The sequence below is a fragment of the Chenopodium quinoa genome, unplaced genomic scaffold (genome assembly GCF_001683475.1).
Source record: "Chenopodium quinoa cultivar QQ74 unplaced genomic scaffold, ASM168347v1, whole genome shotgun sequence".
NCBI lineage: Eukaryota > Viridiplantae > Streptophyta > Magnoliopsida > Caryophyllales > Amaranthaceae > Chenopodium > Chenopodium quinoa.
Genome location: NW_018742738.1, coordinates 9,041,656 through 9,113,744, shown reverse-complemented (window position 1 = coordinate 9,113,744; position 72,089 = coordinate 9,041,656). Strand labels below are relative to the sequence as shown.

Here is a 72,089-nt window from a genome sequence, read left to right as displayed (position 1 = left end):
CACTATTCAACGTTAACTTTGACTCGTTACGAGCAATATAATATCGAGAAAACTATACTACCGCTTCAAGGTTAATCGTTAAGTAGGTGATAAAAATATCTCTTTGACTAACAACGTTGTCTAACTTTTACTATGATCGTCTTTTTTTTTTTTTTTTTGAAAAATCCAAAAACAGGTTTTTTATCGTTCTTTTTGCGTTTTCAAAAATAAATCAAAAAATAAAAAAAAATATTTTTTATCGGTCTTTTTGCGTTTTCGTTTTTTTTTAAAAAAAAAAAAAAAAAAAAAAAAACGCATGTGGAAGATGCTACTCTTGAAGTTGCACTTTCCACCTTAGCGCAAGACGGAAAATTGCGCGATACTATTTTTTATTATGATGATTCGTTTACGTACTTGATAATCAAACTAATGACATTACTTCTTATGAGATTCGTCATTAGAAGTTCGCATCTCTCAATAAGACGTCATCAATATGTTTATTTTTAAACGTGCCTATTTTCGTGTTCATTATTTTATTAGTTGTAATTGGTCAACCTTGATTCAAGAGTATAATTTATTTACCTCTTCTATGGTTTAAAAAGAAAATCCGAGAACTTTACTTGGGATGATTGCCTCACACACAAAAAAAAGAGAAATAGAACGGAAAAAAAAAAAGAAATATCATTCTTAAAATAATAATAAATAAATAAATAAATAAATAAATAAATAAATAAAAGAGTTGATACAGAAAAAAAAGACAAAAAAAATATCATTCTCAAAAAAATAAATAAATAAATAAGGGAGAAAATAATGAATGATAAAACCGAGAAAATGATTTAATTATTTCTTGGATTTTCCATTCAGAGGTCAACATTCTTTTTAAACAAATAGTAATATATTATCCTGTAAAGATGAGCAATATGAGAATCATAATAAAAAGAAAACGGTATAGATCTCTATTGTAATCTAAGTGGTCAACAACTACTATAGTATATTGATCATTTTAAGGAGTATGTTTGGGTCGATTAATATTCCTAAAAATTTGATGCGCATTTTCAATCCAATTTTCTTCTCTTTCTCTTCTACCTTTTTCAAAAACAATTCATTTAAAGTAAAATCCATAGATGATTACCTTGTTGAATTCAACACAAATCATGACATTCCATTAATAATTGTTCGTGAATTTTTTGACATTCTTCATCAACAAACTTGCTTAAAGTGAATTCGTATTACAAGGATTAAAAAAAGAGAAGTAAAACAATCATTTTGACTTTGGTTCATTGTTTGAATGCTTGGCAGAAAAGGTTTAAGTGAACGCGCTCAATTTCTCGTGACACACATTACTAGGTCATATTCCACATTCGCATACTAGTCCAATCATGGGTGACAAAGCAGCATTGGAGAAACTTAGACAGGAACTCCAAAACCTAAAGGCCCTATGAGAAGAAGAAACCCAATTAAAGGCTCATAAAAAAGCTGAAAAGACTAAAATAAAAGCAGAGAAAGAAAAAGGAAACATTCTACAAGAAAAAACAAGAGCCGAAAAGCTAGAGGCCTTGGAGAAACTTGTCCTTCGAGCTAGCTCAGGGACTAAGTACTTCAATTATGAGCTTGCACCACAACCAAGTGGTAAGACTCTCCCAGAAAAGTTCTTGACTACAGATTAGCCAACCTTTAAGGCTACAGACAATCCTAGGACTCACTTAATGAGCTTTGTTGGAATTATGGCATTGAAAGGGGTTGAACAAAGCCTATATGCATGTAATTTTCCTCTTTCATTAGACCTAACTGCTAGATCATGGTTTTATAACCTCGATGCAAAAAAAACTTCCACTTGGAGTGACGTTGTAAAAGCGTTCTTAACCCAATATGGAGATAACATCGAGCTCACAACTACCTTGCGCAATCTTGAATTGCTTAAGCAAGGGGAAAAAGAAGGCTTCATTGACTTCTTTTCCAGGTGGCGATCAAAGGTTGCTCTACTTTCACAAAGACCTATGGATTATGAACTTGTCCCAAAGTTCATAGACAATATGTCTCCACCATATAAGTGTCATTTACAATACCTTGGTTTAGACACATTTCAAAAGGTCTATACTGTTGGAACAATAATTGAAAGGGACTTGATAAATGAAACCATTAATCATATAGATGGACTAGATTTTTAGAGAGGATTTCACCTACGTTGGAAACGGACAAAGCTCGAAGACGCGATCTCAATAAGTTGTCAACAATTCAAGATGTAGCACCCTAAGTCTTGTTTTGTTTCTTTCCTTTGTTTTTTATGATAGACTAAGAGATTCATGTTGTCGAATATACTTATTTTGTACTCTCATTAATTAATGAATAAAAAATAAATTTTCAAGTACGTCTATCTTGTTCTCTTTTCAATCTCTTTATTGTTATTGGCTCACATTAAATAAAACGTATACATACAAACGGGCAATATCAAAAGGTATACATACTCAACACTTTAAGAATATTGATGAGTTTTGGCTTACAAGATGTATTGAATGAAAAGAGGCCCATCTTAGGCCCACAAAGAAAGAATATGATGATTTCACCAACACAGGAGGCAACTTGAAACTCCACAAATATAATCCCATGTTCTTAACCTTAGAGACATCCATGTTTTTGGCCGCCCTTTTTAGCCTCGTCAATTGAGCCTTAGTTATTCAACCTACATTATTCCATACCTTGGGATGGGATTGGTGCAAAGATACAAATAGGAAATTGGGGGAACAAAGCATAAGAGGGGGACACAAAGTTAGTCTAAACCCAAAATAAAAGATCAAAATATCAATCCAAAACCAAAACAAAACTTGTCAAAAAAAAAAAAAAGATGACAAGGTAAAGGCACCTAATGTAGGAAGTTGCACACAAAGCAGAAAGGTTTAAATTTGAGAAGCACCAAAATTAAGGGATTTTGGGAGTATACTTGAGTCTGTCCATTGTTCATAACACCAACCCTAGCAACCTTGGAAAGGCCTTCCTTGAGGTAGACCATAACCATATACCAAAATCATCATTCCATGAAAATATGCCAATCTTAGGCCTTTGCACATATGGACCTACTATTGAGTAGCCATGCCCATTATAAAATTCATGAAGTGTTGAGTTATGATTTCAAGGTCACATAAAAAAAAATTCAAATGATTTGGATGATTTGATAGCCATTGGATTGATTACATCATGTTAGTAAAGCAATCGAATCAAACTAAATTCGATGTTTTCCATATCTTTTGCCAAAGAAAAATGTGAAGATTATGACTTTAAAAAAAACAAAACAATCAATAACCTTATTTTCTTTTAATAACAGGGCTATTTATTACCAAGGTAATTCAGGTTTTATATACACTGCCTAGAAAGAAAAAGAGTTAACACAATAAATTGATTTGATATATCGACAGCCTTGACGTCAACTTTAGATGTCTTTTACAACTCTTGAGCATTGGTCTTCTCACTTATCATGAGCAACTAATATGTCCGTCTGTGTGGGATATCTCCATCTTCTCTAAGCGAGGAACATTGATTGAACATGATTGCTACATGAAAAAATGATCGTTAACGCTATCACACGTATACCTCACTGCCAAGTCATCACGATGATTCAAATATTAAGTCAATAATCCTTGATTTTCGAAAACATGTCTAGTTTTCTTTCTTTATTTTTCTATGGGAAAGTTGGATTCCCCTTCCTTTTTATACAAATCCTTCTTTTTTGTTCATTTCTTTTTTAGGGGGTAAGTCGGGATGATCCCTCCCATTTGGAAACTAAAATACTCGAAAATAGTATAATTTTCCGCTCTTTGCCTCAAATTGGGGGCTTAAAAAAGCCAAGATATCCCCACTTCTCTTTATTTAAAGATTTGAACACGTTATTTATGCTGCGAAATCAATGTCATGCAAAGCTTATTACGAACCATCTTAATAACTTTAAATGACAAAGGGAAGAATCTCACTTCTTATTATTTGACCAAGATAATTAATTATGTTACTTGATCAAACAATTTATGATAAACATATGCAATATTCCACAAATTGAAAATACAAATCTTGGGGCCTTAAATAAACATGAGAAACATCCCCTAGCATATGTATACATGAATTCCAAAAGCCACCTAAGTCTACACTTGGGGGCTTCAAATTAAAAATATAAGTCTCACCTTAACTTTCATTTTAAAATGAGACCATATTTTGGAAAGTGATTCGAATGATTTTATAAATTATTCTAACACTTCACGAAACCTAGGTTTGATAAACATTCGTTTTCAAACTACGGTGCTTATTTAATTGAAAGAAATTAACTTTCAATTAGCAAAATATGACAATGATGACAAAAAGTAAAACTTAAACAAAATCAGATCTACGAAAGTTTGCTCACATTCTCATATCTTTGTTGAAATAAGTTTCAAATTACAACTTACCTTCATCAATCTTGGACAAAAAAAGTCACACTCAATTACGAGCTAGACTTTTCTTTCCATTTTGGGTTCAATTTTGAAAATAATATTATGTATTTTTCCAACTATAAAAAGTTGCTTTTCAAAACAAACTTTTACTTAAATTATTGGACCCTTTCCAAATTTTGAATTCTAGTTCGAAATAACCTGTCTCTAATAAAAAATAGTATTCAAAATTTCCTTCTGAATTTTTGTTTCATTTCCTCAAATAAATAAATTCTCAGATTCTCAATAATCGTTTGTGTTTTGGGTGTTTTTGTCCCTCGGGAGAGTTACAACACGAAGACTGATCCGGTGCAGGATGTACCTACAAAACAAACGGAGACATCGGTTGGGTGGTGCTCCGCCTCTGACGGACAAGTTAGTAACTTGAAGGGAGAGAAAAAGGTGCGGAAATTTAGGTGGGTATCTACTCGGATTCCAAGCTCAGATGTCTCTATCACAGGGACAGTTTGTAATAAATGGTAAAACGTGCCCTCCAAAAGAGGGGAATCTCCCTATTTAGGGTCCTCGGGATTTGTGCCCCTGATTAGGTCACTGAACCCTAATCATTGGTGGGCTACGCCGCATTGCGGCTTTCTCGGGATTTGGGCCTAAAGGCCGCCATTCCTCCCAGGTTTCTAGAGTGACACGTGTCAAGCAGGGATAGGTCCACCTTGGGCCACCCTGGTAGGGGTGAAAGTAATTCGGATTAAAACCGAACCAAACCGAAAACCAAACCGAATTAGTAATTCGGTTTGGATTTTTTTTTACTTCGGATTGGATCGGATTGGAAAAATTAAAAAATATGGATTACGGATTGGATTCGGTTTGGGGTTTAAAAAAACCGAAAACATAATTACAAACTGAATTTTGACCCAATACTTTAAGCCCATTTTCTTTTTCAAAGTATCCAACCACTTTCCCCTTTCATATATAAATTTTAAAAAAGAACCTAATTCTCAATTCTTCTTTCTCAATATCTTACTCTCTCACAAAGAATGTAGTTTGAGTTTTGGATTTGAATGTTGCAAAAGAAAGGAACAAATTTCAGTTTGGATTGGATTCTAATTTGAAAAACCGAATTAATTCGGTTTGGATTGGATTGGATTGAATCTTAATTCGATTTAGATTCGGATTGAGATTTCCGAAACCGAATTAATTTGGATTGGATTCGGTTTTGACTATAATCCAAACCGCAAACCGAACTTTCACCTCTACACCTTGGGGCTGACACGTGTCATCCTCTGATTGCGCCATGTGGCGGGGTAAAGTTACCCTAAACATTTTCCCCTCACAGATGTGACGTGGCACGCCACGTGGCAGATGTGACGTGGCACGCCACGTGGCATCTGTGACACGCGTCACGCTCCGGTTGGTGGTAATTTTACCACCAAAGAGTAACTGTTCGCCTTCCGAGTAAATTACGGGAATGCCCCCGCATTTACCCTCTATATATAGCCGTTTACCCTCATAATTTTGTACGTTTACAAAAATTTTCAAGAGAGACAAGTTTGAGAGAGTAGAAGTCATCCGTTTGAGTCAAGCGCAAGCAAGAAAACTCGTTCTTCGTCAACCCAGCCGGACCCGTCTATCTTCAAATATCAAATCTAAAGGTACCGTCTCTGCCTCTCTTAGCTCTTTTTCTTGTTTCACCGCTTGTACATATTTCTTGCAATAAATGGATACATCACCAACACACACGGCACAACCTAGGTTAGAGTCCAGCCGGTCACCAGGGACGGTTGAGTCTAGGACTGGGAGTGTCGTCTCGGGGTGTTGGGACCACCCTTTTGCTTAGATTCCAAGCATTTATGTGTCTGTGCAGGACACAATGGCTCGGACTATGCAGACGGCCCTCGATCCGGACTACGAAAACGAGGGCTTAGGCGGCCAAACGCCTGAGGGAGAAACGTCTGGTCAGAGAAACCATACGGCTCTGGAGAGATCCCCTCCGCGTGGCCCTTCAACTCCCGCATATTCCTTTTTGGAAGAGTGCGACCAAGGCGGCGATGAAGCCGTCTCATCTTCTTTGCCACAAAATGAGGAGGAGACGGAGAGCGACAGCTCCGCCTCCACTTCTGAGAGCAGTGACAACTTGCCACCGCTTGAGGATAGTGAGAAGGAGGAGAGGAAGAAGTGGAGTGAGAAGGACGACCCCTCCAAAATTCACGTCTCAGCCAAGGACAGGGTTCAAATGGAGGAGAATTTGAAGAGGTTTGAATAAATGCACCCGTTAGGAGACGGGTACAAAATCCGAGTGCCGCCTGAGGACGGCACCATCGCCTGGGAAGACGATCAGCAGAACGCCAACAGCTACTTCGGCTGTTATGAGGCGGCGTTCAAGGTCGGTCTTCGCTTTCCCCTTCACCAGGCGGTGAAGGCAATCTTGAGAGGCTACGGTCTCGGAGTCTGGCAACTTAACCCCAATTCTTGGGCAAACATCTTGGGGTATGTTGCCGTCTGCAAACTCCAGGGGCTCCATCCCGGCTGGGAAGCTTTTGCTAAGATGCATTATCTTAGCCAAAGCCCAGGCGGTTGGAGGGCGTGGTACACTTTAACCACGTATCCCCAATACATGATGACCTTGGACAAGGTCTCTAAGTTCGACGGCTGGAAGCACAGGTTCTACCAGTTGTCAGCTCCCAGCAGGCGGGAGAACTATGAGTTCCACTAGTACAATAAGAAGCCCGACTTGATAGGCCGGAAGTGCGCTCTTCCCCGGATCCCGGATGAGGACTTTGACAAAATAATTGAGGCAAACTTTTTCGGCCTCACAGACGCGACCTTGTCAACCGGGGAAACAATAAAAGTCCCCAAGAACTAGATCCCTAAGAGCGCCTGGTTTAGGGACGAGTGGTTCTTAGCCGCCTGCGGGCTAGGAAACATGTTTACCAAACATATGCGCCCGAGTTTACATCCGCCTGTAGTACTTTTGTATCAAAATTGATTGATGATATATTGACCAATTTTTTTCTTTTTTGCAGAAGAAGCTCTAAACATGTTGCAGACGGAGAAGACACCCAAACGGTCCTCTGCAACCATCCGCAAGGAGCTTGCGGAAAAACATGCGGCCGCAGTCAAGGCCAAGGTAAAAAACGCTTGACCCTTTCTTAGATTGGCCTCAAAGTTTACTTTCTCCGGATGCTAACTTTAACTTGGTTATTTTCACAGGGGGGAGATGTAGGAAAGACGTTTGAGAAATACCTCAAACGGGCTAGGGAGGAATCCACCTCCACCCCTAACAAGACCAAAAAATCCGCCTCCGCCTTAACTCCTAGCGCCTCAGCCGAGAACCAACAGATGCAGATAGGGGGGCGAAACGAGAGGATAGGCGTCAGTGTGTGCCTCGACCTCGTCAACCCCTTATCAGCAACCGGGGGGTTCACCACGCTTGCAAGCGGCTCCTGCTTGGCCGGCTCTGAAGGTAAGAACCCATTTGAATCCCCGCCCGATCTGGGGTGGCCTGTGCGAGTGAAATCCCACTCCCAACAGACTTCATCCTCAGACGGTCGGCAACAGATAGGTGCTGCCTTAATTTTGCACTCATCACTTATTGATTATGGTGCAGATTAATCTCCCCGCTGGCCAGACGTCCAGAAGCATGCTAAAGCCATGCTGGAGGCGGTGAGCAGGAAAGACAAGAACGCTATCCCTGGGATAGAAATGTTCAACCTGGAACGAATCTTGTCCCTACTGGCTGAGGTAAGATACTTCACAACTTTTTCCAAGTGCTTTACTCCGCCTGCAATACTAACTTGATTTGTTTTTGTAGGCTATGCTGCGGGTAGATGGGCTCAAGCGTCCTTATTCCCACAAACGGGAAGAGATAAAAAGGGCCAAGAAGTCCGCCATAGACGCTGATATTGTTGCTTTATACTCCACTATCGTAAATGAACTTGAAACTAAAGCAATCATAATGACACAGGCATCGAGAATTCAGCAGCTGGAGGCAGATCTGAAGACGGCCAACCAGTGGGTGAGCGACGCTGAGACGGCTCAAAAGAAGGCGGAGGAGGCCTAGAAAAAGGTAGATGAGGGCCTCAAGAAGGCTGACGAGGCGCTCAAGAAGGCCCAGGCGGACCTTGGCACACTCCAAAATGTTTTTGAAGAGAACACCAACTTAAAAGCCAAGGTTGAGAAGCTGGAGCAGGAGGCGGCCTAAGCTCAGATAAACTTTGCAGCAACCCTAGAGGCAGAGCAAAACCGCCTGGTTGCTTAAAGCGATGTTGACAATGATGCCAGAATGAAGATCGCCTTGGCTGCCTTATACCCAGACAAGGATTATGGCATCTGGGCACTGGCTCACAGGTATGCCGAGGACGTGGTGTACTTGAGAGAGAAAGGTGAGCCAGAGCCCTCCAACACTGAGCTTCCTGCGCCTAAGCTTCCTGGTCCTGGTGAAGTGCATGAGATTCCCTCAGATGATGAGGACCAGGAAGAGCCGCATGCGAGCTAGAAGTGATTTTTCAGCGGCAGTATGCCAACTCTTTTTTTTTTTTTTTTTGTTTTTTCTTTATTCTGTGGCAGTATGCCAAAACTTGCTTTTCTGGACTGCGTGCTGATATACGTGTTTTATACAATGGTTTTCCCCGGTTTTACTTAGTAATTTTATATGGTTTTGAGCTCTACGGAGCCATTTCTTGCTAACAATCTCTTCTTTAGTGTATTCGATTGTTTTAGTAAGCTTTTCAGGAATATGAAGCGTTTCTAGGCAATTGGACGTGTTTTTAGTAGATTCGGAAGAGTTGATAGCCAAGAACTGCAATTTATGTGGAGTGCCCGACCGGGCATGGCTTGCCCGGGCAGACCGGGCAATGAAGAGTTCACAGGAAGAAGCCCAATTCTGAACGGTGCAACGCGCGCCCGATCGGGCAGGCTTCGCCCGGTCAGACCGGGCGATGAAGAAGTCAAGTTATGAAGATGCAATTCTGGAAACGTGTTACGCGCGCCCGACCGGGCGAGGCTCGCCCGGTCTGACCGGGCAAAGAAGGAAAACTGTCGTATTTTACGCAGCTTTCCTCCGCCCGATCGGGCGAGGTTTGCCCGGTCTGACCGGGCGATGTTCAAGATTGCGCGATTTCAGCTATTTCCGAATTTCTATCTTTTGAGGGTATAAATACCCTTTTGTAATTAACTTTTAAAGAGAGTTTTTCATTAGTTTTTCTCCTTAAGCCCTAGAAAACTCTCAAGAACCCTAGTTTTATTTCCTTTAAGCAATTTCAATCTTTTAATCCCAGATTAATCAATTGTTCATCAACAATTTGAGTTCTTTCAATTGGAGTAATTGGTATTTATCTTACTTCACTCTTTTCTGATATTCGCTGTTCTCTAAATATGTTTTCTTTACTGTTTCTTGTTTTTGAACTTGATTTTGATTTTATTATGATGTGTGAGTAGTTTCCTTAATCCGGGATCTTGCTAAGCCCGATTATGATTGATGTATAAAGTAGATCTTTAAATTCCCCAATAATAATCCCAATTGACATGCTTAATTGATTGTGTTTATGCCAATACTAGATTAGGAATAATTAGTATTGTTATCATCCCTTTGTTCTTATTGCAACGGAAGTTGGGTATTAACGGGATTAGGTTATTCCAATTAAGGGTTTGAAGATCATCACGGAAGTAGATGATTGAATAATTAGGAATCTAGGCATGGTGTTTAATGTCCCTTATTCGCTTGATTCCACGGAAGTAGGCTTGATAGTTAATTTGGGAAGCCATTGATAACTTGGAAGAGACCTTTGGTATTATTATTAGGGATTGCTTTTCTTCTTGTCAATTGATTTATATATTGGGGGTAGATTTATTAGTTTATCAATCATAATCGTGGTAATGCTTGATCTTGGATGCTTTAGTTTATTGATTAATATTTCCTCTAGTTAATTGTGTTATTTAATATATTAGTTGATTATTATCATCCATTATTGATTGGTGACGTGCTTAGTGATTAATTGAGTCTGATTAATTGAATGAACCATAGTCTCTTGGGATTCGATCCTTACTTGCCCTACTACACAGTTAGAAGGAATAGTTAGGTTATTTTTGTTAGGTACGCGATAAGCCTATCAAATTTTGGCGCCGTTGCCGGGGACTAACGGTTTCATATTGATTTTCCGTGATTCGTTTTTACTAAGCGTTGTTTGTTGCTTCGGCTATTGCCTCCTGTGTTTTTGATGTTCTTTGCCTAGTTCTTTGTTGTATGCAAACACGTCGCTCAGGGTCAGACGACTTAGTGCCTCTCGATTCAGAAATTGAAGCGACTGCAAGAAGACGAAGAAGTAGAAGAAGAGCAGGTAACAGAAATATGGAAGACCAAGCAACAAAGTCTCTTTTGGAGTACGGTATCCCTGACACAACAACCGGACTCCTTTCTAGCATTGTTAGACCACCTATCACCGCTCAGAATTTTGAATTGAAACCGCAGTTTATTCAATTCATATCCAATGATTCATTTGCTGGCACACCTCTTGATTGCCCAGTGAATCATATAGATGGTTTCTTGGAAAAGTGTGACACTATGAAGCTGAATGGTGTTACAGATGATGCTCTTAGACTTCGCCTTTTTCCATTCTCATTACGGGATAGGGCGAAGGAATGGTTAAGAGATGAGGGTTCTGGTTCCTTTGATACATGGGATAAACTAGTAAAAGCTTTTCTGGTCAAGTTCTTGGGACAAGAAAAGACTGCAAGATTAAGGAACGAGCTATCCACTTTCAGGCAATCAGATGAAGAATCCTTATATGACGCATGGAGGAGATTCAAGAGATTACAGAGACAGTGCCCTCATCATGGCATACCTGAATGGATGTTAATCCAAACCTTTTATAACGGTCTAACCCATGAATTCCGGATCTATATCGACGCCGCATCTGGAGGCTCCCTTTTAACTAAAAATCCAACCGAAGCAAAGGAGCTGGTTGAGAAGATGTCAGCCAATGACAACTATCACCCAGGCGGCCGAAATAGTGTCAAGAAAGGAGGTAAATTAGATGTTGATGCTCTAACTCTTTTAACTAGTTCTGTGCAGGCACTTTCAAGCAAGTTCGATAGATTACAAACTGGATCTTCTAATAATGTGCTAGAAACTTGTCAAATGTGTAATACTCAAGGTCACATCGCACCTAATTGCCCACGAAATTCGAATGAGGTATCAATTGAGGAAGCCAATGCCTTCTACAATTCCAACCCTAAAAGACCATACGATCCCCATTCTAATACTTATAATGAAGGTTGGAAGAATCACCCAAATTTCTCATACAAAAACACCCAGGCTCAGCAAAATCCACCTCCGCCCCCACCTCGAAACAACAATTATAATCCACCTGGTTTTCAACCAAGACCACCCCTAGTACAACAACCCATGCAACCTATGCAACCACTCCCTCAAAAATCCAATCTCGAACTAATGATGGAGAACTTCATCAACACCACAAATAATTCCATCCAACAGTTACAAGCCCAGAATAAGCTCATGGAAAATCAAATAAGCCAACTTGCTCATCAAGTCGGCCAATCTTCAAAAACACCAGGTACGTTTCCTGGCCAAACAGAGCAACCACAAAAGGGGCACATGAATGCTGTAATTTTAAGGAGTGGAAAACAGTTGGAAGACCTTCCCGTAAGGGAACCATCAACGATAGATATTGAGGGAATGAGTGAAAAACAGGGGATTTTGCAAAATTCTTCTTCGCCCGGTCAGACCGGGCAATGTCCGCCCGATCGGGCGCGAGAAGCAGTCGACGAAAAACAGGGGACTGTGCGAATTTCTTCTTCGCCCGGTCAGACCGGGCAAGGTCCGCCCGATCGGGCGCAAGAAGAAATTCCAGACAAACAGAAGAACATAAGCAGCTCTTCTTCGCCCGGTCAGACCGGGCAATCACTGCCCGACCGGGCGGGAGATCCAGACAGCCTAATTCCAAGGAATGATGTTCAAGAAAAGCCACGGGAACCGATCCCACCTCTCGCCCCATACATGCCAAGAGTCCCTTTCCCACAGAGGTTAGCCCAGGCTAAGTTAGAGAAAAAGTACGGTAAATTTCTAGACATCCTTAAGAAACTTCACATTAATATACCGTTCTTGGATGCAATTTCTGAAATGCCTTCTTATGCAAAGTTTTTGAAAGACATGCTATCTAACAAGAAGAAGCTTGCAGAGAATGCTACTGTTTCTCTAACTGCAGAATGTAGTGCCATTCTGCAAAACACTCTTCCTAAGAAACTAGGTGATCCAGGCAGCTATTCAATCCCAGTGAAGCTCGGAGATATAGAGATCAATAGAGCGCTATGCGATCTTGGTGCAAGTGTAAGCCTTATGCCGCTCTCCATCTGCGAAAAGCTTCAAATGGGTGAGCTAAAGCCTACAAGGATATCTCTGCAACTTGCAGACAGGTCAGTTAAATTTCCCCTCGGTATACTTGAAGATGTTCCATTGCGAGTTGGTAAATTCTTTATTCCATGTGATTTTGTTGTTATGGAAATGGAAGAAGATGCCCATGTCCCTATTATTCTTGGTAGACCATTCTTAGCTACTGCAGGTGCAATTATTGACATGAAGAATGGGAAAATAACATTTGAAGTAGGGGATGAGAAAATGGAGTATTCATTACTGAATGCTATGGGAAATCCGTCTATGGGTGAGACTATTTGTCAAGTGGATGTCCTCGATGATCTACAACAAGAACAACTTCCCCTGATCAAAAAGGAAGATGCTCTTGAAACGGTGTTGATAGGGAGTATCCATGATGAAGATTGGGAAGTAAGGGAGTACACGAGGCTACTAGAAGACGCAAAAGCTAATCCAATCATCGCTCCAGTCAAGGAAGTCCTTAGTACATCGAGTGTTGGGGAGAGTTCGACGCCTCCCGAGGTAGAGTTGAAACCCCTTCCATCTAATCTTAAATATGCATATCTTGGTCCTAAAAATACATACCCTGTTATTGTTAATGCTGAGCTTAATAACATTGAATTAGAGAAACTTCTCGCTGTTTTAAGAAAATATAGAAATGTTATTGGGTATACCATTGATGATATCAAGGGTATTAATCCCTCTTTTTGTATGCATAAGATCATTCTTGAGGACGACCATGCCTCCTCTAGAGAACCTCAAAGAAGGCTAAATCCAACTATGATGGAGGTAGTCAAGAAAGAGGTTCTCAAATTGCTTGCTGCAGGAATAATCTACCCTATCTCAGATAGTAAGTGGGTTAGTCCTGTACAAGTAGTACCAAAGAAAGGAGGTATGACAGTTGTCAAGAATGACAAAGGCGAGCCTGTTGCCACAAGAACTGTTACAGGGTGGCGGATGTGCATTGATTACAGAAAATTAAATAAAGCCACCCGTAAAGATCATTTCCCCTTGCCTTTCATTGATCAAATGCTCGAACGATTGGCTAACCATTCCTTTTTCTGTTACTTGGATGGATATTCCGGTTTTTTTCAAATCCCCATCCGCCCTTGTGATCAGGAAAAGACTACATTCACATGTCCATATGGCACCTTCGCATATCGCAGAATGCCATTCGGACTGTGTAATGCCCCAGCCACGTTCCAACGGTGTATGATGGCTATTTTCTCAGGTCTCATAGAAAATTCTATGGAAGTTTTTATGGATGATTTTTCTGTTTATGGTTCATCTTTCGATATTTGCCTTGATAATCTAACAAAGGTGCTCCATAGATGCCAGGATGTCAATCTGATATTGAACTGGGAGAAGTGCCATTTTATGGTACAACAGGGAATCGTTTTAGGCCATGTAGTTTCAAACAAAGGGATTGAGGTGGACAAAGCCAAAGTAGAGGTAATAGAGAAACTTCCCCCTCCAAATTCTGTGAAAGAAGGAGAGCAAGTCCTTCTATTCAATTCAAGGTTGAAACTATTTCCAGGGAAACTCAGGTCAAGATGGTCGGGCCCTTTCACGGTCTACAAAGCATATCCTTATGGCACCATTGAATTATGGAACAACACCGGGGGCACCTTCAAAGTCAATGGACAAAGGGTGAAGCACTATCGAGCGGGAGATCCTATTGAAGAAAAGTCAGATATCACATTCTCTTCCTCACCACAAACTCAATGAGGATGAATACGGTCAAGCTAATGACCTTCTAAACAAGCGCTTGCGGGAGGCAACCCGATTCTTTTTGAGGAGCCGTCGAGATTCCTATGCTCTCCTTACGCTGCAATGAGGCCATTGCCGCATTTAGCTTGGGGGAGTTGCTTCGTACATGTGGTACTCTCTCTCTCCTTATCTCTCTTATCTTTCTTGTTTTATTTTAGTGTAGTTATTTTAGTTGTTTTTTTTAAAAAAAAAAAAAAAAAAAAAAAAACATACAAAAAATACGATCCAATGAATAATAAATCATGCTTCCCTGTGCCCCATTCATGAAAATTGTTTTAATTCTTGGTATATGATGACGAGTATTGTGGATAGGTTAGCCATGATTTGATGTTTGATTACTTGGATGTCTTAACATGAGTCAATTTTGCCCAACTACTTGTGAATATAGTGCTTGACTAGTTGATTTGGTTAGGAATGTGTGTTAGTTCCTGGTATGTCAATGAAGTTGAGTATTGGTTTATAACTTTGAGTAATGTTTGCATGACTCATTAATATGCACATTGAGGAGGACGAAGGCATTTGTTCCTCTAGGTGGCTTTCAGACGATATTAGATACATTTGTTCCCTTCTTGCTACCCATGTTGTTGCTTGTGCCCTTTTATTGTTTATTTTGCCACATTACAAGCCTATTTAAGCCCCATTGGTTACTAGTCCCAAGCTTGGCTTGGGGGAGCTAATAGTGAGTGAGGTGAGGGAGTTGTAGTGTGCATGTAATCTGCACAATTTTGGGTGGATTTGAGAAGTTTTTATTTGTTCTTATTGTTGTGGATTGAAAAAATTGAAAATTTATTGTGCAAAGAAAAAATTCCAATGTGAGATGAAAAAAAGGGAAAAGAAAGAGCAAAAGAAAAAAATTGTTTCAATGTTCAAGTGTTCTAATTGAAGGCTGCTCAAGAAAAAAAAGGAGAGTTCAAAGTTTGTTTGTTCACTCAAGTTCTATAATTTTATATTTTGTATATATGAGTGAAATTTTAAGTGTTGGAAATTTTTAATATAATTGGATGTTTGGTGAATTTTTGGTAGAGTTGAGTTGTGTTGGAGATGATTTGGTCATTAATTCATTTTGACCTTGGTTTTATTTATTAGGATTTTGGCTCCCTTAAGCATAGCTTTACTCTTACATTTTCCCAAATATTTCCTACCTTTTATCCTAGCCTTACATTACAAGCTTTGAAGACCTTCTGACCTTTGTGCATAGAGTTGTGTGAATGTGAAATTAGTTGTTTTCCAATGCAAAGAATGATTTGATATATTTCGAGTCGACTGCTAGGTTGAGTGCTTGTTTTCTTTAAACACACGAGTGCGTGAGTTTGGGAGGGCATTGTTCACATTTAAAGGAGTTGGATGGAGAGCGATCGAGTATATCTTTTACTCGCCACATAAATGAGAGTTGAGTGTGTGAACACTAGTCTTGAATTCTATATGCTCTTGTGGTTTGCTCTATTTGACTATTGTCAGACAGGATGAGTAGTCAGATGGATTTGATTGGTTGACTTTGATGCATAACTGTCGAGTTTACCTTTAATCGTATTTATTGATTTGAATTGCTTTTGGGGTGAAGTATTGATTTATTTATTCATTGCTTTGCTTAGGGACAAGCAAAGGTTTAGCTTGGGGGAATTTGATATACGTGTTTTATACAATGGTTTTCCCCGGTTTTACTTAGTAATTTTATATGGTTTTGAGCTCTACGGAGCCATTTCTTGCTAACAATCTCTTCTTTAGTGTATTCGATTGTTTTAGTAAGCTTTTCAGGAATATGAAGCGTTTCTAGGCAATTGGACGTGTTTTTAGTAGATTCGGAAGAGTTGATAGCCAAGAACTGCAATTTATGTGGAGTGCCCGACCGGGCATGGCTTGCCCGGGCAGACCGGGCAATGAAGAGTTCACAGGAAGAAGCCCAATTCTGAACGGTGCAACGCGCGCCCGATCGGGCAGGCTTCGCCCGGTCAGACCGGGCGATGAAGAAGTCAAGTTATGAAGATGCAATTCTGGAAACGTGTTACGCGCGCCCGACCGGGCGAGGCTCGCCCGGTCTGACCGGGCAAAGAAGGAAAACTGTCGTATTTTACGCAGCTTTCCTCCGCCCGATCGGGCGAGGTTTGCCCGGTCTGACCGGGCGATGTTCAAGATTGCGCGATTTCAGCTATTTCCGAATTTCTATCTTTTGAGGGTATAAATACCCTTTTGTAATTAACTTTTAAAGAGAGTTTTTCATTAGTTTTTCTCCTTAAGCCCTAGAAAACTCTCAAGAACCCTAGTTTTATTTCCTTTAAGCAATTTCAATCTTTTAATCCCAGATTAATCAATTGTTCATCAACAATTTGAGTTCTTTCAATTGGAGTAATTGGTATTTATCTTACTTCACTCTTTTCTGATATTCGCTGTTCTCTAAATATGTTTTCTTTACTGTTTCTTGTTTTTGAACTTGATTTTGATTTTATTATGATGTGTGAGTAGTTTCCTTAATCCGGGATCTTGCTAAGCCCGATTATGATTGATGTATAAAGTAGATCTTTAAATTCCCCAATAATAATCCCAATTGACATGCTTAATTGATTGTGTTTATGCCAATACTAGATTAGGAATAATTAGTATTGTTATCATCCCTTTGTTCTTATTGCAACGGAAGTTGGGTATTAACGGGATTAGGTTATTCCAATTAAGGGTTTGAAGATCATCACGGAAGTAGATGATTGAATAATTAGGAATCTAGGCATGGTGTTTAATGTCCCTTATTCGCTTGATTCCACGGAAGTAGGCTTGATAGTTAATTTGGGAAGCCATTGATAACTTGGAAGAGACCTTTGGTATTATTATTAGGGATTGCTTTTCTTCTTGTCAATTGATTTATATATTGGGGGTAGATTTATTAGTTTATCAATCATAATCGTGGTAATGCTTGATCTTGGATGCTTTAGTTTATTGATTAATATTTCCTCTAGTTAATTGTGTTATTTAATATATTAGTTGATTATTATCATCCATTATTGATTGGTGACGTGCTTAGTGATTAATTGAGTCTGATTAATTGAATGAACCATAGTCTCTTGGGATTCGATCCTTACTTGCCCTACTACACAGTTAGAAGGAATAGTTAGGTTATTTTTGTTAGGTACGCGATAAGCCTATCACGTGCCGAGTATTCTTGTATTTACCGGCTGAGGAGCCGGGTTAATCAACAATTTTTCTTTTCTCCCGGACGATGTCCGGTTAACATTTGATCCACTACAACCGTTTGATTGGGTGGACTTTTAATGAATGCACCGACTGAGTCGGTTTTGATTATTTTTGGATTTCAATTTTTGCATTTTTGCGTATATGCCTGATTTTTGCCTAACTTATCAAAAGCATGCGGCGATTTTTTGCCTAACTTATCAAAAGCCGGCTGTCCTTGCCCCTGGACGGCTGTGTGGTTGGTTTCAAATGGAGTTGGTTGATTGACTTGGGAACGTCTGATGCTGCAAAGAGCAGGATACGTTTGTAAGTCAATCAATCACAGTAGTGATTGCCCCAAACCAAGTGCACAGCCGTACACCAACAGGCGTTCCAGTCATTACCCAAACGGTTTTTCCCGTCTTGTAGAGATTGCATAGCCATTGCACAACTCTTTTGCCCCAATTGGGATAGAAAGTGCAACTTTGGAATAAATAACCTAAGTGAGAACTTTAGCCGGTTTTCGACTGATGCCTAGGGGCATCCGGTATTCGGTAACTTGATCGTTCTTCACAGATCATTCTGGTCAGACGGCTATGAGTTGACCAATTCAGTCATTCAATTTTTGCCATCTGCATAGGTACGTAGAACCGACGAATAGTATGTTCTCTGCGACGATTGCACCCGAAAGGGTGTCGCTGGACGCCGTTGTCCAGACTGGGGCAGGCTGGTTGCTTATTTTATAAAACCGCCTTTGGTCTTGTTTGAGACCGGTTGTATAGCCACTAAGCGTTTTTGTGCTTAGTTTTTAATCGGAGCATTGGTCGAGCGTTATTACAACATTAAATTTACACTAAGTGTTGAACTTAGTTGGTTTAAACAAATAAGCTTGTCTAGGTATTACCCAAACGGACAGGCAATTATTAAATCATACCAAGTATCAAACTTAGTTAAATAAACAAGGGATCCACCTGAGTATTACCCAGGCGGTCAAACAAATGTAACCTTTACTAAATATCAAACTTAATTAGGTAAATGAAGAATCCGTCTAAGTATTACCCAGGCGGATAATCAAAAAAATTTTGCAAACAAAGTCTGAATTCTCATTAATTGACTCACTGTTTACAAAAAATTTACCTTCTCAGAAGTAGTACTTTTTCAAATTGTCTACATTCCAAGTTCTAGGCAGGCGCCTGCTGTCTGGAGTTTCCAGGCGGTAGGTGTCGTCTCTTACTTCTTCATAGATTTGGTAGGGGCTTTCCCAATTTGGAGTTAGCTTTCCCAACTCATTGGCCCTACCGGTTGCCTCCATTTTTTGTAACACTAAGTCGTCAACTTTCGAGGGACGCTTGTGTACTTTCTTGTTGTAGGCTCTGGTCATTCTCAGACGGTAAATCTCATGACACAAGGTGGCATTTCCCCTGCGTTCTGGGAGTGAATCTAATGCCAAGCGCATTGCTTCCCAGTTTGCCTCTTCATCATATAGCATGACTCTGAGAGTCGGCTCGTAATGTCCAATGGGCAAGACGGCTTCAGCACCGTAAACCATGAGAAATGGGGTTTCACCGGTTGCCCCCTTTGCTGTTGTCCGGATGGCCCATAGGACATGGATTAACTCTTCTGCCCACAAGCCACCGGCTCTTTCAATTTTCTTTTTAATGCCGTCTGAGATTAGTTTGTTGAAGGCTTCAACTTGGCCGTTTTCTTGGGGTCGGTCGACTGATGCAAAATATCTTGGGATCCCTTGATCTCCCAACCAAGTTTTGAGCTGAGGCGTCTCAAACTGAGGACCATTATCGAACACCATAGACATAGGTACCCCATACCGGGTGATAATGTTCTTCCAGATGAAGGAAATTACGTCTGAGGTCTTGATGTTCTTAACCGCCTCAGCCTTCACCCACTTGGTGAAATAATCCACAGCCACCAAGATGTAGCGCTTTCCGCCTGGAGCAGGTGTGTAAGGACCTAAAATTTCCATGCCCCATTTTGCAAATGGGACTGGGCTGTGGATGGCCGTCAGATCAGTAGCCGGACGGTGAATAAGTTTGCCAAATTTTTGGCACTTGTCACATTTCTTCACCAACTCCTTGGCGTCTACCTCAAGAGTGGGCCAAAAATAATGTCGTCTGGCTCTTACGGCTAGGGACCTGCCGCCTACGTGGGAGGCGCAGAATCCCGAGTGTAAGTCTTTGAGAACTTCCTTCCCCTTTTCTGGGGTGACACACTTCAACAGAGGCTTCAGAAACCCCTCCTTGAAGAGTTCTCCGTTTCTCAACTCGAAGCTTGCAGCTCGCTTCTTCAGGACGGCTGCCTCCTGCGGCGAATCAGGAAGTGTACCGTCTGAAAGATAGGCCCGGATGCTATCCATCCAGGTAGAGCTTCGGTCCAGAATTCCAATGGGATCTTCATAGATGCTTCTTTTTTCAAGAACTTCCCAGAAGACTGACTGAGGCGTATCATGGCAGGCGGAAGATGCCAGTTTTGACAATGCATCCGCCTGGTTGTTTTCCGACCTAGGCACTTGATTCAGACAGAATTCCTCAAGTGCCTCAGCCTCTTCTTTGACTACCTGAAGATATTTGATCATAGCCGGATGAGTTGCCTCATATTTTCCCTCATACTGGCTAACGACCAATTGTGAATCAGAGTAGACGTCAATTTTCATGGCCCCTGCCGCCTTACACGTACGGATACCGACTAGCAGGGCTTCATATTCCGCCTCATTATTAGAGGCTTGAAACTTGAAGCGTAGTGCATACTCAAATCTTTCCCCTTCAGGAGACTTGTAGATTACACCTGCACCACAGCCGTTCTTTGTAGAGCTCCCGTCTACATACATTTTCCAAACCTGATCAAGATTATCCGGAGCCACCGGACGAGTCATTTCAACAATGAAATCAGCAAACGCCTGACCTTTCACTACCTTTCTTGGTTCGTAAGTGATTTCAAGGCTTTGCATTTCAATAGCCCATTTTAACATTCTCCCGGATGACTCCAAGGTGGACATTGGCTGCTTAAGTGGCTGGTCGGTATAAATCACCACCGGATGTGCCAGAAAGTAAGGCTTCAGCTTTTTGAATGCCATATACAAAGCAAGGCCAAATTTTTCAACCATAGGGTACCGGAGTTCAGCATGTTTGAGAATATGGATAATGAAGTAAACCGGGAGCTGAACGTCGTCTCGCTCAGCAAGGAGAACGGCACTGAGAGCATGATCTGAAACGGCTAAATACATGTACAACGTCTCCCTAGGAAAGGGACTGACCAGCCTAGGTAGAGAATGCAAATGTTCTTTTAACTTCTGGAATGTCGTCTCAGCATTGTCCCCCCATTCAAACCTGGTCTTCTTCCTGATTGCTTGGAAGAAGTAAAGGCATTTGTCGCCTGACCGGCTGAGGAACCTCCCCAAGGCGGCCAGACAACCGGTGAGTCTCTGAACTTCCTTGACATAACAGGGTGACTTCATGTCAATCACCGCCTGTATCTTTTTGGGGTTAGCCTCTATCCCCCTTTGATCAATCAGGAATCCGAGAAACTTCCCAGACTCAACACCAAAGACGCATTTCTTGGGGTTTAACATGACCTTATGCCGCCTGAGGGTGGTGATGTTTCTCGGAGATCAGCAAGGTGATCCGCCTGTTGCTTGGATTTGACTATCATGTCATCAATATACGCCTCCACATTTCTCCCAATTTGATTAATGAAGACCGTATTAATCATCCGTTGGAAAGTGGCAGGCGCATTTTTCAAGGTCGTCTTCTCTTGATCTTTCTTCTAGAGGGGTATCTGATGGAAGCCGGAGTAGGAATCCATAAAGCTCATCAAGGGGTAACCGGCTGTAGAGTCGACCAGACTGTCGATCTTTGGAAGCGGGTAACTGTCCTTTGGACACGCCTTGTTAAGGTCAGTGTAATCAACACACATGCGCCAGGTCCCATTCGGTTTCTTAACAAGGACCACATTGGCCACCCAGTCGGGAAAATTACAAGGCCGAATGAACATGGCGTCTAGCAGATTTTTGAATTCGGCAGCTGCCGCCTGACTTCTTTCCTCGTCGTGGTTTCTTTTCTTTTGCCGGATGGGCTTCTTTCTGGGGTCCACGGCGAGTTTGTGGACAGCGAGATCCGGGCTGACGCCTGGCATCTCTTCCACTTCAAAGGCAAAAATGTCTTTGAATTCTTTCAGCAGAAGGTGCAAGCTTGCACCCAAAGTAGCATGACCAACCGTCCCAATCTTTACAGTACGTTCCGGACGGCTGTCATCCAGAACGAGATCAATGTTTTCACCAGCCGGTTGGGGACAGAGCTCGTCTGACCGTTCACCGGTCAGTAATTGCTATTTTTTCTCTTTCTTCACCTCCACCAGCAGAGTTGCCTTTCTTTTCTTCCCGACTGCTGGTGGGGCAGGTACTGGCTCGGGATCCTTGACATTGTCAAGGTCTATTGGTTCCTGGCCGCCTACAGCCACAGTATCTTTGACGGCTAAGAGGTAGCACTCCCGGGCCATCTTCTGATCCCCATTCAAGGAACCAACATAACCGTCATCCCTCTCATACTTGATGAGCATGAGAGACGGGATGATTACCGCCTTGGATTCGTTGAGAGTTGGGCGGCCAAGGATAATGTTGTAGGCGGTCAACTCCTCAACGACCAAGAATCTGACAACAATATGTCGCCCCTGGCCTTTCTCCCCCAGCCGGATGGGTAAGTCAATTCTTCCAGGTGGGTAGACCATCCCACCCCCAAAACCAACCAAGGGGTGCGTGATTGGATGCATTCTGCTAACATTGTATTTCAGCTTTTGCAGGCACCAGAGGTTGATGATGTCTGATGAGCTGGCGGTGTCAATAAGGATCCGTCCAACCAACTGGTTGGCAACCTTAAATTCAATGACGACCGGGTCATCATGCGGACGGCGGACGCTACCCCTGTCCTTCTCAGTGATCAAGACGTATGGGAAGGAGGAGCTCGCAGACGCCTGCTCATCATCATCTTTATCCATCTTTCGAAGATGGCTCTTGGTGCCCCAGATGGTAGGGCCACCACATGAGAACCCGCGTGCTATTGTGTAGACCGGCTCCTTGTCGGTATCCGAGCTACTAGCAGGCTGGGGGGTAGTCTTGGAGGACTGACCCTTACTCTTCTTTTTTGCCCAGACTGGGGACTTAGAATTGTAGGACTTTAACATCCCCTTGTCAGCCAGACGGTCCAACGCCCAATGAAGGCTGAAGCAGTCGTTGGTGTCATGGCCAACTTCCTCATGGTATTGGCAGAATTTGTTCTTGTTCCTTGATTGAATGGAACTTTACATTGGATTCGGCTTCTCTAGGGACAGTCGGTCCTTAATTTCCATGAGGATGGAGTTGCAGTCCTTGTTAAACTCGTACTTAGGGACGTGCAGTTTAAACTCTTTCTTTTTCTTCTAGGACGGCTGGTCAGGGTCACTTACCGCCCAAATTTCTTTTCTTTTCTTGCTCTCTTCTTTATTTTTGGCCGGCTGAGCAGGCCGGCTGTCTTTCTGCTTGTCGGACTTTTTGGAGTCCGACTAGTTACCAGGCGAACAGAGGTCGGTTGCTTGAATGTAGCTTTCCGCCTCCCTCAGGGCCGCCTGTAAAGTGAAAGCCCCTTTTCTGACTAGTTCGAACTTAAAGGTCGACCCGTCTCTCAGACCCTTAAAAAAGTCTGTAAAAGCTACCTCATCAGACAGTCCTTGAATCTGAATTCTGATCAGATTGAACCGCCTGACATAGGAGCGCAACCCTTCTCTCTCTCCTTGATTAACGGTGCTCAAGTCAAGACTTGTTTTCTTAGCAAGGATGTTCATTGAGAAGTTGGAAGCAAACAGGAAGGCGAGCTTCCTGAAACTGTCAATGGACCCAGCTGGCAAGTTGCCAAACCATTGTTGGGCAATGCCCTTCAATGTAGCCGGGAAGCATCGACACCAAGTGGCATCATCCAACCCCTGTAAGTACATGAGGTTGGTGTAAGCCATGAGGTGATCTTCCGGGTTGGTGGTACCATCATAGGTACCGACCAATACATTCTTAACCTTGGCGGATGTGCCACCTCGGTTATCTCCTGGGTGAACGCAGAAGGTTGTCCACCCAGGCGAAGCAGACGGAGCTGCCAGTCCAGTGGCTGGACATTGTGATATGCCGCCTGACCTCCGAAGAGGGCCGGCTGCATGAAGTGAGGGGGATACTGACCTTAGACCTGAATAAGTACATACGGTACAGTTCCAATCATCTGAGGGCCAGAATTGACGGTATTGCCGCCTGTCTGGCTCTTGTGCAGGGAAAGTTCATTCCCTGTAGAGGTGTTGTTGAAGTTGTCAGGAAAGTTCGACGTGGAAGCTGACTCAGACAACTGTTGATTTCTCTTCCGGTTGATGATTTCCCGGGCATCAAGAGTTGATTTTTTACTTCCCACCGGCTGTTGAGTCCGGCGGGTATTGTTGGCATTCCTCTTAGGAAGAAGAATTTTGGACCAGTCAATGGTCCCGGCTGCCTTCTCCTTTGGATGAGGAGTGGGCTGCCAATCTCTGACTGACTTCCCCAGGAGAGTCTTCTTGGTCGTCTGACCCCTACTTGGGCCAGCCCGGCTCTTAGTGATCAGCTCTTTAATTTCACCCTTGAAACTTGTCATGAGTCTCATGAGTTCGTCTCGGGTGACAGGTGCTGATCCAGATGCCGTATGGGTTTCCCCTTTCGGCTGCCCAAGGGGTCGATTTGCACCCGCCTGGGAGGCACCCCGCTCCAGAGTCTCTCTGGGCCGGATGCGCTTGGTTATCAGAGAGCCATCATCGGCTGTATAGGTCTCGACCTGAGGATCTTCATCCTCCTGGTCTGTAAAAACTTCTGGGTCATCGCCCAGACGATTAGGAGGTGGTACAGACTCTTGAACCATCTTCGAGGTACTCTCCCCACAGACGGCGCCAAATGTTTTGGGTGTTTTTGTCCCTTGGGAGAGTTACAACACGAAGACTGATCCGGTGCGGCTTGTACCTGCAAAACAAACGGAGACACCGGTTGGGTGGTGCTCCGCCTCCGACGGACAAATTAGTAACTTGAAGGGAGAGAAAAAGGTGCGGAAATTTAGGTGGGTATCTGCTCGGATTCCAAGCTCAGATGTCTCTATCACAGGGACAGTTTGTAATAAATGGTAAAACGTGCCCTCCAAAAGAGGGGAATCTCTCTATTTATAGGGTCCTCGAGATTTGTGCCCCTAATTAGGTCACTAAACCCTAATCATTGGTGGGTTGCGCCGCATTGCGGCTTTCTCGGGATTTGGGCCTGAAGGCCGCCATTCCTCCCAGGTTTCTGGAGTGACACGTGTCAAGCAAGGATAGGTGCACCTTGGGCCACCCTAGGGCTGACACGTGTCATCATCTTATTGCACCACGTGGCGGGGTAAAATTACCCTAAACTGTTTGGATAATACGTGTATGTACATTTATAATTTCAAAAGGAATGAACTAAGATCCGACTTCTTGGCTCGAACTTGTTCTCATTGGCTTAGGGATGGTAAACAAACCACCTGCAAGACCAAAATCAATGATTGATAAGAACAAAGAAAATATTTGATGTTCTAAATCAACTTTGAAAATAAAATCACCACAACAACCTTTACAAACGTTTAGACATTAGGTATGATATAATAAACCTTAAACACAATTGTTTTGGTTTATAAACAAGCAAAGAACTAACTTGATTTCTCGAACATGACTTTAACTAAAATATGAAAGCCATGTCATGGTCCTAAATATATCAAAACAAAAATAGGACATATACATAGGTCCATCTCAATATCATGATTATATGAATGGCCTAACAATCGCAACTCATTAAAACTACCCCAAATTGGGGCTCCAAGACTTGAGAAATAGCAAGAATGCGCATAACCCGACACATGGGGGCACCAATATCCACAAAGAAACAAAATGAGATATTCATGCCATTCGAGCTACTTTCGAGAATCGCCTAAATAGTTGTAGATCTCGAGCCTTATAATTTTCAAATGCATCACAATGATTTAATAATCATTTTGTTCCTTTGAAAACTAAGTTTGCAAGTGAACTTGGCCATGAAACAAGTTACATATTCGAGCCAATTTCAAGTTCAACTTCAAGAACTAATCTTAGTGCATAATTGTTGTTTCAATACTTCAATTTACACTAGAGATTAGAGAATATGACTAGTATAGAGAAACAAAATCATGATACTAGCTCATACAAAAGTTTAATACTCAATCATTCATCATGAAAATTGTATCAAGACACATTATTAACATAAGACAAACAATTTCATGAGTTAGAATGTAGACAAAAGACTCCTAAATTCGAAATTAAGGAGTCTTCATTCTAAATTATTATCCATTGTTGCACACATTGGAATTTCACAAGGAGGATAACATCTACTTTCTCGAGCTTCAAAATAGTGACAAAATTTGAACTCAAAAAGAAAAGAATTCAAAAGTAGCAAGAATAGACAAAAAATTTGAACAACATTTCATTTTTCCCCTTACTTGTTTTAATGAATGACCAATATTACTAGACATAGAAAATTTCTTTGTTAAAACTATGAATGGTCAAAAAACGGTTTAAACACACTAGTTTAATCGTTTCCAGGATCCTGGTTGTTATGATAATAAGACGAAACACGGGATTTATAGACCCATTTTAAGCAACATGAAAGGGTCTAATTATTGACAACAAGCAAATCATCAAAGTAATCCAACACTGGGGGCTACAACATTCGAAAAATGTAAAATGGGGGCTTACAAACCCGAAATATAACCAAGCTACACCAGTTCGATGATCTCTTCAAGAATTTCCTAAACTAACTAGTTTTGTGCAAATCTTCAAATCACAGTTTTATAAGTGAATAATAATAAAACCATCGGTTATTTTTATCATTGATAAAGCCAATTTTGCAACTTACGCATGAAAAAAAATGAGTCGCAAGAATAAATTCATGCTATTATAAAAGTTCAAAATTCCATTTATATTTTTAATGCATAATTGTTGTTCTAAACACTTCAATTTACATTAAAATTAACAAGTATATTCTATGTGAGCAAAAAAAAGAGAGAAATAAAGTTTAAGCACAAAGTCAAAAGTAGAATAAAAAATAAAAATAAAAATAAAAACATATATGCTCGACATGCTCATACATGATCATACATGATCAATACTTTATCACTTTACATGAAATTTGTTGCAATATATTGCTTAAACATGTCACAACAACAAACAAACAAATTCATGACAACAAATTGAATCGAAAACCTCAAATTTTATTAGGATTCTTCATTTGATTTCTCCATTTTATTGACCAAGATCAAAGTCTGGTAGAATAAAAGGAGAAAGATTTACTTTCCTTAGCTTCAAACGACAACCAAAAATGGAAAGAGATCAAGATTGGAGAAAGATGATGAGAAGAAAGTGAGATACAGATCGTGTTTCTCCAAATCTTTTACTAATTCAAATGTTGCGCGCATCTCATTAAGGTGCGCGTGGCAACCCAGCGCAACCCAGTTGGTTGCGCGCGCTTGGCCAGCGCGACCTACTGAGTTGCGCGCGGACACTGGTCCCTGAAAAGAATAGTACTCAGATTTCGATCCGTTTTGAATTTTTCTCAACGGTTTTGTACGTTGTTAGACGTAATAATGCACGAATTATCGAAATCTTTTAAAATTGCTTTGCATTTTGTAGGTTGCTTTCTTCTTTGTTAGTTTTTTGCATCATCTTGTATGCACACCGTGCTTTGTGCCTTCCCTAAGCATACGTTTTGAACGTTTTTTGTAAGAGTGTCTTCAGTCATTCTGTGGTGGTGCTTTACGTTAAAGTTCCCATAGACAGGTTTGTCATTTTACTGTACTTATGTTATAAATGTCCAGCTTTTCTTCTTTTTTTACGTCCAAATCAAAAAGGAAGGCGTTGTCATGCAACGTAAAAATGCAAAAGGCGTAAAGTACAGCGCAAAATTGAACGTCCTAGGTATTGCGTAAAATTTCACTTTAGCCCAAGCTTTGCGAGATCTACCTCTCATAACTAAAAGGAAGAGGATTACTTTAGGCGTTAGCTCACGAGTCGACAGGCGCGCCGAACCATCAGGAACAGACACTTCTTGATTGGAAGCAAATACGGTAGTTAGTTAGCTTACTAGCTTACTAGACAGTTAGGGTGTCCGTCCACCCCCTATATAAAGAAGAGACAAGACGATGTCGCGCCTATGTATTCACGTGCCCCCAGTCTTGAGACACGTGTACTCATCTTGTGGACAAAACTGCTGAGAGAGTTGTTGACTTTCTTCCCTCTCACTGGATTTGGATATGTGCCTCTAGTCCTATGGCATGTATTTCTATCTTGTGGACATCCGGATCGAATGCCGGATCGTTTAGGCTCAAATGCCAAAAACACATTTTTCATCTTTTTACTTTGTTAAAGTCAAGCTAAAGTTTCAATGACATACCGAGGGACTTTAGACAAACGATGACACGATTGAGAGGAAATCATCCCCTTTTATTATTTTTTTTAAAACCGATCTCTTCTCATGACTTGACATCACCCAGAACACCTTTACATGTAAAAGTGTTCTACAAATGCAAAGGATCAATTTAGATTCTTTAGCGCATTGAGACTAGAGATAACTTTTTCTAGCCTTAATAGCTACTTGTTTCAAACACTTAGCGAATCAAGGATCGTTTTGACATCCTTAACATTTATGAAAGATTCTCTATTCTTTGAGAACTTCGCAGAATGAGTCTCAGATTTATTTCCTTGACTACTTTGATCATCATCTATTCTAGACTTGATCAAAGTGGGGGACTAACTGTAGACACCTACTTTTGGCCTCTTGTCCCGAAAGGAAGTGCGATGATGTTAAGAAAATTCGTTCTTCATGTTAGATCAAAGTTGAAATGTTTATGGACTATTAAAAGAATTATGAAGTAATTTAAAACCCATATTTGAGATCAATTTATCTTAGAGCATTTTCCGATTACTAATTAGGCCTAAAACATGTTCATACATGTTTAAACTTGCTTAATAACGGACCCAAATGCGTCAAATGCAATGATTGGATCCAATGGAAACTACATTATTGAAAAACCGAGCAAAACAGATGAATCAAATATAAAATTATTATTCAAGGCCTATACAGATGGATATCCCTTTCAAATATATTTCTAACGGTATATTATAAGCCCAATTCCAAGCCAAAACGAAGAAGTTATGATCAAAACACTAAACCAGGTCGTAAAACTGACACCCTTGCACTCTAACGGCCATAACTTTTGATCCATAACATATTTTAACCTAATTTCAAAGGCATTAGAAAGTAGACATTCAGAAATTTCCAATGATACCTTACACGTCTTAATCTAACTCCTTAATAAAAAGTTATGGAAGTTTTTAAAACGTTTTTCATATAAGGCAAACCACAAACCAGCGCAACTCAATTAGTTGCGCTCGCAACTCATTGAGATGCGCGTGGCACCCAGCGCGATTCAGAGAGTTGCGAGCGCCACCTGATGGCGCGGCTCTAAAACCCTAAACCTAGATCCCTTCGCCTATAAATAGGGGTCTTCGTTCAGCATTACGGGGACCGAAAATTCGGAATTAAAACCATTAAAACCCTAGTATTCTCAAAACCTTAATCTCTCAACTTCTCTTACTATCATACTACTTTTTCTTCTCTCTTCCCAAATACTTTCCAACCCTAATTGAATCCATTGAATTCCTAGGAGGTACGAAGAAGAAATAAATTCCACAAACACAATAAATGGAGATTTAACATAAAAGAAGAACGGTTAGTTTCCTTAGCACTTAGATAAATCACTTCTTTTCCTTTATTGTTTAAATAACTTTAATTTAATTAATAAATAGTGTTGTTTGATCACTTTAAACAAACTTTTAATTAATTAATTCACATAGTACTCTTTCATTAATCAAGACTAGAATTTTAATAATTAATTGTTGTTTTATCACTTAAGACAAGGCGAATATTGTGTATTTATTGTTCTTTCACGAATATTGATTAAATAAGAATAACGACTTTTGCAATGTAATTCCTACATGATTAATGCGTGTAAATAAAATCACCTAACTTAGTTTTAGGTATCGCGTTGCATATATTTTTTGGTGATGAAATTGTGAAAAACGAAGAGCTAGTAGAGGCCGCACTAGGGCTAGAATAGCGATTCCTCCCTAAAAGGAACGTTTTTAGTATCCTCGCTCCCGAACTCATTTCTGGTTTATGTAGACAAATTTAGGCATGGGTAAACTTACGATTCATGATAATTATCCCTTGAACTCCACATGGGAGAAAGACATGAACGAGGTTTATGAGTTTTCCTAAAACTCATTGGCGACTCCCTACTTGTTTCTTATAAAAAAGCGTGATGGCAAGATCAGTTCTAATTCAAGGTCCCCCTAACAGTTAGGAATTCAAATCCTACTACACCTTAACAAGTGTAAAGTCCTAGGCTTTTAAAGGGTCAATGGGAATCTAAGGAAGGATCCCCTTACGATGGGAACACCCTCCTTACAGATGCCTAAAAAGATAAAACCCTAAAATTGGTAGCCACAACACGTCAGCAGATTGTCGCGATACGGCAAAATCTAGTGTTACACGGGATAATGTAGCGTGACGCGAGAAAGCAGCAGCCCAAAAATGATAAAATGCGCTCAATTATTACGCGGAGAAAACACGGGAAATTCCCGTGTCGCGGCATGTGTACCGTGACATGGCAAACTATGCCGCGACGCTGTCCACTGTGGCGCGGCACATGATGCCGTGACACAGTGGAAATTTTTCCATTTTTATGTCCAGATTCATTTTAACTCTAACTCTAACGATTAGGGACAAGGAAAGTAAGGAGCCGCTAACAAGTTTTTAAGGAACTTGTAAACCTGACAAAGGAATAAACACGTCGTCAAATGCCTATCGCTAAATCAAAAACAATTTATAAAACCTAAACAAACTTAATACAAGTATAAGGTAAGCAAAGGGTCGAACCGCAGGAAGAAGTTAAACACCGTAATTAATCAATTAAGCTATCTCGGAACAAAGAGTGAGTGGAATTATTTAATAGATTAAACTAAGAGAAAATTGAATTAAAGACAATATAAAGAAAGAACCAAGGGGAATGGGTAGATGTAGGCTTCCCTTGAACACGCAATAGCATAGAAACAAATTGATAATGAACTAAGCATGCATGAATATCGATATAAAAAGTCCAATCTAGCCACCTTCCGGAGTTAATTGGCTTCTCCTAACATAGCCTCTATGATTCCACATTAGAACCATATATTGGGAGGTAAAATCAAGTAACCATCGATAAAAATGAACTTAGCTAAATCAACTTCTGTTTCAAGTAGAAAAGATTCACCTTTAATCAACTAACAATGTGCACTTTGCAAGAAGATCAAAGAACAATCAAGCATGTAAATACTTTAATCACAATCAACTTGAATCCCAACACTATAAGCATGAACAAACTCCAACTTAGACCTGGCAATCCTGACCCAGACCCGATGACCCAACCCCAATGACCCAACCCATGACCCGAAATTGACCCGAAAATAATGACCTGAAATTGACCCGAAACCCGAATTGACCTGACCCGACCCATACCCAACCCGATGTGGAGTTGACCCGACCCTGACCCGAAACTTGAAGTTGACCCAACCCGATTATACCCGACCCAATATTGACCCGTTACCTAAAATGACCCGGCCCGAAATCGACCCGTTACCCGAAATGACCCGACCCAAAATTGACCCGTTTCCCGAAATGACCTGACCCAAAGTGACCCGACCCGAAGTTGACCCGATACTCGAAATGACCCGACCCAAAGTGACCGGACCCGAATTTGACCCGATACCCGAAATGACCCGACCATAATCGACCTGATAACCGAATCAACTTGCTTGGATATAACCCAAATTAGCATAGGACAACCGACAACCTATGAAGTAACCTTGTAATCTCCCGTATTTTTAAATATGTTATAAATGAAATTTAATTTTATTTATAATATTTATTTTTATTTTTCCGTAATTTAATTTCAAAATATTCAAATTATTAGTTTGGGTCAAAAATTATTTTAGTACAAATCATTTTATGAACCTTCATTCATAATTTATTTCAATACAACTAAAGCTTAGTCCATTTCAATCATTTGGCCCATTAATTTTATGAGGTCCAATCTTTCTATTTAACCTACAACGTTCTCTCCTATAAATACCCCATTAATCCCCAAAAATTTCCCACACAAAAAAGGTTAGTCTTATTTTCTTTCTTCTTTGTTTTATTAATTTGTGTAATTATAATTATTGATTTATGGGTTTTGATTGTTTGAAATTAATTTAATTTGTATCAAATTGTATTTTGATGATTAAACTTCATAATTTCAGATTTTATAAATGTCATAATTTTCGGATTTTGCAAATTTTATAACCTAGGATTTTTAATTATTGAAAATCATGATTTTAGGGTTTTTATGAACAATTGATTTAGCGCTTTTATAGTAATGATGTTTTGAAATTTTGGTGATTATAACCACTGATTATTTTAAATTAATTCCAGATTATTTTAAACACGTAAGTTCGTGTTTTAATTTTTAGATTTCCGTTCGTTAATATTAATCCCGTTTTAATCCCGATCAGGTTTTGAACTCATCCTATTTTGATAAAAAAAAAAAAAAGTAGTGTTTTCCATGTGGAAACAACGTTTTAAGAAATACTCACTACCTTTTGTAGTGAGCACCACCCTATCGTGGCCAAATTCAGCATTTAAATATGATTTTCGGGCAGTTTTTGATTTTTAACGAATTTTTTTATGCTTAAAATTTTATCCTTGAGTTTGATTAATAAAATTAATTATGTTTAAAGTTAATTAAGCATAAATATATGTTTTTATTGAATTTTTAAGTGTTGGAAATAGTTTCTAAGTACTATTTTTGATGTTTTGTAAAGACAGTTTAGTCACCCATTAAAAAGGGAGATTATTAAAGGTTTTTAAATAATTTTCAGATTTTTATTAAACTTTAAACTTGCTGTAATTTCACGTATTATAGTGTATTTTAAGGTTTTTATGGAGAAAATTTAAAGAACTATATATAAGCCTTTAATTTTAACTAAAGGAAAGGTTTTAAAGTGTTGTTTGATTTGGATTTTGAAGGTTTTAAAGTAAGTTAGTATTGCTGTAAATTTGGTTGATTGGGCATTGATTGAGATGTTATTGTTTGGTTTAGGAGAGGAGTTTATTGAAGGTGATTTCTAGATAGTAAAGTGGCATACCAATTCGTTTACTCAAAGGTACGTACAAGTTACGAAACCTTGCGTTTAGGTGCATGTTTAAGGATGGATCGAAAACTTAGTATCATGTATAAGGATGACAAGGTTAAATTGTTTGGTTATACATTGTGAATTTCATATGATGTGCACTATTTTATGTTGCAAGTATTATTTGTGCTCTAATTATGCAAGGTGCACTTAGAGGCAAAGGTATGTGATTGGTGTAAAGATTAATTTATTACTCATTCATGATTATGCAAGCAGGATGAGTAAAGGAAGAATTCAAGTCTTATAAGACGAGGTTAAGGTTTTGGGGTGCCTTATGCACTCAAGGTGTTTATACACCGAGGTAGTTAAAGGAATAAATAATAAATGTTTCTTGTCACTAATAAATCAAGAATTGAAATTGGAAAGTTATTTTACTTGATTGAATTGATATTGGATTGATTGTATTGTTTGCATATGAGTCATCACCAAGTCTAAACCTGTAAATCACGTAAAGTACAAGATGGATGAGCAATAAAACTCTGGATTGATGCACATCTGGAGTAATGACAATCAGGGGTTGGGGTACACGAGGTATTAGCCGTGCACTTTTCTCGAGGCCGTCTGATCTACGAGTCTCCTATTTCAATTTTTTTTTAAAACTAGGAGTTAGGTGAGATCTCATACTAACTACGGTCACAGAGTCGTGCCCGTGGTCGTTGGATGTTTATTGATGTTTCCGAAAGGAGACATGGGGTTTTTCTTTTATTGATGTTCCAAATGGAGCATGGGTTGGAAAACCTTGTCTATTGCATAATCCAATGAATAAAAATAATGATTTACCCATTAATTAATGGAGTCTTAGTAATATAAATAGTTGAGTCATGTGTCGAGTCTATAAACTAATGATGCGTAATGATTGATTATTAGTAGCATGTTAGGGATTTCTTTTATGTTTCGCAGCTTGTATGTACTCAGCTTTGCTGATTGCGTGCTTTGTGTGTCTTTCTCTGGTCATGGCCTTCGCCTTTCAATGACCCTGTTATGATCCAATCTTTACACTTGTAATATTGGGGAGCAGACTCGTCACAGGTGTTTACATAGTTTGGACTTGCATCAAGGTGGTGGGATTTTGAGTGGAGAGTTGGTTATTGTTCGCAGTTTATTTCTTTTCATAAGTTTGAATTTATTTAAACTCTGGTTTTATTTATTTACTACTTTTGTTGGGTTTTGAATAAGGGCCTTAATGGTTCCAGCTTGTATCATTTAATTTGGTTTTGGTTATTGGTTTTAAAACTTATTTATAACTGAGTTAGTTTTTCCGCCGCTATTTTCTGATAAAGTCTTAACGTTTGAACATGTGGCGGTAGCACGCCAGTAATTCTCTTGAATATTGTTTAGGGTCCTCACATATTTAAAGAGATAATTATTAGGGTGTTACAAACCTATACTGAAGACATGCCTTAAACTAAATTAAATAATCTTATTATGATTTTGACTCGTTATAAATAAACGGAATTAGATTGATTGAATAGGTTTTAACAATAAGCTAATAATACCTTAATGGTGTTAATTTGCTTTATTATTACTCAAATCATACAAAAACATCATATTACATAATAACATGTTTTATTTTTTAATTCATAAATAGTTCCACCTAATTAGAAACTGACGCTTATTGTTATTAGCTCGTCTTGTGTGTGGCTAGCCACACCGTGTGACCACTTACAAAAGAATAAAGTAACCCCTATAAAACTTGCCAAGTAACCCCTATACTACTGACGAGTAACCCCTATTACTAACACTAACTGAGTAACCCCATAATACTGACCAAGTAACCCCTTTACACTGACCAAGTAACCCCTATTACACTGACCAAGTAACCCTTGCCACACGGTGTGACCAACCACATATAAGACTTTGTGTATTGCTATTGTTACCCACTTTGCTTTTTTTTTTTGTGCTTAACTAGAACATTCTTTTTTCTTTTTACATCTAAATTGGGATTTCATACTATATTATAATTTGAGTTTATAATCAATGTTAGTGATTTACTCATAAGAAAAAATATAATCTACTAAACTCTACTTTGTAAATACTTATTGAGATTATGAGATTGTCACATTGAATAGTTTGTTAAGAATTCAACTATTTTATTTGTATACTTATTGATAATTACAAAATTTATGTAAAAGTTTTGCACTCATCTGCATTATTGCATAAATGTCCAATGAAAATGGAGTATATAAATAAAAAACAAAGGGAGTATTATAAATAAATAAATAAATAATAATTGAGTTTGATGTAGCTAGAGCCTAGAGAAGTAGGGGCCCAAGCATATTGTATCTTGGTTTCTCACTAATTGTATGTAGGTTGTATGATTTTTCTATTTTTGGTATATAATAAATTAATAATAATAATAATAATATTATTATTATGACAATAATAACAATGATATTAACACAAACAACTATATTTCCTGTAAAAAAAATAAATAAAAAAAATAAAAACTAATAATTAATCCGTATTGTAGACATCCAAATGTGTCTCCCCAAAACCAAAACCAGTGATGAATACCTTTCATGTCATTTGATTATCAAACAAAGCGAAAGTGAGAAAAGTCTAGTGATGAGGATGTTTTTATTAAAATATCTCTTCTTTTTGTTTTTGAAATATTTCTTTTCTTACCCTATTTTTGAAAAACGTGCATTCCAGTTTAGTTTGGTCCATGATATGGGTCCAGTAGCTGGATGGGGCTTGAAAGACCTTTTCAACGATATATTATAAGCCCAATTCCGATGAATAATGAGGAAGTTATGGCCGAAATACTAAACTGGACTCAAACCGGATTTTACCTACGACCCAATGATCATGTGGAGGGTCCAAAGGTTTAATCCTATTTCTAAACTAATTAGGATTAATTAGAAGCTTCTATAAATTTTTAAAAATCTTAATTATCCTTTTTGAAAAGATAAGAGTAAAGAATTTGAGTTAAATAAAAACGAGCTTGTCCCCGTTGATATCGGATATCAACATATCCATGTCAATATCATGGCACAATTGTAAATAGTTGGAACTTTTGCTGACATGTGTGTGAATTGTAGTGGAATGCTGACTGGACTCCGTTCCTTTAATTTTTTATTACAATATTGGATACCGTTCTAAAATAGACGGTAGTTTTGACGCCGTCTCCTCTTTTCATTTATTGGCTTTAAATAAGAATGCTGGAGAGAGAAAAACATTCAGGTGAGGAGAGAGAAAATGTACACGATGTCGTAGTTGGCCGGCGTTGAGTAATTCGACCGGAATACAATCTTCTAAACCACCATCCATTCAACTCATGCGACTTGATTTCTGAACTGGAACTCGGAGGAGAGAGAATTGCATACTTTTTGATTTCTAAGCCCTAACTCAGTTCTGTTATTCCCAAATTTCCAGGTATGGTATTGTTTAATAGTTTAATTTTGTTAATATTGTGTGGAATTGAGAAATGATAGTTGTTTAGTTTCCTGTTATCTGGTTATGTATTTGTTATTGGAAATTCTAGTTTGATGAAATTGATGTTTGCGAAATGATAGTTGGTTTGTTTTCTGTATTGGTTGTTAATTTTCATTGTTCGTTCTAGTGGGTTTTGATTATGGTCCAAATTGTATAGTTATTCGGTGTTGTGATGTTTAATTAGGAGTCAAAGTTGTGATATTTGATTAATGCTGGTCATGAAATGCCTATATTAGTAAATAATTTGCGATTTCTGTGAATTTGTTGTTTTGATTAATTAAGAAATTGGCTTTTTATATGGTTTTGTGAAGATGTGAGTTGTCGATCCTCAAAAGTTGTACCATGGAAGCTGAAATTGTTTGCCCTGAGTCTGGTATGGTAAATGAGGTCAATATGTTTGATCAGATTCTTGTACATGATAGTCATGCTGAAACTGAAGTCCCATCATCTTTGGATTGCTTAACACCTTATGTCCAGCTCACCCAATGTAGTCAGTATGGCCCGTCTTTAACATCTCCTGTGACAACCCTTGAGACTGTGGATACTATTGTGTCCACCAACAAGATTTGTGTCTACTCTACTGTTGAACCACCTAGAGTTGGGATGGTGTTTAAGTGGTGGGAGGATGTTGAAAGCTATTATAAAGAATATGCAGTGCAACATGGCTTTGGTGTAACTCGTCCATCAGGGTCCTACACCAAGGATAAGGACAGGAGGGTGATTAATTGGCGATGTGAGTGTTGGGGCCCCCCTGATATGAGGGCTAGGAGGGAATCCAAGAAGAGGGAGAAAGCTATGGAAGTGTGTGGTAAAGGAGCTGTAGCGAATGGGGAAATTGGAGAAAATGAACTAAATCGGGGGAATAGGACTTCTAAGAAATGTGGATGTGAGGCTAGAATATATGCAAGTGTGAATTCACAAGGCGAGTGGGTATTGAGGAATGTTGTTCAAGACCACAACCACGACTTATGTCCTACCAAGTCCAACTTAGTAAAAGAATACCGAATGAAGAATTATACATCAAAGGTGAAGAAGAAGCTAATGGACTATTATGAAGAAGGAGTTCTTGTAACACAAATCCATGGCTGTATAAGCACTGAGATGGATGATGTTGATAATTTTCCAACAGTTAAAGACCTTCAGCACGAGGTTTACAAGGAAAAGGAAAGACGTTTGAAAATGGAAGGTGGTGATGCTGCTGCCATGATGGCGTACTTTGATAGGATGCAAGCAGATAATCAAATTTTTTTTCATGCTCATCGATTAGATGGGGAAGGCCGGTTAAAGGATGTTCTTTGGGTTGATTCTAGGAGTCGGGCAGCTTACGAGGAGTTTGGGGATGTTGTATGCTTTGATGCAACATATCTTACAAATAAAAATGAGCTCCCCTTTGCCAATTTTGTGGGGGTCAATCATCACGGCCAATCCCTACTCTTGGGGTGTGCCTTAGTATCACATGAAAAATTTGACACATTCCTATGGATTTTTACACAGTGGTTAGCTTGTATGGGCAAACCCCCGGGTGCTATATTGACAGACCAAGCAGCCGCTATGAGGAAGCCTTGGCAGCTGTGATGCCCTCTTCTCGCCATCGGTGTTGTATTTAGCACATCATGAGGAAATTTCCGGAGAAGTTGGGCAAGTGTAAAGGGTAAGTGTTGTGATTTCATTTATGTCTGTAGTTTGTTGTTTGTCATTCTGATATACCTACTACTAACTTGGATTTGTTTATGTACTGGTGGTGCTAATACTTTATTGTTCATTGATTTAATGTTATTTTTACTCTCTATATGCTGGTTTTTGTGTTGAGTTGATTAAGATAGATTGAACATCAATCTTGTTTCTGATTCTGTTCTACCTAGCCTGATCTGTTTATGAATGTATGGTCCATAACTGATAATATGTAGTTGTTTAAGTTAAATATTGAAAACTCAGTATGGTGATCGATCAATCTTGTTTCTGATTCTGTTGTACCTTAGGAGTTCAGAGCCTTATCTATTATATAATTATGGTACTAAATTGACCTCTTTTATATGCTTTCATTTCATATTTGATTATTCATTGATTTTGGGTGTATATGCTTCTGTTGCTGAATTCATGTTCTGTTCCAGCTATGCTTATTTTAAGAGCCCGTTAAAGACTCTCATATATGAGAGCTTTACCTGTGAGGAATTCGAGGCCCGCTGGCATGCATTAATTGAGGAGTATAATCTACAAGATAATGACTGGTTGTGTGATCTGTTTGAGGAAAGGCATATGTGGATTCCGGCATTTATGAAGGAGCATTTTTGGGCTGGAATGAAGACAACGCAACGTGTGGAGAGCATAAATAGCTTTTTCGATGGCTTTGTTAACAGAACTACGCAACTACATGAATTTCCCGAGAAATATACTCGGGCGATGGGGAAGCGGGTAAAAGCGGAACTGGATGCCGATGCAAGATGTGGCAAATACCTTAGGAGGCTTGTTAGTGGTTTTAAAGTAGAGAAATTTTTCCAAGAAATATACACTGATGCTAAGTTTCAGGAAGTACAGAAGGAGTGTGCTAGGATGGGGTATTGTAACACCAATGAGAGGCGAGATATTGGGAACAATAAGACAGAGTATGAACTAGAGGACCGGGTTTGGATTATACCAGAAGGCAAGAGTGAGGATGTTATTACTGACAAGAAGCGTATAATCCGTGTGATAATGAGAGTAAGGAGGTCTCTTGTGAGTGCCGCAAATTCGAGACATTTGGTATATTGTGGAAGCATGTTATACGTGTTTTTGACTTGAATGGTGTTGTTGTTATTCCCAATAAATACGTGCTTGATAGGTGGAGGAAAGATATACCTTGGAAGCATACCCGGGTTAAAGTTGCCTACCATGATCCAGGTGACCAACCGCATGTGCAGCAGCACCGTAAACTGATGAGGGAGTTTGAAGGAATTTGTGACGAGGTTTGTGCAGTAGACGATGGTGACACTATTGAGATGGTCGTGGGAAGTCTAAACCAGCTGCGTTTGAATGTTAAAGAGAGTAGGAAAACCTTCCTTGTAAAGCAAGCAGCACTCCCATCCTTACCTCCCTCAGAAAAAGGATCAAACCAGGTGGGAACCCAAGCCCAGACACCATCATCTGGTGTACAAATCAAGGATCCTACCCCACGCAAGAAGCCTCGTGGCAGGCCTAAAGGGTCAAGGTACAAGAGTTCACAAGAGACCGGATACAAGAATAAGAAACAATCTGCCAATAACCAGAAAGCAAATCTGGTGGTAGAGGTCAGTGTTGATACATCTTTGTGTGGCTGTTAATCACATTTAACTTCAAGGAATTAATCCTTTTTCACTCTCTTTTGCAGGGTAAGAGAAAAAGATCAACACGTCAGCTTAGCAATGTGTATGAGGATTGCGTAGATCCTGACTGGATTGAAGAGCACAGTGAGTCAGACAACTCGTACGAGTTCTGAATGATGTAGGATTATGATCAGTAATTTCTTGGATACTGAAAGATGGATTATTTTGCTAGATTATGCCAATAACTTATGCTTATATTAAATGGGGTTATTAGGACCTCTACTTTTGTGTATAACTTACAATATGTTTTGGTCGTACTTCTATTAAACTTATGCTTATATTAAACTTATGCTATGACTGTATTGGCTGAAACTTATTCTTGATTTGGTCGTTCTTCCAATTTCATGAGATCTCCATTTATTTGACGAGGGAAATACATGCCTTGATCCTTGAAGAAATCCAGCTTTTCCTGTTATTCTCACTGCCATATTGACTGCTTGTGCATATGTAGACAAGGCTTGGAACATATTGACTGCTTATGCATGATATTTCTGGTATACAACCATTAGCAGAGCATTATGGTTGCATATTGCTATGGTTTTGATGCAAGTAATTTCATGAATTAAGCACTGGGAACGGTAATGGGAATGCCTCTAGTGAGTCCCCTAGTGAGTTCTTGCCCTATATTGGTTTTTATGGTACTATATATATATATATTGCTGTAATGAGACAAGTGATTAGATAATGAGAGACAAGTATTTAGCTCAACATTGCTAGAGGCCCTATATTATTATTTCTGTATCTGTAGAGATTTATAGAACAACATCTAATTTATTAGTTCAAGTCTTTGGGTCTTTTACCATTTATGGGCTCATTTCTGGGCTAAAAATGAGTTGGGCTATAAATTATACCTTTGACATATTGTACTTAAAATTAATTTGGCCTTTTCCTCATTCCGTGTGATTGGGTCCACACACATTATTATCTGGCCTATAAATGATTTTTGGGGCCACATATTTGTGGTCCAAGTTGTTTGGGTCAGGACCAAACACAATCCATCAAAATTAGAATTAGACACTAGTACATAAGTAACCTCAAGTAACACCCAAAAAGTGTTACATAAAGTGGTAAAAGTGTTATTATAGACAATAGGTAACACTTTATTGGGTGATACATCCGCCCATGTTACCTAAGATCTTATGTAACACTTTGGGTAACGTATGGTAACACTATTAAAAATGTTACTATAAACATTCTGATGTAACACTTTTTTATATTATTGGTATCATTTTTTAAGTGTTACTTTTTATTTTTTTATGTAACACTTATCTTTAGTGTCATTTTTCAATCTTAGGGTAACACTTTATCCGATATTGTGTATCACTCTTGCAAACACATGTAACACCTTTTTTATTATTAGGTGACATTTTTGAATCATCTTTTTACATGTAGTAACACTTTATTCAATCTTATGTATAATAATAATAATAATAATAATAATAATAATAATAATAATAATAATAATAATAATAATAAAAATAATAAAAATAATAATAATAATAATAATAATAATAATAATAATAATAATAATAATAATAATAATAATAATAAAAATAATAATAATAATAATAATAATAATAATAATAATAATAATAATAATAATAATAATAATAATAATAATAATAATAATAATAATAATAATAATAATAATAATAATAATAATAATAATAATAAAATGATTTAACATTGATTATAACTTATTATAATTACTATATTTACATTTGTATAAATACATCCAGGGGCATCGCCCCTCTCCTTCACCAAAAAAAAAAAAAAAATTAGTATATATACAAATACACAAGTATACTCTTTTTTTACAATAGTAAAACTAGTAATCTTAAAGACAAGGGGCTATTATACCCTGCCTTGTCGCAACTTGCACCCTTGCTCTATCGACTTTTATACATAGAGCAAAAGCCTAATTTATAGGCTTCATCTTTTATATCCTTGGCATTATTCGGATTTCACAGTAGTAGGAATGGCAAAAGCTATGCAAAATGCATTATTATTCCAGTAGTCCAAGCAAACCAAACCTGACATGTAATTACATAAGAAGGGATTAAAAATCAACACTATTCATGAAAAGCAAAATGTTATCACACTATTAAGAAGAATAAGAAGTAAAAAATGGGCAACACTAGTTCTAGCTTACTAAAGAAACAATAAAGAAAAATAAACATCAGAGTTGTTTTGCGAGGACTAAAAAATTATATCATCATCTATAAGAAAGCACCACCATGCTTATGCAATGTATACATCAATTAATCTACAAGCATACTTGCTAAAGTAAGGTCTGATAAATCATGCTTTCAGATAGCAAAAGAGAAATATGTTTAACTAATGGTAAGTTCAACTAATGGTGTTGAATTACTTTTTTCATAAACCTATGCCTTTTCAATTTAGCTTTTTCAATTTATAGAACTGTAATCCTCATATTTAGTAGTGACTAAGAAATTAGACTACTAAAAAACACTATGATGACTCCATGTAGTTTCTGATAGAAGTAATAAAATCCAATCATCCAACTGAAAATGTCTTAGTGTTACACTATTACCTATGACATTTGACCCGATTTTATAATAAAAGTATTCTAATACAAAGCAAATTATACTCATTATAGAAATCTATTCAACTAATAATGTGTTGTATTAAATTATTACTTGTGAAATTAAACCCTAGGCCATTACAAAACACACAAACATGATTGATGTTGTTGATTGTGAATGATACAGAGAAACTAATCACAATTATTTATCCAAGCTAATGCGTACAATGATTAGTTCAATATTGAACCCAATTCCCCCCTTTTTCCACAAGTTGAGAAATCAAAATATATACTCACAACCTATGTATATAAAATCATAAAAGAAAATCCCAAAATAAGCTATGCATAATTGAACTTTATCCTCTTTTCCCTGATAAAACCAAATAAAAAAAATATAGTTCCAAAAAAAATCACATAAATATGAAAATCAAATATATCAAAAGAAAAATCTAGATTTTTAATAAGAAACAAACCTTTATTGAATCGAAGGCCAGTGCAATTTGATCGAAGCTTATGATTAACATCTGTCGCCATTATCAAGAACTCACATGACTACAAGAGGAAATGAAGCAAAGTGAAAGTACAGTATTAGTCTGAAATTAGGCTGAAATTGATCATCAATAATTAACATCTATAGCTGAAATTTATCAGGACCATTGTATGTTTCACCTATCTGTATGTAAAAATTGAAACCTTATATCATGTACGTAAAATGTGTCAAAGTTTAATATCAAAAAACATTAATTATGCACAAATTGGAGTAGAGAGAAATTACCCCTAATTTCACAAAGGCAATGTCTTATCTGCAATTTCGAGTACAATAGGATTTATAGGATAAATATAACAAATTTTATAAAGAATATTAATTATACAAACTCAATTAATTAACCATAAACCAAGATTTTGGACTGGAAATTGGATGATATAAAAAAAGCATAGTACGATTACCTGCAAGTAAAATTGGGGGAAAAGAGGGCATCTTTGATTAATCTGCGGGAAAATATCTAGAAAATTGCGGCCATTGGAGGAAATTAAGATCGAGATGAAGAAGACAAAACTAGACTGCTAAAGGAGTGAAAAAAGGAAAAGGGAGAGAGAATTTGTGGTCAGCGGTGGTTATGGTTGTCGCTGCGGCTGCGGTAGGGCGTATGCAACTTCATCTTCGAGGAGAAGGAGAACAACTATTTGAGATCGAGAATAAGATGAGATATAATGGAAAAAAGAATAATAATTAAAAAGAACAAAAGAAAAAAAAGAAAGTAAAGGGTTAGAACTATTAAAAAAAAATAAAGGGTTAGAAGAATAAAAATAAAATAAATAAATAAATAAACCTGATAAGAAAAAAAGGATTGAGCATAAATAAATTCATAAGTGTTACAATCAAGTGATACCTAATATTCATGTGTTACAACAAAGTGTTACATTATATTAAAGTGTTACATTAAATGTTACTTAATACGATAATGTTACAAAAGTGTTACGTAAAAATTAAACAATCTTGAACTTTTTAAGGTGTTACCAATAGGTTTTACTTAAACCCAATTTTGTAGTAGTGAGACCAAACACAATCCATGGCCAATTGGGTAATTTCAATCTGTCGAATAGGACCGAACACAATCCATCAAAATTAGAAAAATTTGTAGATTAGGTGCAAACTTAACTTATCACAATAAAAGGTAGTTCATTTAAAATAATTAACATGCATGTGCTAGAATTAGTGGCAGCAACTACTCAACATATACTTACTAAACTACCTTCATGGTCTTTGGGCTTCCATGCTATTGACCCAATACATTACCTAATACCTACAGATACAAACCTAGACCCACAACATTACCTACATTCAACACCTCCACCGCAAAAGAAACAAGGTGGACTTTTGCAAAAGACACTAGTCTATGGCCAAGAAAAATAAAGAGTAAGCCATACTACATATTGTTTAACACAACAAAATAAATGTTTCCACCATATGAACAATCACATCACGACAAAATGATTAAACCCATTATCACGAGCGGTAGAGATTCAACAAAGCTTAGTACTTGAAGTCTGGAAGGGCAACAATCTTGTCACCATTCTGAATTCCAGCTCCACTAATAGTGTGCACGGTTGTTAGAACATTGTCCTCATGCATAAACAGCAAGTTGGTTGGATCCACCTTCACCTCCTTTGCCCAAATGTGAAACAACCTGCATAGTGGAGTGTCCAGCTTTCCTTGAACCTGCATCTTCTTCTTCTTTTGGTTTCCTGTGTTTTTGATGTAGAATCGCTTGATACGAGTGTTTGTTTTCACAACACCAGCATGCCAACCATAAAAACCTCCAAATTCATGTCAACTGCTAACAACAAACATAAACTTGGCCAAACAGACCCAAGGAAAGACATCAGGATTTCATCACATATTACCTTGTCATCTCCATAAACTATATTATTACACTTTAAGGAATAAAGTATTACATTATTAACCTACTTTCGAATTCGGCAAAGGGTAAACTGCAATTTTGTTGTTAATTACAATACATTAGTTCCTCTTATTTTGGTTAATATGATCACCAAATCCCATCTTTTTATTTCCTCGCAAAACATTACTTTGATGCAATTCAGTATCAATTTTATTATTTTCTAATGAAACAAAATTCTATACAATACTTTTATTTCAATTTCTTTCTCGAATACCAACATTAAATTTCTTTCTCTAATATACTACTTAATAGAATATCAACACTAAATCCCATCAATTAATACATTTTCAATAATCAATTTATACATCTTGCAATATGCGTGAACTTTTCAGCAAAAATCATAAAAGTGTATTTTCCTTATATCAACAGCAATAAAAAAAAAAAACATTATCTGACGCATATATTTAATAAGTTGCAAGATTAAAACATTAAAGTATCATATTAAGTTATTTCTAATTTAATTAAATTAAAAAGGAAATCCATATATTCACTAAATTACAAGATCAAAACATTAAAGTATCATATCAAGTTATACTATTTCTATTTTAATTTAACTACAAAGGAACCTAAATAATCCATATTTAAACTAAATTACAAGAACAAAACATTAAAGTACCATATCAAGTTATACTATTTCTAATTTCATTTTAAACTAAATTGCAAGCCCATTTCATTTCAAAACAAGATGACCAAATTAAATAAAAATATACGAAGAGAATTTAAGATGATTACCAGCCCAACGACGAACAACACATCACCAGTTTCGATGTCGTTTTCCCCAGCTACAGCCCATCTTGTGATGTATTCGTCTTTCTTGTACAGCCTTATCTTAGACGGATTCACGCCTAGTCTGGAAGCGTAGTCGTCATAGATATGTTCGAAGGTCTCGTCACTGCGAATGTCATACAACACCCCCACATCTCCTATGGTGTAGCTCCTCACAACCACGTTGAAAACCACAATATTTTCGTCGACAACAGGTGGTTCTGCTTGGTTCAAGTCAACGTCAGGCTCGGGTGCAAGTGCTTCCACCACTGTAGGAGCAGGGGCTACCAGTGGGTTTGGTACGTGGCTTGTGGCAGGTGAAGCTGGTACAAACGTTGTTGCAGACTGGTTGATGCTCGAGGAAGGCCCTGGTTTCATGACATCAGCTCGGCGAACCGCTGGTGGTGAGTATGGCTCACGTTTGGCATACGGGGAACCCTTGGAAATTCCTCCTGCTTCATTTTGTTCCTATAGGATGGAACTGCCAGCCTTCTTTTAGGGTATTTGAGTGTTTGAATAGCATTTTTTTTGAGGATTTTGTTCAACAACGCTCGTTGACAGTTCTTGAATTTCCGAGCAACCATCTTGGCTGAGTTTTTCGAAGGTTGAGATGAACTAGATCCGACTAGGACATAGTTAGGGTGGGAGGAAGACATTGTTAAGAGCTTTTGGTTGTAAGTGGTGAAGGGTTTCTATGTTCTAAGGGTTCATCTGTGAAGTAGTATTTTATATTGGAGGGAGAAATTTAGGGTTTGGCGCCTTTCCTTTTTGTTGGATTATTTCCTTTATTTAATTAAAAATACAAGTTTCGTAATTTTTTCCACATGATTAGCTCAAAGATAATTCGTGATTAGCTCTATCATTTATGTAGATAAATAATAAGAAGTCCCTATATACTTATTTGATTATCCAATAGATAAATAATTACGCGTTTTCACAATTACAATTACTTTGTCATCCTTTGTTACTAATACATTTAGGTGTTATGATTTTTGTTTAAATCTAGATTTATTGGACTAAAATGACATGTATATATAGCCCTGAATCTATCGGATTATGAAATGACACTTTATTATGATTTGAGGAATCTATAATAGTTACATATATAGCCCCGAATCTATCGCTGGATTAATTAATTTTGCCATAAGATTTTCATTTTGTCTAAGTCAATAAAAGTCAATTAGAGTAACATCCCCATTTTTATGATGGGCACTAGGGAACAAATAACTCAATCCCAATTTCATAATTGTAGGCAAGTAGATTTTTTAAAAACCTCATAGGCACCAATATAATAATTCCTTTATCTTTTTTATTCTTAATTCTTATTTGATCACTTATTTTTGCCATAAGATTTTCATTTTCAATAATAAAAGTCGATTACAGTAGTAGCTTTTTAAAAACCTCATAGGCACCAATATAATAATTCTTTTATCTTTTTACTCTTAATTCTTATTTGATCACTTAATTTTGCCATAAGATTTTCATTTTCATAATAAAAGTCGATTAGAGTAACATCCCCATTTAAATGATGGGCACTAGGGAACAAATAACCCAATCTCAATTTCATAATTGTAGGCAAGTAGATTTTTTAAAAACCTCATAGGCACCCATATAATAATTCCTTTATCTTTTTTATTCTTAATTCTTATTTGATCACTTATTTTTGCCATAAGATTTTCATTTTCGTAATAAAAGTCGATTACATAAGTAGATTTTTTTAAAACCTCATAGGCACCAATATAATAATTCCTTTTTCTTTTTTATTCTTAATTCTTATTTGATCACTTATTTTTACCATAAGATTTTCATTTTCATAATAAAAGTCGATTATAGTAGTAGATTTTTTAAAAACCTCATAGGCACCAATATAATAATTCCTTTATCTTTTTTATTCTTAATTCTTATTTGATCACTTATTTTTGCCATAAGATTTTCATTTTCATAATGAAAGTCGATTACAGTAGTAGATTTTTTAAAAACCTCATAGACACCAATATAATAATTCATTTATCTTTTTTATTCTTAATTCTTATTTGATCACTTAATTTTGCCATAAGATTTTCATTTTCATAATAAAAGTCGATAGAGTAACATCCCCATTTTTATGATGGGCACTAGGGAACAAATAACCCAATCCCAATTTCATAATTGTAGGCAAGTAGATTTTTTAAAAACCTCATAGGCACCAATATAATAATTCCTTTATTTTTTTATTCTTAATTCTTATTTGATCACTTATTTTTGCAATAAGATTTTCATTTTCATAATGGTAATTTATTGAACAAATAACCCAATTCCAATTTCATAGACACCTCATAGGCACCAATACAATAATGCATTTAATTTATCTTTTTTAATTTTTATATTTTTAATTCCATTAATTTTTTTTTAACAAGAACCGAGATACATATACTTTTTAATATACCAAAATTCATAAAGCTCGGTAAAAAAATAATCAAAATAAAAATAAAATACAGGGCAGTACATATTTCACTTATAATACTGACAAATAAACTCGAAAAATGGTAGGATACATCTACCTTTTATACCGAACCTTTCACCATAGTGTACTACATCTAATTACTTAGAGACCAAATGAAGTGACTTTTCTTTGGCGTGGGACAATATCCTTACACTCCATATTTTGCGTGTTGGAAACAAAGTCCTCTTTCTTCATTTCATGTAAGTAGTTTTCATCTTTTTATTAAAGATTTTCAAACAAAAAAAGGTGGTACCCTTTTTCAACTTATTGGTTTAGATCACTTAACTGGGCTTAGGGAGTTCAAAAATGGTGCCCATATATATAATTCGAAGTGCATATTATTTATAATAAATTCATTTTATTTGAACTTTGATACGGAGTTAGTAGTAAAAATTTCACTCCCAAAATACGAAAATACATGTAGTTTATTCATTATCTAAAACAATTATTATATAACATAATATAAATGATGATAAGAATATGAATGATAAAAAAAATACGAAAATACATATTGTTTAATCATTATCTAAAATAATTATTATCTTTTATTTAGACGGTTGATTTTTTTTTTTTCTAAATTATTTTATAATAAGGATTTTGATATTCTTTAAGTTGTTTAATAATTATCGTTGAAATAATACATCACTACTACTAATATCATTCACATATGTACCCTTTAAAAAAATCTAAATATAAATGTAATAAAATGATGCCTACACACCTCAACTAACCAGGTCTACTCTTTCTTTGCTTCAATACAATTCACGGGATATCGGGTCACTTCCTAAAGATGTCTACACCAGCAACGATGACGATGATGAGTAATTACTCTTTTAAAAAAGGTCAATTAACTTATGATGTAGTAATATGGGTGGTTCTATAATTATGTACTCCGTACTAGTTATTTTCAGACTTGGTTAATAGTTTTAGTGTATTTTTATTTTATGAGTAATGTATTTAATTTCAATGTTTTAGATTATTTATGAGTTGTCTGTATTGTTATGTCTTTATGTGTTTTATTTAATGATTTAATGCACTGTGTGAGTACTTTATGAATATATATATATTTTTTTTTTATGTGTTTTGTGTCATTTGATCCATAAATCAACTTATCAATTTAAGTCATTTCCAAGAAGCAAGTACAAAGAAATCTTTGACATGTGAATATCAATAAACAAAAACAAGTATGTAGGACAAAATATGGCCATCACCATAGTGCAACATGTACGAGATAGCGTCTACTTTATGTCAGTTGCTTTTTGCACTATCCTTGTGATGAAACCACTTAAGTAATCAACCATAACAATGATGGACCAATTCCTCCAATTTCATATTTTCCTATATTTCAATCTCATATCCAGAAACCCTTGAGTTTTCTTCCCAAAAATTTAGCAACAAATTAAATACCAATTTTAATATGATGGATCGATGTACTTCGCAACAAGTGATTGATTTGGCAAACATCGACCCATATGCACTAACTACCGAAGAGATCCAACTAATGTTAGGGTGTGGAAGCGAAATAATCCAGGTTGTGAAACTACAACACCCAACAAGGATGGTCAAGGTGGATGTTGTGTCGTTTGTAATGAGTAATAGGGAAACAGGCCATTACAAGGTAAAGGTCAATGGGACACTGGCTCATGTAAATGATCCATGGGCCAGGTTTGAACCAGGTTTAAATATGGTTTTTTGGAACTCGATTGATATTCAAAGGCCATCATTCACAAACACTTTTAACCAAATACATCATTGGTTCTCACCATTTGTAGTAATAGTAACAGAGGCTAGAGCACAAATTGGAAATTTATCAAACGTGAGGTTGGGTTTAAGTGGAGAGTACACCTTGTTTGCAACTTCCAACGAGGGAGTGGGTGGTGTTGCAATGTTGTGGAGTAAATTTGCATCTCCAAGTTTTTACTAGAAATCTGGCACATTAGTTGGCCACAACTTAGGGGCGGAAGTAGTGGTAACATTCTACTAGGAATGAACATTTTATAATTAATTTTATTTTTTTTTTGTCTATTTTATAACATCATTAAGTTGTTTAATACCTAATTTAATTGTCAGCCTTCTCTATCAACAAGCGACCGCCTACCATGGCCAACCAATTATGATGAGGAGCTCACAACAGGAAGCGATGATGGCCCGTAACACCAACCATGATGAGACAGTAGACGGGCGGTAGAATTTTAATTTCATTTGGTCGGATCCTCATTCGTAATAAACGAACTGTCGTTATGTTTGATTAGTATTACAACAAATGTGCTATGAGTAGTTATGTATTTGTATGTGCTCGTACTCGTAGGTCATTTAATAATTATTCCTAGAACAATAACTGTACTTTTCTGTAGTAGACTTTTTTGTTTTACTCTTACAAAGCATGCGTGATTAATATTTTATTTCTAATCAAAGAGATTAGTATGTAATGAGGGAAACAAGGAAGTTAACTGTAAGCGGATTATACTACAAGATTACTCCAGTAAGATTGGTTTATTCGTAAAGTTTAGTAATGTAATGTCATTTTTTGGATTTCGTAAAGCAATATGAGCAATAAAAAGAAATAAATAATAACATAATAATGAATTGGAAAATCATGCTTTTACATGGTGCTTTTACATGGTGTACGCATATCGTATATTCCACAAATGCTTTACTTTGATTAGAAAAATTGTCCTTTATACAAAAGATAATATCATAATAAAGTAATATATAATATTTGAAGTTTACATGACAAAAATTTATTTTAACCATGTTTTTGTTACATTATAAGAGCACTATCAGCAGTGAGGAAAAAAACCCTCACAAGTAAAAATAAGGGTGTAAAAAAAAAAAACCGAGCACCACGGCAGTGAGGGAAAAAACCCTCAACCGTGAGGGAAAAAAAAAAACCCTCAAGAGTTGAGGGTTTTTCTAAATGAACAGTGCACGCGTGGGGCCCACAAGCAATACATTTTCTTTTTTTTTTCTGGTAGCAATGAACAATACACGAAGCAAAAAAAAAAAATTAAATGGCTGGCACTGACGCGCGTCAGCCCAGCCAATGGGAGGGTGACACGTGTCAGTGCTTCAGCCAATCAGAATTTTTGTACCTTTTTTTACAATGGTTATATTTTGTAAATATTTTTAAAAAAAAAAAATACACCAACGGTCATAAATTTTTTTTCTCTATAAATAAACATGCATTTTGATATATTTTGATATAATTTAAAAAAATCTCATAAATTAGAGAAATTAACATATTCTCTCAATTTCTTCTTCTTCTTATTATTATAATTATTTCTTACAAAAAAAAATTATTTTTACATATTTTTATTAAATTATTTTTAAACGTAATTAAAAAATAAATTATTTTTACATATTTTAATTGTATTGGAAAATTAATTATGTAGTATAAACAATATTTCAAAATAAAGATAAAATAAAAAAATGATGTGTATTATGGTGGGGTATAGTGGAGGAGTGAGAAAGTGGGTAGAGAGAGATTGAGGAGTTTTTTTTTTTCCTCATTGGTGTGGTGAAAAAATCATTTGATGAGGGAAATTCGGTTGGAGGAGTGAGAAAATGGGTAGAGAGAGATTGAAGAGTTTTTTTTTCCCTCACTGCTGATAGTGGTCTAAGGGCGTTTGGCAAATGGGATTGGGAATTTGGGAAATATAGGGTGGAAATGGGAATGAGACATCCTAATTGTCAGGTTCCAACCCAGCGTCTGTGATACGGAAACTACAAGACCGAACTTGTAGGGTGGTACTTGTACTTTTGACAATCGTTCATTCCCGGTACCACGTAGTTGTTCCTTCAACCTCAACGAATTTTTTTGATAAAAACATCTTGTTTGGCATCATTTCCTCCCATGTTGCACCGAGATCTGCCTTGACCTCCCTGCCTGAAGTGTATGTGCGAAACCTCCCATGGACAAATTGATCTGTGTGAAAGACATCAGCAACCTCGTTCACCACAAGAAAGGCTAAGTTATATGATCTGGCTATTTGTTTCATTTTCCTAGCCACAACCATTAACTCGCGCGTGCAATTTAAAAACCCCCTAGGTGTGTTGTCGTGCGCGTGTCTAAACAAGTATGCTATGGAGTCCAGAACGACTACTCTAGTGTGTCTACAACCCTCGGCAGAATTCAAAATCATGGCCTCAACTTGATTTAGGGCCAAAAAGATTTGCTCCGGATCATCTACACTTTTTACTTGAACTAAGCCTAGAGGATCCTCATCGATTAAGTTTGAACGAAATAGGTACCTGCTAAGCTGGTGTAGTCTCTCGCAGGAAATGTTGGAGAAGCTTGTATGTAAATCGATGAGCTGTATAGGCCACCAGCTCCAGGATCCATCATGCAATTGATGGCCAACTGCATACAAATTTGTGTTTTCCCAACCCCACTTTCTCCATAAATTTCTGTGACTTCACCTGTACGGTTGCCACCGTCCAACATTACATCGATTGGTCGGCAATTTGTTATACATTTTTGATTCATGGTAGAGAATTTTATATTTTATAAATTGAACAACTTAGTAAACATGTATATGTCCTTTATATAATGGTTCAAAGATAACCTAAAAATGTTATCCATATCAGATATTGTATGGTTCTATCGGATATTATATGGGACCCAATCTTATCCATTCATTGTTGCATGTTTTTGCAATAAAAAAGGATATTTAATAAAACAAATTTATTTAACCCATTCTTTGTAATTAGTGTGGTGTGGAATGCTTTATCGGGTTAGGATTTGGCGTGCCGAGAAGGAAATTACAGTTTTTGACCCTCATTTCATCATAGAGAATGATGGGTCAATGGGTGACGTCGACTCATCAGAGTATGTGGAAATGGAGGCTCATTTTAAACCACCCTATTTGGAATTCACATTTTCCAAGGGTTATATTAACAAGCCCAGAATCGTGAGTTTTTACCCTTTCATAACGAACTTCTGATGTTGAAATGATAATATTCTTCTTGATTTCTCATTGTTTCTTAGTGTTTAGTGTTTATCGCATCCTTTATAATACTAATGTTTTTGTTGCAATTCAGAACATTCCGTTACCATTCGCCCGTGCACATTTCCAAGGTCTTAGAGACGAGACTCCAATAGAATTGTATGTTAGTCGGTGGTGGAAAGCAACAATGCGCATTAAGTTTGACCAGCACAAGAACATTGTAACTTGCAACGTCAAGAAAGGAGTATCGGAAATGCTTGCGGGTGAGGGGATTGAACTCGGCGAAAAGGCTGTGGTTGAGTTGGAATGTGTGGAGCCCCCAATTTTAAGCATTACCTTCACATGATTAACAAGATTGTTTAATTCTAAGCTAATGACTCAATAGATAATTTCCTTTTGTTTGTGTATATTAGGACATGGTTCAAAGATAATCGCTAACTAAATATAAAGTATTACGGCTTGGTTGGATGCTTTGGTTTGTGAATTTTTGAGACATGATCTCTTGCAGTTTGTGTTTTGTAATCTGTCTTTTAGATGGCATTTTATATATGAAACATTGATACATCTGCTTAATGGACAGACCTTGGTACTTTGGTAGTTACCTGTACAGTTCTTGGTATAGTACATTTATGTATTAAATTCACACATATGCAGAGGTAAAAAAAATTAGCACTAATGCAAGGTTTGAGCCTTTCCGGATCGGAGTTGAATCCCTTACAAGTGGCTGGCACTACGATGAGGGTAGCGATTTTCCTTATCCTACCCTCGTAAATTATATCCTACAAACTTGGGCCAAAAGTTTGAGTACCAATGGAAAACGTTTGACTTTTTTTGTAATATTTTTGGGGTTTTTTTAAAAAAAAAATTAAAAATTATTTTAAAATATCACTTCACATCTACTCAATTAAAAGTAATTATACTAAGTTTTTTAAATATTTTTTTTATATCACTCCAAATCTCTAGATACAACTAGATCGTAACACATAATATTAATCGTGTATATAAATGTTCTTTACTATTACTTCATAGCAACATAAGTATACAATAGAAATTAGAAATGGTAGGTTATTTTTTTTTATTCTAATATGTCGTGTAGCTTAGATGAGAAGCAAAATTTAGATTATAGAACAAATTTAGTTAAGTGGAATCCACCTTCAAAACATTTGGGCGGCAACTATTGGCGGTTCATCAGCTTGTTTCATTTTGGCGGGATATTGTAATCAATTTACCGCTAAACATCAAAACAATGACTCTATTTATAAGCAATGCCATATCCATCCACAAAACACAAAGAACTTCAAGTCCACACCAACATGGTGAAAAAAAATTTAAATATTCCCGGCCGTGTCTCTCGTAAAACCAATGTCTAGATCAGAGATTTCGAAAATTCACAAAAAAAATTGACAAAAAGCCTTCAATTATAATAAACACATCCACTTTTAGTTTGCTTAAAAACCAAATACCACGAACAACAAATCAAAACCCAATGAACAAGGGTGTGTTGGGGTTAATTCAGGATCCGAAATTGAAGGATAACAATATGGTGACTTTGAAATTGATTGATTCAGTGGAAGCAGCGGCTTGGGTGGCAACCGGAGAAAGGCTCGAGGGAGACCTGGTGCGGATTACGCCAAGGAACTACGCTACACCAGCGGACTTACCGGACCTTTCAGACCTGGCATTACATCTAAAGGTCTTTAAGGTCTTCATATAGTGGTTCCTCTCAAAGTTTGGTGGTGTTAAGGGGCCTGGGTGTGAATGTGTTTTACCCCCAACAATTAGGGTTGCCATAGATCCTTGCTCAGAAATTCCAGCTGTTAAAGAGGTGTGTTGGCTGTCAAAGGGGGAGCATTCAATCAAGCTGCAAAGCTACAGAAATGATTTCAAATTGTTCAATGTGAAATCCCCTTTGTATGCTACTGGGTTAACTATATAATTTTCTGCAAATTCAACACACAATCTAGATGGGAGGATTGCATTGGTAAAGGTTTTGGTCACCGAGAGCAATGAGAAGCTAAGGGATTTGGAAACAACAAGATTCATGCTATGGAATTGCAGGGACATGGCTCAGGAATCGTTTTTGCCATCAATCAAGTCAGCAATCGAACTAAACATGCCAGATGTGATAGTGTTAACTGAGACAGGAGTTTTGGTACACATGGCACGATTACTCCTACAAGGGATACACACATACGGTATTTTTGGTTTCAAGGTGGTTGTCTTATAATCACATTTACAAAGGACGTGTACTACAATTTGAAGTGTTCAGCAACCAAGACATACATTTGGGAACTTCTACCACAGTAATTTCATATTACTTCAACCGTGTTAGCTTATCAATAAGTATTTATCTGTTTAGCTTCTCATTATCTATTTTGCTTTGCTTGGGTTGTTAGCTTCTCATTATCTATTTTGCTTAGGCTCTCTCATTATCTATGTAGCTTATGAAAATGTGTTACCTTACCTTATCATTATTATGTAGTATGTGTAGCACTGTCAAAACGGTTTGACAGTTCGGTTTCGGTTCGGTTTGAAATCGGTTCGGTTTGAAATCGGGTCGGTTTGAAATCGGTTCAAATGTCTTACGGGTCGATTTCGGTTCGGTTTAAATAATTATCGGTTCGGTTCGGTTTCGGTTTATTCTTGAACGGTTTAAATTCGGTTCGGGTTATAAACGGTTCGGTTAGTAAACGATTCGGTGCAAACGGGTTGCGGTTTGTTAACGGTTCGGTGTAAACGGTTTTTAACCCGGTTTAAATTCGGTTCGGGTTGTAAACGGTCCGGGTTGTAAACGGTCTGGGTAGTAAACGGTTCGGTGCAAACGGGTTGCGGTTTGTTAACGGTTCGGTGTAAACGGTTTTTAACCCGGTTTAAATTTGGTTCGGGTTGTAAATGGTTCGGTGCAGACGGGTTGCGGTTTGTTAACGGTTCGGTGTAAATGGTTTTTAACCCGGTTTAAATTCGGTTCGGTTTGTAAACGGTGTGGGTTGTAAAAATTCCAGGTAGTAAAAGGTTCGGTGCAGACGGGTTGCGGTTTGTTAACGGTTCGGTGTAAATGGTTATTATCCCGGTTCAAACAGTTTCAGGTTGGAAACGGTTCGGTTGTTTTTTGGTTTAGTTTTATTTTAGTTCGGTTATAACTGGTTCGGTTCGTTCACGGGTTTGGTTCTTCTACGATTTAACATTATTTAGATCGGTTTTATTTCAGATTTACTAAATTACGGTTCGAGTCTGTTTTTGATTTCAAAAAATTTTGTACTACTTTCTAACTTTTTGCCAGTTAACAAGTTTTATATCAAGCCGAGACTTCATCACTTCATATTGAGGCATCATATTATATGCAAATTCTCATTAATTTTATAAATACATATCATGTTATGATTTAAGTTTAGCTATACTGATCTTACTAGTTTATTATGAAGTAGATTATAAAAGTTTAGTGCATTAATGTATTATTGTTTTACTATCAGATTATTATCTGCTTCTGATTTGATCATTTAGTTAATAGTGTCATAATCATGATTTGATGAGTTGTTGTGACATCGAAATTTGCAATTTGGTATTCGATACTTAATTAGTCAACAAGACTGATAATTAAGACTCGTTTATCATTATATATTTGCATAAAGTTATACATGAAGATATTACAGAGTAGTTTGATTTGTATAATGAAAGAAAACATTAATGAAGAAGAAGGTAATGTTGATTCCTTCAATCGATTATACAGATACATAACATATAACCATCTCATATTCTCATAGTTAGATATTATTAGTATAAAGGGATGAGAAACATAAGATTATTATATTTTTGTATATCCTTTACTGGTTTACCCTTAAGGCTTAAGTCACTAATTAGTAATTAGTAATTACTTAATTAGACTAACAAGTTAATCAGAAAGAGTAACTTTTAACTTGAGTCTAGTAGATCAAATACTGAAATGGTATTAGTATATTACCGAGTATGATAGTCTAGTACGCTGCTAATCTGTTATGCAGCTATGCTAAATTGACAATTGCTCATATAGTCATATTAGTCAATCACTCATGTAGACATAACTCATATCTAATTAAGTAATTTGTATTTATGTACTAATCTACTAGTCAACTATATCATTTATAAGTTTACACGATTACAAGTGTATTGCTTATAGGTACAGCTAAACTGATATAAATATAACCATATAACAAATTCGTAGTACTTCTAACTCTCTAAGATATGACATCATTATTTATTGAACAATTTTCGATTTTTTATTAATCGCAACGCCTAGAAATTACACGCTAACCGATTCACATTTTATAATTTAAAGAACTTAATATTTTAATGTGTGTGTTAAAAAAAATTATAAAAGCTGATATTATGAAGGTGAATATCGTTTTATCGGGATCCGAGAAATGTAATTAGTTTTTTTTTTAAGTCATGTAATTAATTAATTGTATAAAAGTTTGTTTAATGTTATTAAAATAAAATTAAAAATTTTGATTTTTACAAAGTGGAAAATTAATTTCATTTTTTTGGTTGACAATTTCAACAAAATATGGTGGGAAATTTCCCTCCAAAAACCAAAAGGAAAAACACATTTTAGATTTAGAATTTAGATATTTTGATTCTTTAATAATTAAATAAACATGTGGTTCATATATTATGCAAAAGAGAAAAAAAAAAAAAAAAGTGAAACGTGAAACTATGAAAGACTGAAAGGCAATTAGGTTCTTCATTCATCCTCTTCATTCCACAGCATTCACCGTTCTTCTTCTTCATCCTCAAATCGAAGCGTTGAATCCTCACTCACTCTCAAGTTCTCAACTCTCAAGCTCTGAACTCTTAGCCTTCAATAGCTCAAAGGTAAATTTTAGTTAATTGTTTTTGTTTTCGTTTCGTTTTTTTCGATTTTTTTTTCGATCTCTCCATTCTCGTTTTTTTTTTCATTCTCCAGTTCTCCATCTTCAAATCTTCCTCTCCTTCAAGCCGTCACTGCTCAAAGGTAATTTTATGTTAATTTTTTTGTTTTCATTTCGGTTTTATGTTGATGATTCGTTGTTTGCAGGATTTGCATGTCTTTATTTTTTGATTTTTACTTCTGATTTGTTCATATAATTTCATATAATTTCTGATTTGTTCATATAATTTCTGATTTTTTGATGTTGTTCATGTAATTTTTAATTTTATTGTTCTTGTTGTTCATTTAATTTCTGATTTTTTAATTTTATTGTTCTTGTTGTTCATTTTTTGTTATATCTATTTGTGAGGTGTTCTGGCCTTACCAGCTTTGGCTATGCTCAGTTCTGATCAGGGTTGTGGTTGTAGTACCATGAGCAACAATTGAGTTGATTTGGTTACCTTATTCATGCTCGTGGTTTCTTTTCGTGTTATTAATTGTGCTTGGTTTTTTTCAGGCTGCTGTGTTGTTGCTGGTCTGCCTTTGTGACTGTTTGTTGTTTGTTGAGCATTTAAAATGTATGGCTTTGTCTATAATGCTCTATTAGTCTTCAAATATACTGAATGCTATCCTTTGTTCTATCAGCTGCATTGTTCTCTCATTAGTGTTTCTGTTTATGTGGGTTAATGCTGAATGCTAGCAGGATTTTTTTATTTAAGTTTGGGTTTGTTTTGTTGCAAAAGTGCAAGTGCATTCAGATAAGAGTTGTCTAATAGTGTTTAGTATATTTTAGGACTGAATTGTAGATGGACTACCTCATCTTAGAGCATGTAGTACTAGCTAAGGTCTGTCCTGTGCTGCTGCTGTTCTAATGTTTGGCCAGATCTGCTAGATGTACAAGGCTAGATTGTAGGATCTGCTGGGTGTTTTCTGCCCTGTTCAGAGCAGAGTCTTTCTGGCCATGGTTTGTGTTGTCCTAGTTGATGTCTCTGCTGCAGGCTGGGTGCTGGGGTTGGTTGCTGCTGGTTTTCTAGGGTATTGCAGCTGTGGTTTTGCTGTCGTCTTGTGTTAGCTGGGCTGTGTTGTCTGTCTGTTGCTGGGCTAGGTTGCTGGTGTGCTTTGCTTGAAGCAAGCAGGTCCGGAGCTGCTGTGTTAATTTGCCTATTTTTTTTTTTATTTGCCCTTAATTTGCCTTTTTTTTTCACTTGATTTATACTGTTGTGTTTTTGTTTTTTCAGCAATGGAGCAAGAGTTTATTGGTTTTGATGAGGATTCTACTGTAAAGAATCAAGATTCTACTGTTCAGAATCAAGATTGTACTCAACGTACCACTAGTGGTAGTAAGCGTGGACGAACATCAGATGTTTGGAGGTATTACACCTTTTTTGATAAGATGGTTGGTCTTGCTCCGATAAAATATGCTCGATGCAATGTTTGCGGTAATGAATATAAAACTCCAGGTAATGCTGGTACTTCAACTTGTAAAGCTCATACTAAGACATGCATGAATAAAAATCCACACCATCCTGGAAATCATGAAAGTGGTGTTGAGCTCCTGTTTAATCAAACACGTCATTTACAATTGCTTGCTAGAGCTATAGTTTTGCATTCCTATCCTTTAAGTATCGTGGAGCATCATGGCCTTAGGGAAGTTTTTACGAATTTGAACCCCAACGTGAATCATGTGTGTAGAAACACTATTTTGAAACATTGTATTGATGAGCATGATAAGTTTAAGTCTTTGTTGTTGCAATCTTTTTCGGGAATTGAAGGTAGAGTTAGCTTCACTTGTGACTTGTGGACAGCATGTACTAATCGAGGTTATCTTAATTTAACGGCACATTATGTTGATAAAAATTGGTGTCTTAGGTCTAAAATTCTGAATTTTAGATATTGTGGTCCTCCTCATACTGGTGTTGAGGTAGAAAAATTTGTGTTAAAACTTATTGGGGAGTGGAACCTTCAGGGTAAAGCTTTTGCAATGACTGTTGATAATGCTCGATCCATGGATGTTATGGTTAACCTTTTGAAGAAAGATTTAATGTTGACTTCTCCTCTTCCTTGTAATGGTAAATTTTTTCATATTCGATGTTCAGCTCATGTCTTGAACATTATTGTTCAAAGAGGTTTAAAAGAAGTTGATAGTAGTGTTCAAAAATTGCGTGAGGTTTGTAAATATGTTGATTCTTCAGATTCTAGACTCACTCAATTTGAGCATGCTCTTCATGAGGTTAACTGTGTGTTTAATGGAAAGTTACGTCTTGATGTTGTGACTCGTTGGAATGCCACATATACGATGATTCGAAAAGCTTTGGAAGCAAAGGAAGCCTTGAAATTGGTTATTGATAGGTTTATAGGTTATGAATTCAAACTTTCGAATGATGAATGGGATACCCTTACTAAAATATGTAATTTCCTAAAGCCATTTCATGAAATCACTGTGTTATTTTCTGGTTCAGAATATCCTACTGCAAATTTGTATTTTGCTAGTGTTTTAAAAATTGAGCACACAATAAGTAAAACCTATATAGATCCTAAACTTGCACCCATGGCAAAAGTTATGCTTGAAAAGTTTGAGGGCTATTGGGATGAATATAGTTTGATCCTATCAATTGCTATTGTTCTTGATCCTCGTTATAAGCTTGTTCGAGTGATGAAGATGTTAAAAGTGCTTTATGTTGATGAGGCATGTGTTGAAAAGGCGAAGGTGATTAAAGATGCTCTTTTGGAGTTGTATAACTTTTATTCTTCTTTGTCTTCCGGTTTTACATCAAGTACAAATGCTCCACCCTCCATCCCAGCTGTTATCGAAAATTCAAATAGTCACTTGGATGATGATATATTCAAGGTAATCAATTTCTGATTATTGTGGTTTACAAAATTAATAATTTTATGTTTTAATTTTATTATTTAATAAAAGCATTTTGTTTGAACTTTTCTAGTATGTTGATAATGATGATGATGAGGAGGATGACACATCAAATCGGCCATCGATGGAGATTGATTCTTATTTGTGTACTCCTCGACAACCAATTTATGAAGGGCAGAAGTACGATGTTCTTAGTATTGGGAATCTCAAAGTAGTGTGTACCCCATATTAGCTGTTATGGCTAGGGATGTTTTGGCCATTCCTATTACATCGGTAGCCTCAGAGTCTTCTTTTAGCATGGGTGGTCGTATTTTAAACAAGTATAGGAGTGCGCTTTTGCCTAAGAATGTTGAGGCGTTGGTGACCACACAAAATTGGTTACGTGGTTATGATTGTGATATTGAAGAAGACGTCCTTGAAATTGGTAAAGAAGTGATAGATGAAAGTTTTGCATCTAATTAAGAAGACATGGATGTTTTATTGTAGTGAACTAGTGATGCTTAATATATATTGTGTTGCTTCATTGCTAAAATGTTTTAATCTCATAGAACAAGTATTAATAGTTTTAGTCACATTACATATTGATATGTTGTTCCTTTTTTTATCTCGAGTTATTGGTTATTATTTATGTCCCGCTAAATATTCATCTTGACCTGCAACCGACTCACTTCGTAAATGATCTGCATCGACCCACACTGACCCACCCAATAACCACTCCTAGTAGTAAGTAGTTTGTAAACGGTTCGATTTATAAGGATTCGGTTCATAAACAGTTCGGTTTATAAATGGTTCGGTTTATAAACGGTCCGGTTTATAAACGGTTCGGTTTGTAAACGGTTTGGTTTGTAAACGGTTCGGTTTGTAACGGTTTTTATGCCAGTTTAAACGGTTTCGGGTTAGAAACGGTTCGGTTTATTTTCGGTTCGGTTTCCTTTCCAGTTCGGTTTAGATTTGGTTCGGTTCTAAAACGGTTTAACATTACTCGGATCGGTTCGGTTTCGGGTTTACTAAAATGCGGTTCGGGTCGGTTTTCGGTTTCAAAAAATCGGTTTTTAATCGGTTCGGTTCTCATTCGGATCGGTTTGAATCGGTTCGGTTTCACCGGTTCGGTTCGGTTTTTGACAGTGCTAAGTATGTGTAATTTTTTTATATTATTTTTTTTTTCAAAATAAACTCATATGCTATTATTGGACTAAATATGACAAATGATTAAAGGATTCATTTATATATGTGATTTATGCGTAAATCGGTAAATGTCTAGTAATTGGACTACATATACTATTGGGCTTGACAAAGCCCATTTATATGAATAGAGCCTATATGAATAGAGCCTAAAGATGAAGTGGATCAACCCATTTATATGAATAGAGCCTAAAGATGAAGTGGATCAACCCATTTATATGAATATGGCCTAAGGATGAAGTGGATCAAATATGGCTTAGTGGATCAACCCATTTATATGAATATGGCCTATAAGGATTAAGTGGATCAACCCATTTATATGGGGACAAATAAGGAAAAAAATGAAGTGGATCAACCCAGTTTGTAAAAACATTTTGACCAAATAGAAATTGGACCTAGTCAAGGCCCAGAACCAGGTTTTTTATACATGAAAAAATACAAACATGAGACAATCCAAATAAACAATAGCATATTCAAATAAAAGGGACTCAGCTCTCTATTATTCTACATTCAGTGACCACACGCAACGTTCGAAGCCATTATGACATTCCATGACTCGTTATTAGTAATACCATTGTTGTTATTGATTTCCCGAACAAGGTGTTCATCATCTGTTATCTGCATTGTAAAACAAATGGTACAATTAATTATGAAATGCATCAAAATGGGGGGGGGGGGGTACAGAAAAATACACATGTATGAAAAATTCACTTTAATTCCATGGACTACCAACGAATCCAAGAGCGAATTTGATTTCAGAACATCCAAGATCACTGTGGAACCTCGTTTTTTCACAACACAAACGCGCATATGCGACGCCATTGTTGTGTGGACCAACTACAAGCATAAAAAACATCTATTCAACATGACATATTGCCGCCAATAAAAACCCCCATATGAAAGCTGACAATCAAAACTCACATTGAAGACAATGACCAGTAAACAACAACACCGATCGTGGAGAAAGTCATTCATCAGCACCTCACCTCAACTGGGGATCTTAACTGTTTCATAGAGATTTGTCCCCCAAAGTTAACAATGACAGGCAGCACAATAACAAACATATAAGCAAACATGTTGATATTTAAAGGTTTTGATGATAAGGAACTTAAACTACAACAAACTCATTTAATAAAGGTTATTCAAGTGTTTGTTTAGTTTAGGTGAAATTGATCTTGGAGTTGAAAGAAGTAACTGAAACTAAGAAGACTTGAAGAAGTTCTTTATTCAAGAAGGTTATTCGAAACAGAAGAAGTGTTCCCTCACAGGAACTGAGTTCCCTAACAGGAACGTTCCTTTACAGGAACTTGAAGATGGCTGGCTAAGATCTTTGGAGGAACTTAGTAAGCGTGGAGCCCAAGTAAACCTACCAGTACAGGAGTGCGGCGCAACAATGATTTAGTTAAAGATTTTATCTTCTAGATTCATTGTTAAATATGTTAAGTAGGATATGCATGAAGTCTATTAGAAGCGTGACAAGTTAGCTTGGCAAATAAATTAAAATCGGAAAAGATAAAAGATAGAATTCGAAAAAGATTTTCTTTAAATGTTTATTTCTTAAAATCAGTTTGTTAAAAAGATATTATGCTTTTTAACTAAATCTTTCTATTTTATTTTTCGGAAAAGATTTTCTTCTAAATGATTTACATAAAAACCGTGTATAAAGATAAGTTAAGTTTAACTTATTTATCTTTAAGAAAACCTACTTGCTATACAAATAATGCTTGTATAAATAGTAGAGAAAAAAAGGAGTTTAGGTTTTTTGTGAGTTTCATGCGTGAAGAATTTACAGAGCTTTAATTGTGTAAGGTTGTCAAGCTTATCATCTTGTCATATTAGTTTCGGGTTTCATGCATAGCTTGCCGATCATATACTAGGTGTCTTTACTTGTAATAAGTTCGGGTTATTTGGGTGAGAGTGTTTTTGTTATCATTGCATACAGAGAGAGAGCTTTTGTTGAGAAGTTGAGAAGATCTGTGCTTAGGGAGTACGAGAGAAAGTCTGAGTGTGGGACTGAGACTGGGTAGAATAGAATCCTATTCTGTAGCAAGTTCGTTCAGGAACTTGTGAGTAGAGGTTTGATTATAATAGGTTGTAACTTGGTGTTTGCCCTATTATAGTGAAATTGTTTGTGTTCGAAATCCCTAAGGTAGGGTCGAGGTTTTACTTCTAGTTGGGCACTAGAAGGTTTCCTCGTAAAATCCTGTGTGCATTGCAAGTTCCTATTTTATTCTGTTTTATATTTGAAAAAGTAGTCACTAGGAACTCACCTACAATTCACCCCCCTTGTAGTGTTCGTCTCAACTAATAATTGGTATCAGAGCAAGGTTCTCACTTGCAAGAAGATAACTTTGCTGAGTAAGTTCCTGGATAGATGAATTACAAGGAGAAACTTGAAGAAGGGTAATCAAGCCAACGTCCACCTTGTTCAATGGTAAGTTCTATGCCTACTGGAAGAACAGGATGGAGATCTTCATCAAGGCGGAAAATTACCTGGTTTGGCGTGTTATTGAAACTGGTGATTTTGAAATAACTGCAACCAATGACAAACAAGAGGTAGTTTCTAAATCTATTTCTGATTATGACAAAGAAGATTATCAGAAACTTGAACTGAATGCTTTAGCAATAAAGTACTTACATTATGGACTTGGACCCCATGAACATAACCGTATCATGGGATGCAAGTCTTCCAAACAGATTTGGGATTTGCTACAGGTAACTCATGAAGGTACTAACGAGGTAAAATGTTCTAAAATAGATTTATTGATATCTAGGTATGAAAGGTTTGAAATGCAATCTAAAGAAACCATAGAAGAGATGTTTACCAGATTCAATGATATTATTAATGAACTGAACTCCCTTGGCAGGCATATTCCTATTGATGAACAGGCAAGAAAGATCCTAAGAAGTCTACCACAAGATGAACGTTGGAGATCCAAGGTTACTGCTATGCAGGAAGCTAAGGATTTCACCAAGTTTAATATGGAACAACTAGTTGGATCATTGATGACACATGAACTTCATCTGAGTTCCAATAATGAAAGTTCCAGAAGTAAAAGCCTTGCACTTAAGGCTCAAGATTCAGAAGAATCGGAAGTTGATGAGGAAGAGATGGCTATGCTAGTGAGGAAATTTAAAAAGATGATGAATAATAAGAAGTTCGAAAGGAACAAGAAGTTCACAAGTTCCAGAAACACAACGTGCTTCAGGTGTGGGTCAAAAGATCACTTCATTAAGGATTGCCCTGTACAGGATGGAGAGAAAGGAAAGACAAAAGGCAAAGAACAATCCAAAGAGTCAAAAGTCTATAAGCCTTACTTCACCAAGGACAATGTGAAGAAAGCCATGCTAGCTGCTTGGGGAGATACAGATTTAGAAGAAGAGGAGGACCAACCATTAGAAGAAACTGCTCATTTATGTTTAATGGAAAAAACTGATGAAGCTGCCAAACTAAAGGAGCTTGAGTCTGAGGTATGGTTCTCTTACAACCAATTAAAACATCTGTCTAAAGAGAATCTAATAAATACTGTTTTGGAAATTCAAGAAGATTTAAAGGAATTACATAGATCCAAACAGCAAAGTGATAAAGCTTTAGTTACTTACAAAGAGAACAGTGAATGGGTTGATAACATGAAGTTTGACATTCAATACAGGTTCTTTAGTCTGTTTGATGATAATAAAAATTTAGAAGAGACTATAGAGAATCTGAAACAAGATAACATACTCCTGAATGTGGAATTGTCTTTGTTAAAACTTAGTGTCGATACTCCTAACTCTGAAGTTCCTCCACCTACTGATTATCCGAATTTTGAAAAATTAAAACATGATTTGGAAGATTTAAAAACGGATAAGGCACGTCTTGAGGGGGAACTTGAGAGAGCTAGGAAAGGTAAGCAACCAATAGAGTATAGAGTTCCTGATTGGATCACTAAGGCTCAAACCAAGAATACTGAAGGTTTAGGTTTTAAAAACAAGTTCCAGAAAGAAAAGAAGTATGTAAACTTGCCTAGTAGCATGGTTTGTTATTTCTGTGGCAATACATGACATAAGCAGGTTAAGTGTCCTAAGAAAAAACAAAGCACACAGAAGAATGTCAAACATGTAGAACAAATCTGGATCAAGAAAAATGAATCAACTCCTGTTACACAGGAACCCAAGGAAACCTGGGTTCCTGACTCTAACGTTTAATTCTTCTTGCAGGTTCCAGTGAGGGGGAACAACACTAGGTACCTCGACAGTGGTTGTTCTAAGCACATGACTGGAGATAAATCTAGATTTCTCTCACTGGATGCTTACTATGGTGGAACAGTGACCTTTGGTGATAATATGAAAGGTGATATAATTGCTATTGGAAAGATAGGAAGGTCACGTTCCCATGCCATTGATAATGTATTTTTAGTCGAGGGCCTCAAACACAATTTGTTAAGTATTTCACAGTTTTGTGACAAAGTTAATTCTGTTAGCTTTACTTCTAATAAGTGTAGAATCATCCACAATGACACTGGGAACATTATTTTGGAAGGAACTCGTAAAGGGAACACATATATTGTGGATCTAAATGAGGTTCCTAACAGAAGTTTAACATGTCTTAGTGTTATTGAGGATGATCCTCTTTTATGGCACAGAAGGTTTGGCCATGCAAGCTTTTCTTTACTTGATAAAATAAGATCTAAGAACTTACTGGAAGGACTTCCTTGCATTAAGTTCCTGTATGACAAAGTGTGTGAAGCTTGTGCTAGAGGAAAACAGACTCGAATTTCCTTCAAGTCCAAAAAGATGGTAAGTACCAAAAGACCTTTGGAACTCATTCATATGGATCTCTGTGGTCCAATGAGAATCCAAAGTAGAAGTGGTAAGAAATATGTAATGGTTATTGTTGATGATTTTTCAAGGTTCACTTGGGTTTTCTTTCTTGTAAGTAAGGATGAAACGTTTGATGAGTTTGTTGCTTTTGTAAAGAAAGAATAGAGAAGAACAGGAAATCAATTGATACATCTTAGATCAGATCATGGAACAGAATTCGAGAATTCAAAATTTGATGAATTCTGTACTGAGTATGGTATAGATCACAACTTCTCTGCCCCAAGAACTCCACAACAAAATGGAGTGGTGGAACGCAAGAATAGGAGCCTTGAAGACATGGCAAGGACAATGCTGATATCAAGCAGGTTGCCTAGGAACTTCTGGGCTGAAGCAGTTAACACAACATGTTATATACTTAACAGAGTATCTGTTAGGGCCATCACCAATAAAACTCCCTATGAACTTATGAAAGGGAGAAAGCCTAATATTTCCTACTTTAGATCTTTTGGATGTAAATGCTTTGTTCACAATAATGGTAAGAGGAACTTGGGTAAATTTGATGAACGTAGTGATGAGGCAGTATTCCTAGGATATGCCTCGAATAGTAAAGCTTACAGAGTCTATAATAAAAGAACTATGTGTGTTGAGGAGTCTGTACATATTATATTTGATGAAACTGAACATTTGGTTGATGTACATGATTGTGATGATGATTTCGAAATTGGACTTGTGCGTAAGCAGAATTTAGATGAGGAACCAGCATCACAGCAGAAGCAGCAAGTTGAAATTGCTGAAGTAACAAATCCTGAAGCAAACGCTGAACCTGAGATGGAGAATGCACCAGGAACTCCACTTCAAGAACAGACTGATGTTCATAATGAAGACCAGAATGTGGAAACACCTGAAGAAGTTCAAACTGAGTTTCATGAACAAGTTCCTACAGAAGAACTAGTCAACAATGATGAAGAAAAATTGTATCCAATCAAGGATTTCACTCCAAGGCCCTGAAAATATCAGAAATCACATCCAGTTGATGTAATCATGAGTGATATCACAAAAGGAACTCATACCAGATCTTAGCTTAGGAACTTCTGTGCATTCAGTGCATTCCTCCATGGAACCTAAGAATTATGTTGAAGCTTTAACTGACGCGGACTGGATTAATCCTATGCAGGCTGAATTAAATGAATTTGAAAGAAATAAAGTTTGGCATCTGGAACCTAGACCAAAAGATAAGAAGTCTATTGGACTAAAATGGGTATTCAGAAACAAACTAGATGAACATGGTATTATTGTCAGGAACAAAGAAAGACTAGTTGTACAAGGTTTCAACCAACAGGAAGGAATAGACTATGAAGAGACATTTGCTCCAGTAGCCAGGTTAGAGGCTATTCGTTTACTTATTGCCTTTACTGCTTATATGGGATTTAGGCTGTACTAGATGGATGTTAAATGTGCTTTCTTAAATGGATATTTAAATGAGGAAATCTATGTGGAACAGCCTCCTGGGTTTTTAAAATCCAGAGTTCCCAAACCATATCTATAAGCTTGACAAAGCTCTTTATGGGCTAAAGCAAGCTCCTAGAGCATGGTATGAAAGATTATCTAAGTTCCTTTTGGCTAATGGTTTTAAACGTGGCAAAATTGATAAAACTTTGTTTTTAAAGTCAAATGGAACTGATATCTTAGTTGTACAAATTTATGTTGATGATATTTTATTTGGTGCAACTAACGAATCTTTATGCAAGTATTTTGTTGACCTTATGAGTGGAGAATTTGAAATGAGCATGACTGGAGAATTAAATTTCTTCCTTGGCTTTCAAATCAAGCAAACTGAAGAGGGAATCATGATTCATCAGCAAAAATATATTAAGGAACTGAATCAAGAAATACAAGTTGGAAAATGCCAAAACCAATAATACTCCTATGGGAATTGCTACTAGATTAGATGAAGATCCATCTGGAACTTGCATAGATCAATCTATGTATCGAGGTATGATAGGCTCACTACTCTACTTAATAGCTAGTAGACCTGACATATCTTTTAGTGTAGGTCTGTGTGCCAGGTTCCAAGCAAATCCAAAGGAGTCTCACCTAACAGCAGTAAAAAGAATTCTAAGATACTTGAAAGGAACTGATGATTTGAGTCTCTTCTATCCCAGAAGTGATTCTTTTGATTTGAATAGTTTTACTTATGCTGACTATGCAGGTGATCTGGTTAATAGAAAAAGCACTTCAGGTATGGTACAATTTTTAGGTCCCTGTTTAGTTTCTTGGGGTTCCAAGAAGCAAAACACAGTTGCTTTATCTACAGCAGAAGCTGAATATGTGGCAGCGATAGCATGTTGTTCACAAGTTCTATGGATTAAACAACAGGTCAGAGATTTTGGTATAATTTTTGAATGTGTACCTATTTACTGTGATAATACTAGTGCTATATGTATTTCTAAGGATCTAGTTCAACACTCAAAGGTAAAAAACATCCACATTAGGCATCACTTTCTAAAAGATAATGTGGAGCAAGGGAATATAAAGTTAGAATTTTGTCAAACTGAAAGTCAAATTGCAGATATTCTAACCAAGCCCTTGAACAGAGAAAGATTTGAGAAACTAAGACTGGAACTTGGGATGATCAAGCTAAAGTACTAGCCTCTGAAGTTCCAAGATATGGCAAAGTAAAAAATAATGTAAATAAAGCAAAAAGAGCTTCTACCACAACCTTGGTGTGATAAACATAGCTAAAGTGTCACCGTTGTTAACTACCAAAGGTAAGTTCATTAACTTGCTCAACGGTATAGGTTATTAAATTTGTACATTGCACATATGTAAAAAGCGTGTTCCAATTGTGTTTTATAGAAACTTCGTTTAAGATAAATTGAATTTGGAAAGTTAAGTTTTTGAAAGAATCATCCAGTAATTTGAAATTTGAAAAATTAATTGAATTTGTTTAATTAATGACTGAACAGTGAACTTCCTAAATTCCCTCATACCGCTTCATTCATTATAAAAGCTGATTTCACCCACTTCTTTCACCTCACTCTCAAATCAAATTAAACCCTTCCCAGTAAAAAATTTTCAACCTTGTATAAAAACCTTTCCTAAAGCATCAATGGTGATCATTGCTGAATTTATTTCCTCAGAAGAATCACAACACTCTGAAAACACAATTCAAGAAGAAACTTCTCCCTTAGCCATGGTAAACTACAAATCATCTTCTATCTCAAACAAAACTCCCGAAAACCCTAGGAAATCTCCTCCGAAACCAAAAGAAGTTGAGAGTAAAAGCGATCAAGGGGATTCCTCTGTTTCAAGCATTCTTCAACGACTAAAAGAGTGGAAAGAAAAGAAACAAAGTGAAAAGTCTCTTAAAGAGAAAATTGAGGAAGTTGACGAGTTTGCTCAAGGGAAAAACTCAGACGAGACAACAGGGGAGAACAAAGTAGAAGAAGAGATGAGTGAGGGAGAAGAAGAAGATAAAGAGGAGGAAACAATTCAGAAAAGGAAGAATCTGAAAAGGAAGATGAAGAAGAGGAAGTGACTGATCAAGCGGAACTTGAGTCACAGGCTGGAAGGTATGTAGTTGGTCATCGCATTGATGTTGTTTGGTGTAGAAAACCAATATTTCTAGAATTTCTTGATTTAATTAAGTTTCAAGGTTGGGAATTTCGGTTGTCAAGAGTGTCAGCAAACTATATGTACCCTGTAGCTATGACTGAATTTTGCCAAAATTTTCAAGCAAAATTAGGAGTAATTTCAAATGTAGTTAATGGGGTAAAAATCGAATTTAACATTGAAACCCTAAATAAAATTCTGAAAACTCCTACTGAGGGGTATGACACTTATATTAAGGGAAAGGGAAGTGTCAATGTAGGTAGCTACTTGACTGGTGATATTGTTGAGGCCTTAGGTGGTCAGAGAGGGAAGAAGGTCATGAGTCATAATGATCTTAGTCCCTTAAACAAGTTGTTGTTTAATTTGGTAAAGAAGACTATTCTGCCTAGGACTACTAAAAAGGGGGAAGCATTCTTGATGGATATGGCAGTAATTTTCTTTATTTCAAAGAAGATTAAGGTCAATTTTCCTTCTTTAATGTACCAGCACTTAGCACACTGTGTTCCCAGTAGGACAAAAGTGGGGTATGGAGCCATTTTGTCCACTGTATTTGAGAATGCTGGAGTAGTTCTGAAGGGTAAATATGGGGCTTTGGATGAAAAGCCAGAAAATGTGATTAATGAGGAAACCTTGGTTGGGTTAAGTTTGGAAGTGGTGCAAGGAAAAATTCAGAAAATAGAGAAGGAAGAGAAAAAGAAAGAGAAAGTGACAGGGAAGAGGAAAGAAAAGGCTGTATCTGAGCAGCCTGTGAGAAAGAGCAGGAGGATTTCTGCCAGTGTTGTTCCTCACACCAGTATGGAACAGCCACTGGAGTTGGATGCTGAGGAAGATATCCTCAATGGGAAAGTTGCTGAGTTAGTGGATAGAATGGAACGGGTTGAAAGTCAAATGAAGGATTCTGCTAGAAAACTTCAGGTGCTGACCCTGAAAAAGTTGGTACAGGAGCAAGGGAAGGAGTTAAAGGAACTCAGGAAGATGGTGCTAAAACAAAACAAGGAACTTCAAGAGCAAAAGGAGTTTCAAGAGCAAGAACTCAACAAGGCTCTACAGGAACAGAAGGAGGAGTTCCTGATGAAACTCAAGGGTATTGAAGAAAAGTTGGAGGCCTCTGCACAACAAACAAAGGAGGAACTTCAAGAAAATTCCGGAGTTCCTTGAAACCTAGCCTGCCCTATTTCATATTCAGCCTAGCCTATTTTCTCTGTTTCAGTCATGAACAATTTTAATTTCTGTTTTTAGTATTTGAACAATTAATTTGTTTGTAAATTCTCTAAATTGTCCAACTGGATGAAAAATCTTTTTGGTCTTTAATGAAATGTTGGAACTCTGCTTATACTTGTGTGTTTATGTGTATTTTGAACACTTATGCCGAAGGGTAGAACTTACTTGAGGTTGTTTAGCAGCGCTGCCTTTAGTTTCCCACACTCGATGAATTGCTTGTGGGGCTGTGGGTAGATGCTTAATACACTTGAAAAAGCAGGACTTTTTGATAATGCCAAAAGGGGGAAAAGAAGAAGCAAACATGAAGGCTGAAGTTGTTCTGGGTTCCAGTTGATAAAGTATCAGAACTTTCTTCTGATATGATGCTGATAGGTTATTAGTTTAATTTCTGTCTTAGTTATTTTTGTCTATTTGTTTTTAGTTTCTGTTTTTTAATTCAGTTGTGTGTTTACTTTTTGTTCATAAATCAAAAATACAAAAATACGTCCTTCTATTTTGT

The 72,089-nt window shown here is 37.1% G+C and overlaps 3 protein-coding genes and 1 long non-coding RNA gene across 6 annotated transcripts; 3 read left to right on the top strand and 1 right to left on the bottom strand.

The window, feature by feature from the left end:
• The first annotated feature begins 36,193 nt into the window (after nucleotides 1-36,193).
• On the top strand, nucleotides 36,194-40,219 carry LOC110724208 (protein FAR1-RELATED SEQUENCE 8-like). The gene is made up of 4 exons (XM_021903617.1): nucleotides 36,194-36,423; nucleotides 36,795-38,134; nucleotides 38,595-39,746; nucleotides 39,827-40,219. Exon 2 carries the CDS (start codon nucleotides 36,826-36,828, stop codon nucleotides 38,056-38,058), a length of 1,233 nt encoding a protein of 410 aa, XP_021759309.1. The 5' UTR covers nucleotides 36,194-36,423; nucleotides 36,795-36,825; the 3' UTR covers nucleotides 38,059-38,134; nucleotides 38,595-39,746; nucleotides 39,827-40,219.
• A 1,270-nt stretch (nucleotides 40,220-41,489) lies between these two features.
• Nucleotides 41,490-43,842, bottom strand: LOC110724021. Of its 3 annotated transcripts, XR_002511813.1 has the most exons (4): nucleotides 43,315-43,842; nucleotides 43,142-43,169; nucleotides 42,840-42,918; nucleotides 41,490-41,854 (listed from the first exon to the last, which is right to left on the bottom strand). It is a non-coding gene; the product is annotated as an uncharacterized LOC110724021 (long non-coding RNA). The 3 variants fall into 3 exon arrangements; XR_002511812.1 differs by lacking the exon at nucleotides 43,142-43,169 and having other exon boundaries at nucleotides 43,315-43,824; XR_002511811.1 differs by lacking the exons at nucleotides 43,142-43,169; nucleotides 43,315-43,842 and having other exon boundaries at nucleotides 42,840-43,131.
• An 8,955-nt stretch (nucleotides 43,843-52,797) lies between these two features.
• Nucleotides 52,798-53,592, top strand: LOC110724020. The gene is made up of 2 exons (XM_021903425.1): nucleotides 52,798-52,985; nucleotides 53,116-53,592. Exons 1-2 carry the CDS (start codon nucleotides 52,881-52,883, stop codon nucleotides 53,365-53,367), a joined length of 357 nt encoding a protein of 118 aa, XP_021759117.1. The 5' UTR covers nucleotides 52,798-52,880; the 3' UTR covers nucleotides 53,368-53,592.
• A 10,825-nt stretch (nucleotides 53,593-64,417) lies between these two features.
• Nucleotides 64,418-67,765, top strand: LOC110724067. The gene is made up of 4 exons (XM_021903465.1): nucleotides 64,418-65,843; nucleotides 66,155-66,160; nucleotides 66,264-66,733; nucleotides 66,923-67,765. Exons 1-4 carry the CDS (start codon nucleotides 64,418-64,420, stop codon nucleotides 67,763-67,765), a joined length of 2,745 nt encoding a protein of 914 aa, XP_021759157.1.
• Nucleotides 67,766-72,089: the final 4,324 nt, after the last annotated feature.

Bases quoted from the DNA above. Each gene is read 5' to 3' on its own strand.
- LOC110724208 (XM_021903617.1), top strand. From the start codon at position 36,826: ATGGAAGCTGAAATTGTTTGCCCTGAGTCTGGTATGGTAAATGAGGTC.
- LOC110724020 (XM_021903425.1), top strand. From the start codon at position 52,881: ATGGGTGACGTCGACTCATCAGAGTATGTGGAAATGGAGGCTCATTTT. The intron at 52,986-53,115 runs GTGAGTTTTTAC...GTTGCAATTCAG, and splicing joins ATATTAACAAGCCCAGAATC to AACATTCCGTTACCATTCGC.
- LOC110724067 (XM_021903465.1), top strand. From the start codon at position 64,418: ATGGAGATCTTCATCAAGGCGGAAAATTACCTGGTTTGGCGTGTTATT. The intron at 66,734-66,922 runs GTAAGTACCAAA...AAGAAAGAATAG, and splicing joins CCTTCAAGTCCAAAAAGATG to AGAAGAACAGGAAATCAATT.